We start from the raw sequence: 72089 nt of genomic DNA, 5'->3' as shown, positions 1-72089 counted from the left end.
AAATGTCTGATAAGTCTAGTTTGTTTATCATACTATTCAAGATCTCTGTTTCCTTATTGATCCTCTGTCTAGAAGTTCTATCAGTTTATGAGACTGGTATTGAAGTCTTCAACTATTATTGTCAAGATGCCTGTTTTTTCCCTCAGTGTTGCAAGTGTTTGTCTCATATATTTTAGGGCAGCCTGGCAAAGTACATACATGTTTATTATTGATATTTCTTCTTGCATATTTTAATTAATGTATAATGTCCTCCTTTGTGTCTTTTAACAGTTTTACATATAATATGTATTTTGTCCATTATTAGCATGGCTACCCTTATTCTTTTCTGGCTGCTCTTTGAATGGAATATCTTTTTCCAACCTTTCATGTTCAACTTGTTTGTTTAGACTTAGGTCTAAAGTGAGTCTGTTGAGGACAGCATATAGATGGATCATGTTTTGTTGTTGCTGTTGCTGTTTTAAATCCAATTCACTAGTCTATGTCTTTTTATTGGGGAGTTTAATCCATTAATATTTAATGTTATTACTGTAAGGGCAGTACTTTCTTCAATCATTTTGTCCTTTGGATTATTTATGTTGTATTTTATTTTTTCTTTCTTTTATCCTTACTGACATTCTTCAATTCTACACTGTCCTCTAAACCTGTCTGTCCTGTCTTTTCCTATCAGCCTAAAGCATTCTCTTTAATATTTCTTATAAAGCAGATCTCTTGTTCATGAAATCTCTCAGTTTTTCTTTATCTGTAAATATTTTAAACTCTCCCTCATTTTTGATGGATGGTTTTGCTGGTTATAAAGTTCTTGGGTTGGTAATATTTCTCTTCCAGTACCTGAAATCTATCATACCCCTCACTGCCTTTTCATCTCCATGATTTCTGTGGAGAAAACCACATTTGTCTTATCAAGCTTCCCTTGTAGGTGATGGATTGCTTTTCTTTTGCTGCTTTCAGAATTCTCTCTTTGTCTTGGGCATTTGACAACCTTATTAGTAAGTGTCTTGTTGTAAGTCTATTCAGGTCTATTCTGTTAGGGGTAAGTTGGACTTTCTTGGATCTGTAATTTGAGGCCTTTCATAAGAGTTGGGAATTTTTCAGCTATTAATTTCTCAATCATTCTTTCTGCCCCCTTTCCTCACTCTTTTCCTTCTGGGACATGCTTGACACATATATTCATGTGCTTCATGTCATCATTCAATTCCCTGAAACCCTGCTCAAATTTTTCCATATTTTATCTTTTTTGTGTGTGTGTATAAGATTTTGTAGTCTTATCCTCTAGTTCACTGATCCTTTCTTCTGTGTCTTCAAACCTGTTGCTTTATATCTCCACTGTATTTTTTATCTCTGCTGTGTCTTTCACTCCCAAAGTTCTATTTTTTTTTCCTGCTTGAGTTCCTCTTTATACATACATACATATATATATATATATAATTGTCTCCTTTATATCTTTCATCTCTTTTCCCATGGTTTTCTTCACCTCATTAAATTGTCTTAGAAGACTTGTTTGAATATCCTTGATTCATTGTTTCAATGCCTGTATCTCATCTGAAGTTTTAGTTGCTTCCTTTGTCTAGGCCGTATCTTCATGTTTCATAGTATAACCTCTCATTGTTTTGGTGTCTAGACACCTGAATTGTTGATTATTTTATTGTGGAGGTCATTTGCTTTACCTAAGGTTTTCTTGACGACTGATTTTGTGCTATAACTCTTCTTTGTTACTTCTTTCAACGTATTCTAGACTGCCAGTGCTGTTTGTGTTTAACTGATGAGAATTTTTTCAGCTCTTATTACTCTGATTCTTTCCCTGCATATATGAAATTTGTTTTTAAGGTTGCCTTATTTGTGCAGTTGTTTCATTTCCAGGGAAAAGCTTTCCCTTCCCTCTTCCTCCTCAGAGAAAGTTGATCTGTTTTGTTGGGTTTCTGTTTGCCTCTAATATGTTTTTAACACTACTTTCATTGTCTCTAGCTACTTTTATCTGGAGGGCTGATTCTGCAAGGAGAGTCTCCCTGCAGAGGACCCATCAGTTTATCCCAGACAAGAGAGGTCCAGGACTCAGGAAGGAGGTGTTGATCAGTACTAAGTTTCCCTCGGGAGAAGATCCAGCAGCATGCCAGTCTTTACTGTGAAGTCTTCTAATTCTGTGCCTTTTTCTCTCCTGCCTAACAGCTCATGCTCTTCATATATCTAAGCAGTAATGTGCCTTTAATTCTCAGTCAACTGTACCTCTACCAGGAGTTTGGTTGAGACAGAAGCTGAAAGAAAGCTACTGCTATTTTCCCAGCTCCTGGGGTATGAATTCTCTAAATACAGCCACTACCTGGGCTGGGCCCTGCCCCATCCACTTCCTGGGGAAGAGCTGCCCTTCAGCAAACTGTCTCCACCACCTGAAGAATTACTGTGCCTCTCAGTCACCCCTGCTCCCTCCCCTTCCTGGGGCAGTCCTGAAACAGAGACTACCAGCTGCTTTCTTTAATGAGTTGCTTTTAAAAAATGTAGCTCTCCTCAGAGCTGGAGTCCAGTAGCCTGTGTTCACCAGTCAAGAGCCAAAGTTGATGCTTGACTCTGTCTGCCTCGTTTCTTGCGGCAGAGCCATCCTTAAGCAAACTGAAGTCAGCTACTTGCAAAAGCCACTGTGACTTTCTGTCCACCCTGCCTCCCTCCTGCTGGAGGCGGGGCTGAAACAGAACCCACAGGATTCTTTCTTTCTTGGGTGTGTTGTCAAAGTATCTATTCTCAGAGCTGGTATCCAGCAGTAGGAATTTGTTAATCAAAAGCTGCAGTTGGTTCCTAACTGAATCTGCACCTCCCTGATCCTAGGAGACAGGGCTTCTATTTCTAGCCAGTGGGTGACTCCCAAGTCAGCCTGCCATGCCTGGGGTTGGGCACAGGTCTCAATAGCATGGAAAGATTTACTTACAGCTCTTCACCGCAATTTATCAGTCTCATTCTTCCACTTATTCCTGGCTGGTACACAATGTGCATCAGGTCTCCAGAGACCTCCCTGCCGCCCCCAACAGTTATTTCAGACAGCTCCTGGCTATTTACTAGCTGCTGCTGAGAGCAGGCTAAATTCTAGATCTCCCAACACCCCCAGCTTCTTCTTATCTCAAGATACTAATTTTTACAACAGTTTTTCAATCAAGTAAAGACTAGAGTCTTTAGGATGGCAGCAGAAAATGTTTCTTAAAGCACACTTATTTTTTAAAATATAAACACATCTGTAAAATAAGTAAAGCTTTCAAATGTTTGGGTCACAGAACTTCATTATATTCTTAAAAGTTATTGAGGACTCCAAAGGGCTTTTGTTTATGCAATTTATTTCTATTGATATTCACTACATCAGAAATTAAAATTGACAATATATCTATTCATTAATGCACTAAAAACTATAAACTCAATACATGTTAGCATAAATAACACCTTTATGGAAAATAACTGTATTTAACAAAGGAAAAGATTAGTGACAAGAGTTCTATTTACTTATTTAATTATAAAACATTTGTTATGTCTACTTAAATATTAGATGGCTGGATTTTCATATTGGTTTCTTCATTTAATTTTTTGCAATGGATTGTTTTCAGATGAATTAAATGAGGAAAATCTGGCTTCCATCAAATATGTAGTTTGAAAATGGAAGTATCACCTTTTTTTGATAATTGTGAGTATTATTCTTTGATGCTATACCGAAATTCAACAAGCTGTAGATTCTAAAAGATCAATTACAATGTAGAGTCTGAAGCCATATCAATGAACTTTTCACACTCTGCTGCATTATAACTTATTGGACTGTTTTGAACTTAGGATAGATCTTATACCCTAACATGATTTTGTAAGACTGTGCATCAGTCTTGTAGGAAATATTGAGCCACTGACTAATACACATCTTCTAAATACTGACTCATTTCTTTATACAATATAAAAAGGAGTATTCATTAATAATCACTACTGATCATATAGAAATGTCTTTTAATATTAGGAAGCTTCTACTTTTGGTTATGAGTTTCCAAAATTTTAATGTTTTCTTTAAACACTGATTTTTATCATTGGCAGCAAATAATCTCTGTTGCTTTCCTTGAAACAAAGTCTCACTTTGTCCATTTTTCAGAAAAGATCTGCCAAATACCCCAGTCTTTATAACCGTAATGTGCCTCCTAGTCATTATTTCATGTAAAAATGATGTTCCATGAAAAAAATGCAGCTAGTTTAGCTCACCACTCATTCACTCGGTCAAGCATGTGCTTTCTCTTCAGATGGCCTCTGTTTTTCCATCTACAGCAAAGGTGCTTTATGTATATTCCATTTCTTCACACAGAATATTTAAAAAGGTGTATCAAAAGTTGAGATTAAATTAAATTAAGAATTTTTACTGCATCATCAAGAGTATTCTTTTTAAAAATGCATCTCCCTGCATTTGTGTATATCTATAGCTATACATACACACACAAAGGCAGGGTGATATATATATCACAGGGAATTTTGTTCACAATGGTTTTTGGTTTTGTTTTTGGGAATTGAACCCTAGTTTCCAACATGGCAGGCAAGATTCATCAAGAATATTTTTAAGTGAAACATATTTTTTTACTGTCAGTGTGTGGAATTATAAAGTTCAGTGATGACTGGAACACTTTGGTATCACAGCCTTGATTTGTGCTGAAGAATCAGAAGTTTCATCTACTGTAACTTCTACGCAATCCGTGTAAATGTCAGGGCAAATAACATCTTAGTATCCATATGGAAATGACTGGAAGTGTGCTGAAGACCCCCAGGAGTCACCCAGCCTACTTTGAGAAATGCTGATCTCCTACTCTGACCATATAAATCAAGAGCCAGAAAACTGCCTTCCTTGGACCAAAAATGGCAGGCAGACCAACTCTGTTGGCCCCCTCACCATATCTGTGATACTTTTAGTCAGTGATTGCATTCCTCAGGTTGCTACAGCTCCCAACAGCTCCCCTGCCCAGAACTCAGGTCACTTATCTATGTCAACTGAACTCAACAGACATCTGAATCTGTGACCACTGCCACATTCAGGCTGCCAATTCGGAGACAAGTGACAACCTGAGGTATAAATCTTGGAAAGTCGCCATTTGCAGACTTGTTTACCTTGAAAAGCTAAGAAAATCATCTGTAAAAATTATTAAAACTAATGAGTTCAGTAAGCACTCCCAGTTAAGCTATCACTAAACAAAAGTCAATATTTCATTTGAAAATGTCAATTAGAAAAATGAAATACCCAAATTTAAATCAGTAAGTAATGTGTATCACCCATAGGAAGAAAATCATTCAATTTTACTGAAGGACACAAAGTAATCTGTCAACAGTCAACAACTTCAGCAGCTGCAGCAGTAACATGACAATTGCCTTTACACGGCACCTCCTAAATGTCAGGCAAGCCCTGTAGACCTTTCTAATATAAGCTCATTTCATCCTTCTAGCATCCCTTTGAGATCAGTACTGTCAGAATTTCCCTTTACAAATGAGGAATCCAAAGTACAAGAGGTTGAATGACAGTCCCCAAATCACAGTCCTTGGGCCGTGCTCCTCCATGAGAAAAACTCAGCTTTATAAACAACTCAATTCTCCTCAAATTAATCTAAAAATTCAGAGGAATGCAAATTACAATCCCAAGTCTATTTTTTTTTTTCACAAAATCTGAGAAGCTAAAGTTCACATAGAAAGAGAAATCCTTAATGGCAAAATTTTTTTAATGAAAGAGGACTTGCCCTGCTAGATGTCAAAAGATTCCATAAAGTGAAAATAAATAAGACAATTGTTAAATTTGGTTCAGATATAGAGAAAGATATGAATAGAAAGGGATAGCTTACAGAAATTAACCTATATATATACAGGTACTAGCATTTCAAATCAGTAGGGGAAAGGTGTGGACTACTCAATGAACAGTTTGAGAGAAAGTTCCATTCATTTAGAAGACAATTGTTTGTATCTCTGCATAATACCATACAGTACACAAAAATAAAATCCAAATGTAAAGAAATACCTAAATAAATAAGATAAAGGATAATATTTTTGTAAGTTGAGGTATGGAAAACCTTCCTAAGCAAGACAAAAAAAAAAAAAAAAAGAAAAGCCCTGGGAAACATAAGCATAAGGAATAGATTAAGAGATCTGATCGATTTAAAAACAGCAACGAACTTCTGTAAGAAAAAAAAAATCATAAAAATGTTAAAAATCAAGTGACAGGTTGGAGAAAATGTTGTGACTAACTTAGCAGAGTAGGACCATCAAACCAAATACAATTGTTTTAATGGGCAAAATATATTAAAAGATTACTCCAGAATAGGTATAATTACTCAATAAACATTTGGAATTAGATTCACTCTCACTAGTCACCAGGAAAATAAGAAGTTTAAATGGCATAATATTTTCTATCAGAACAGCACAAATTCAAAAGATTGATAATGTGAACTGTTGTTTAGAATTCCTTGAAAACAACATAATCAACGCTGTCATGGACAGCGTAAATGGGTGAAACTTTTCTAGAAGACAAATCATCAGTGTCTCTCTCTCCACATCTTAAATGTACATCTCCTTCCATGGAGCAATTCCATTGCTGGTAATCTATTCCTAAAACATGCCAACCAGCACATGCGCCCAGACATAGGAGCATAGACGATCATTGGCTTGCTAGCTATAGAAGCAAAGACAGACAAAAACCAACCGACCAAATGAGAAAATACAAAACAGGTCAGAGCCTTAAAGGCCATCAATGGGTAAGTGGATATCTAAATGATAATAAATCCAAATTATGGGCTACTGTGCAACTGCTACTGATAAATACGAGCAGCTGACATAAAAATATCTACGTCTGCATCATTAAGTAAATAAAAAGAATATTGTGGCTTCAGTGGGTTTAGTAAAATTAACAGTTTTGTAAAAAAAAAAAGAGGAAGAGAGATGCACATGTATTTGTATGTCAATTATTAGAAAGGGGAAGGGAAAGATCTACATCAAAAATTGTTGGCACTGTTGTTCCTGAGGTGGGGAATGGAGCAGGGGGTCAATGATGACCCCCATTTGTTCACTGTAGTTCTGTATAATTTGATTTGGAGCACTGAAAATATATTCATGTTTAAGTGACAAATATGTGTATTTATTATATCGGAAATACATATATACATATTATATATATATAGAGAGAGAGAGAGAGAGAGAGAGAGAGATGAGAGATTTTTTTCAAACAGAAAATACAGAAACAGACTCCTTGCCTTCTAGCATCTTATGACCTCCTGGGGAGAAACAGAGGCATAGCTCACAGAATCCATGACGCACTGTGAAGATTTGGAGCTGCATGTACCCCAGAAAAGATCATGTTCTTTAATTCATTCCTGCAGGTGTGGACTTATTGTGGATAGGGCCTTTTGATTAGGTTATTTCATTGAGATGTGGTCCACCTCATTCAAAGTGGGTCTTAATTCTCTTATCGAAGTCCTTTATATGAGAATAAAAGACGGAAAAAGCCCCAGAGAAGCCGAGAGGGGAAGCCTCTGGAGGTGGAAGCTGGAAGCAATGAAACCCTGGAGAGAAGGACCAGAAGACGTCACCACGTGCCCTGCTATCTGACAGTGGAGCCCCAGCTCACAATTACCAGTCGCCAGGGAGAAAGCATCACCCATTGATGCCTTGAGTTGGATATTTTCATGGCCTATGAATTATAAGCCTGTAAGTTAATAAATCCCCACTGTAAAAAACCAACCCATTTCTGTTATATTGTATTTCACCAGCTTTCGCAAACTAAAACACACATCATGCTTAAGATCATAATATAAGCGCACATGGTGTCCTGCTAACAAAAAAGAATGGAGAGTGTGATTCAGGTAATAATAAATCTGTCCAGAGAAATCAGAAAATGAGAATAATTTGGATCTTGAAGAAACGAGATTTCAGGGGAGCAAAGACAAGGAGGGAAGGCACTTGCAGCAGCAGGAAGAGCATGTGCAAAGGGACCCCAATAAATGAGAAGGGGCACCATTTCTTCTCTGAATTATGGTTATAGCCTCAGTACCTTTTCATAAGTCTACTAAATAGCAGGAAAAAAAAAAAGTAACTGAGAACTTCTACAACACCTTCAATGCCTTCTTTGATCTTTTATTTTGTGTTTTCTTTTTTCTTTCCTGCTACTACTCTAGAGGCCTGTTCCACTGGCGGTCTTGGCACATTGTAAACAATCCCAGCGTTCAGGGTCAAAGTTGTTCTGTATCCCCAGCACCCACCCGTGTTTGCTGCATCACTAGCTATTGTTTTCAAGTAGCCTGCCCGTAATCGCAGTTTGTTAAAACCCAAATGCCTAGTGGCTTTTATAAAAGTGTCCCTTTTTTTTTTCAAGTATATGGTGATCTGACTTTTTAAAACTATCATCCAAGGTTTGAACATGTTTCTTCTTAGGAAGCTAACGAGTGTAAATGTTTCAACAAACAAACTGTATAAAGAGTCTTACGTTGGAGACACTCTGTGTAGTTAACGATTTAACAGAAGTGAGATTCTCAGTAAGGATGGTCTCCCCCTAAAGAGTGGGGAACAAAAATAGGGGTCAGACTGGTTTAGGCTGGTTTTTAAAAAAGACTTTATTATCATTATTTTTTATTGACAGTTGGAATTTATAATGTTCTTTATGTGTTCACATGTCCAAGCGTAGGTTTAACTTGAAATTTTTCTTATTTTACCTAATGTTTTCTTTAAATAGAGTGAAGAATTAAAATAATCTGCAGTTTTTGTCATCTTTTCCTATCAGGAGGTGAATATTTTGCGTCATCCAACATTTTTCCCCCTGCATGTATAGTTCTAAGTTTTCTAAAAGTTAACTTGCAATTTTTTTCTCAAATATTTCGCTACATTTTGTGTGTCTGGAAGGATGTGTGCCTCTTACACTTCCTGCTTTCCTGTAGATTTGTTCATCAATAATAGCACTTCCATTTTTCCTTGGTAACACATTCTATGCTAGGTTTCGTTCATCTGTGTGTCCTAAACCACTGACATAGACAAAAAAAAAACAAACAAAAAAAACACCGATGATCATTTTAACAATACAACCTTCTGGGCAAAAGTAAAGCAGGCGTCGGAGTTGTGATGTGAAGTTTAGAGAGTGAATGCCCAGCAACCCTGTTTCCCAGTCACTCCACTGGTGACTCAGCTGAGCCACTGGGGCGAGTGGACAGGGTAGTGCCTCTCCTCCTTTACAAGACAGTCTGTTTTATTTTGGAGGAGTGAGCGGTTCTCTCCACGCACAAAGAATTCCAGACCATATGCTTAACGCTTCCCTTTTATTGAACAAGGAACATGGCTTTAGTGTCATGTCAAGGAGAATGGAGGGGACCAGGAGTGTGCCAGGCACCATGGAGGGGACGCCATCTACATCTCTATCCTGATTCTCACCACAGCTTTAGCTTTAGGTCTAACTATTAGCCCCCACTTAACAGTATAGAAGCTGAGGTTCGGAGACATAAAATAACCTGCTCAATATCCACACAGCCAGTACTCGGACCCGGCCCTCTGTGGTCTCTATCACAGCGTGGGTTCTCACCACTCTTGAGAGCAGGTGCTCTGGCCTGCCAGGGACAAGCACCAAGTGCATGCCAGTGCCATCATCTCCACCTCCGCCCTCCTCTCATCCATCGTCAGCACCATCATCAACTGTCGTTATCCATGATCCACCCTAAATGAAAAAGCATCATTATTATTCCTTCTTTAGTGATAAGAAAGCTGAAATTCAAAGACAAAAATATATCTGCACTCAGACTTCTAACCGCTGCTTTCCTAACCGCAAAGCTCTTTCCACTATACCAACTTGCGTCTCCCAGCATCATTTCTGCCCTTCGAGGACTTCATGCCGCATGGTTTTCATTAACGGGTTATTTTCCCGGACTAGGAGTCAGGGGAGTGTGAAGTGAGGTAGTGGTTAAAAGCTGGGAGCTGTGAGTCAGGGCCGCTGGCTGTGCTTCTGTCCATGAATGTGGGTTTCCACAGAGAACATCTTTATACAGTATCAATTAGTCACAGCAATTTTTTTTTTCTCTGTGCAGCCCTGAACGTGGCATTCTCCTTTTAGCTATTACTTATTCCATTTTGCAATATTTATCTCCTCCCTTTTATTTTTTCAGTAGTTGTCAGCTTTATTTATCAGTTTACTTCTTTTTATTACTGTGACAAATCAAGATGGTCCAGTGGGTTCACACGTCACCAAACCTTCTGTTTTAAACACATAGCAACAACAGAAACTATAAAAAGACATCTCAGAAATAGGTTATTAACTCATTGCAACACCATATCTGAAGAAAAACAGAAAGCACATGTCATACACAAGAATCAGTTCCAAGTGGATTAAAGATTTACATATGAAGGTATACATTTTGTTATTTATAGACGAGAATACCTTTGACGAGGGCTAAGGGAGGAGTTCTTCAGCACAGTAGACAAAAAAACATAGGGCAAATTTTTTTAGTGCATTACAATTAAACACTTTTTGAACTTAGATCAGAAAAGCTTAAGAAATTATGCTGACAAGCCACACACCGGTTGCAGCTATGTTACTCCTATAATTCAACAAAAATTGGCATCAAGAATTTATAAAGAAGTAAGAGTTAATCATATATAACCAGAATAATGTCGTAAAAAGTGGGCAGGGCATATGATCAGATAGCTCACAGAAGAGGCTGTCCTCGTGGCCAGTAAACAGGAAACTTCACTAATAATGTAGGAAATATAAATTAAAACCACAATAAAATTGCCATATTATACACATTGGATTGATAACAATTAATAAGAAATTATCAAATGTTCACAAGGGCTTACAACAAAGAGAACTTTCACGTGGTTGGTGGAACCATAAATCTGTAAGCTACTTTGAAGAACAATTTGCTAATATCTCCTGAAATTGTCAGTGCACTTCCACCCATTAAGTTCAGGCTTAGAAAATATGTAATATAATAAACAAGAATCTTATTAATGCACTCAAGAAGCTGTGCACAAGATTCTTCACTTCAGCTTATTTTTTTGAAGGCTCTGTGCAATTTATTTGCTTGTTTAACTGCAGCTTCTAATATGACCAATGTGCAATAACCAGATCAGGAATCATGATACATCTAAACAGTGAGGATATTAAAGTCTTTAAAAATCCATTGGCCTGAGAGCACTGGACTGCAGGTGAATACTTAAAAAAAATTTTTTTTTAAGTTTTATTCACACACCACACAATCCATCCAAAGTATAAAACAATGGCTCTCAGTATAATCATGGAGTTGTGGTTTCATTGTCACAATCAATTTTAGAACATTTCATTGCTCCAAAAAGAAAAACCCTATGGCCCTTACACCCCGTATTATTGACACAGCAATTTTGTTATAGTTGGTGCCTTTGTTACAATTGATGGAAGAACATTAAAATATTGCTAAGGTTCATATTTTGCTTTAGGTGTATTTTTTCCCCATATATCCTATCAATAACACCTTGCAATAGTGACATACATTTGTTCCAATTTATGGAAGAATATTCTTATATTTGTGCTATTAGCCACCTTAATCCTCTAAAACATGGTTCACTATGTGTTATTTCACCCTAATTTCACCCTCTGGCTTCCCTTCTAGTGGTATGCAAGACCCTTAACTTCCCCCTTTAAACCACAATCACACATACCATTCAGCAATTTTAATCACATGTATGATAATGTGCTACCATCAACCTCTATCCATTTTCAAACTTCATCTAAAAATTCCACACAAATTAGAACAGTTCCCTATTTTCTGTCCTTATTCTATCTTCTGGTAACCTATATTCTAGATGTTAACTCCATGAGTTTGCTTATTATATTTAGTTCATATTAATGAGATTTTACCATATTTGTCCTTTTGTATCTGGCTTATTTTGCTCAACCTAATGTCCTTAAGATTCATCCATGTTGGCGCATGCACCAGGGCTTTATTCCTTCATACAGCTGAATGATATTCCATTGCATGTATATACCACATTTAGTTTATTCATTAATCAATTTATGGACACTTGGGTTGCTTCCATCTTTTGGCAATTGTCATTATGCTGCCATGAACACTGATGTGCAAATGTCTGCTCGCATCCTTGCTTTCTATTCTTCTGAGTATATACCTATGGTGCGATTGGCAGATCATATTGCAGTTCTATTTTCAGCTTCCTGAGGAACTGCCAAACTGTCTTCTACAGCAGTCTGCTGCATTTTACATACCCACCAGCAGTGAAGAACTGTTCCTATTTTTCCTCATCCTCTCCAACACTCATAGTTTACTGTTTGTTTAATAAAGGCCATTCTAGTAGGTGTGAAATTATATCTCATTGTGATTTTGATTTGCATTTCCCTAATAGCTAGTGATGTTGAGCATCTTTTCATGTGCTTTTTAACCATTTTATTTCCTCTTTAGAAAAATGTCCATTCATCTCTTTTGCCCACTTATTAATGGGATTGTTTGCCTTTTTATAGTCGCATTGTAGGATTTTTTTTATATTCTTGATATTAAACCCTTAAAAGATATGTGGTTTCTAAATACTTTTTCCCATTGAGTGAGATGCAGTTTCACCTTCTTGACACAGTCCTTTGAAGCTGAAAAGTTTTTAATTTTGAGGAGGCCCTATCTACTTATTTCTTCTTTGCTGCTTGTGCTGTGGGTCTAAGGTCTAAGAAACTACCACTTGCCACAAGATCTTGAAGATGCATCTCTACATTTTCTTCTAGGAATTTTATGGTCCTGGCTCTTATATTTAGGGCTTTGATCCATTTGCTGTGAATTTTTGCATAAGGTGTGAGATAGGGGTCCTCTTTCATTCTTTTGGTTATGGCTGTCCAGTTCTCCGGGATTATGACATTTATTGTAAAGACTGTTCTGTCCCAGTTAAGTGAACTTGAGAATCTTGTCAAAAATCATTTGACCATAGATGCAAAGGTTCCTCCTCTTTTTCTTAATCTCATAAGCATATCTGTGAGAAAAACAGGCACTCTAAATTTTTCGAATTCCAAGTTTTAATGTGTATATATATATTTATATATATATATATATATATATAAATTAAAAAGGAAGTTTAAACTCCCTATCAGCTTTCCACTTGTTAGCTATGTGGGTCTTTTAATTGTATGAAGAGGTAATTTATACATGGTCACAGATCAATTGATCAGATTAGTCCATTCTTTCTGAACATCCAATGTGACATTTAACAGTACTGCAGCCAGGATGAATATAATCAACCACACGGTTCAGCCCAGCTCATCTCTGTCATAGCTGTAGTCGGATCTTCAAAAACTGTACGATATCCAAATCCCTATGAAGATATCACAATATATTTCTGACTAGTAACAAACCAAATACTATAGTATCCCCAACACAGCTCCTTTCCAGTATGCGTAGCAGTTCAGTGTCTTCAAATCGTTTTTGCTTCTTTTCAAATTCAGCACTAATAAATATCTGTAGTTATGATGAGTTTTTAAAATGCAATAATTTAAAAGTAAAATATGTAATTTTTCTAGAAAAAATTATTAATATTAGTATCATTTATCAGTAAACAATATAAAAGGAAAAAAATTAAAACAGGGCTTGTCTCTTACACTCATCTCATAGGCAGGCATAGTTTAATCTATTCATAGTCCTGGAAAATGAGAATGTAAACTCCTTGAGAGCAAAGATTATTACTGCAGAAGGAGCCCAACACAGTAAGTAAATAAATATAGAATAAAATTGACCTTAGTATACAAAAGAACTAATAACTGACCTTGAATACAATTGACCTTGGTATACAAAAGTACTAGTGATTTCAGCAATTAAACAGCTCACTTCATTATAATTGAAAGCTGTTATCGAAGCAAGAAAATGCAGATGTCCTCCTGGGGTTGTTAGCAGTGAAGAAGTGAGGATTTCATCCTTGGTATAATGTAGCATTGTACACATGTATTTTAGAAAACTTTAGGATTTGTATATTGTCTACGTGATGTAAATAAAAATGATAAAGATCCTTTCTCATTCCTACTTTTTAGTATAATTTAGGTTTTTTTGTAGCCATTCATTTTAAAGGAAAGTGGAACAGAATGCATGTCAATGTCTATAGAATTCCATCTGTTGTGATTGAAGACAGTTGTGATTTCTTTAAATCAGTTACTGACCTCAGACTGACTGGGCATGGCGGCTGGGGACTGTGGCTTAGCCTCACCGCCTAGAATGCCGTGAGTCAGCACACTGGGTTTCCATTCAGAGTGAAGTTACTGACTCATGGTGTGACCTTAAACAGTCCTTTGTGACTCAGTTTCTCCAAGGAAAATAGCTCACATTAGGTTGGGTTGGTATTATGAGCCTCAATTGATGTTAGTAGGCATTTTAAAATTTCAGAAAGCTAGCACAATTTATTTTTAAAGTTGGATTGCTCTTTCCCTCCCCAGTGAATAATTTAAGGTCGTATCATATTTGTATTCATTTTTAGTTTCTTCTCAAAGTTATTATATATATTTAGACAGACAGATATTTTTTCTAAGAAAAAATTGGTTTGTGCGGTATGTAGTCAGAATATCTGGAAATATATAACCTACAACAAATGAAAGTTGTAATTATGTAATATCAACAATATTGACATCTGATATTTTGAATATTAAATTAATAATTAAATTAAAACAGTACTCTGTGTATATATATAAACTGTATGTGTTGGTAGAACTAAAATGTTTGTTTAATTTCAATGTGACAACCTAATGCTGCCTAAACCTTATGGATAACATCTTTGTTTATTATTATTGTAAGTGGAAAGAAGATAAACTTGCAAAACCTCTTTCATATCTGTGTTTCTGTTTTAAAAATATCCTTTAATTATTATTTTTTTAAAAATTGCTCACCGGGTGCATGGATGGTTCAGTGGTAGAATGCTCACCTTCCATGTGGGAGACCCAGGTTTGACCACCCACCCCCCAAAAAAAAGATTTTTCCCCAAGTTCTGAAAACAGTGCATTTCTTTGCCCAAAGTTCATTCATTCATTCACTCATCCTACAAACGTCAGCACTCACTGTGTAAATTGTTCAGTCCTAGGTGGGGCAGATGGAGCAAAGAATGGGATAGACATGGCACTGTCCCTAATGGAGCTCACCTGCTAGCAGGAGATGACTGACAGGTGCACAGGCAGAAAAAGAATTGCAGGTTGTAGTAGATGTGAGCAAAGAAGCAAAGTAGGGGGCTTTGATAGAAAATAAGGGAGGAGGTCCTCTTGAAAGGATGAACAGGGATCACATGTACAGGGCAGTGTTAATTAACTCAAGCCCAAAGGGAAAAGAAATTATCTTGGACAGAAATCCTTAATTTTAACATAACAAGGCTATCTACTTTTCACTTTTAGGTTTGAGCTTCTAGAGATTTTGTTAAGAAAGTTTTTCTCAGTCTTGGAGCACACACAGATTCTTCTACTTCTTTTTTTTTTTTTTTTTGCTATTTACTTTAGAGTTTTGCCTTTCATAGTTAGACATAAAATTCATCTGATATCTATTGTATACAGGATAAGGGTGGGGGCACAGCTTTTTAGTTTTTTCCAAATAATAAGCTAATTTTTCCAACATCATCTACTAAAAAGCTTACTTGTTTCACATTGCTTTTTGTTGCAATTTTATCATAAATTAGACACTATATAAGTCTTCTGAGCTCTGTTATGTTCCGTTAACTTATTTTTCTTTTCCTTCCCAGACTATCCTTTTTTAAAAAAAAATTAATGCAGTGCTCTATATTTATTACCTTATAAAATATAAATTTATCTCTTTTTTCTTTTACAGCATAAAGAGACTATGTAAATCCATCATACATACCTTACCCAAGGAAAAAGAGAAAAACTCAGAAAACTCCAAAACTGACAATATTTAAATTGTCAAGTACAGAAAGGGAAATGTGATTGTTTTACCCATTGACTTAGTTATGGGACAAAACGTTTGCTCATTCAAATGACGCTCATAGTCGTAAAAGATAAGGTGGCTTTGTCCATAATGCCTGAAATCCAACTATCAAAAATTTCTTCATGTGGGCAAATTAGTTTAGTCATCTCATGGGAGGGGGAACATCCAAAGGTGACAAACAAATTAACCTATTGTTTCTACTTGGGTACTTACAGGCTTCTCAATTGGACTGCCATCTAAGAGTATTTTGAAGGGGAAAGAAAGTAGGGTGGACCAAGCCTAGGGGAGGAAAGAGGGGCTCTCCCTTAGTTTAAATGTCCCCACTATTCCAGACTGTTTATGGAGGCCAGTGTCCTCATTCAGATGTCGGCTGCCCATAATCTCTGCCTCAAGATTTGCATGCCCAAGCATTGTATTGTATTCCTGCAGAAGGAAACAGCAACTTCATCATTTGAGATGCCAAAATGACTCTTTTTCAAAATTTGTGGTTAGAGTTAAAATATCTAAAGCCAATTGCTATTTGATGCTATCTATTTTATTACATCGCTTGCCCAATACCTTTGCTAAAAACAAAAAGTATTTAGTTCTTGGTTTTCCTGCTGTGATGATTGACCAAGAGTCCCCCAAATGGATTCATTCTCAGATATTCTATGGTCCCTATGGAAAAGGTCTGATTTAATTAAATGTTCAGATGGCAATACTGTGGTATATGTGCAACTACTGACATTCTTTCTGGCCCACTGCACTTCTCATCTTGCAGTGTCATGCAATTCCACACAAAAAATTATTCTTTTCTTATGTAAAGATAACAAATGGGAAGAGAGGGATAAAAGCACATAGAAAAAGAGGGGAAAGGAAGAAAATATGCAAAAAATATGGAAGAGAATTAGGACATGTTGCTACTATTATTTTTTAGTAGAAGACATTTCTGTCAAGCCATAAATGCTGCTTCTGTTTGAACTCTGCCATGTATTAGTCAGGGTTCCCCAGGGAAATTGAACAGACAGGATAGCTATATAATGTATTATATAAGTATTACAAGATATATTATAAGAGTTGGCTCACACAATGGTGGGTATTGACAAGTCCAAATTCTGCAGGGCAGGCCACAAGCTGGGAACTCCAAGTAAGGTTTCTGATGAATTCCCCAGGAGGAGCTGGCTGGCTAAAGTAGAGATGGAAATTCTTCCTTCTGACTACTGAAGTTATCCGTTCTCCTTTTAACGCCTTCAACTGATTGGATGAGACATCCCTTATTGTTGAAGACAATCTCCTTTGTTGATTGTACATGTAATCAACTACAGATGCAGTCAACTGCCTAATGATTTAAATCTATGAAATATCCTCACAGTACCAATTAGGCAGTGCTTGCTTGACCAAACAGCTGGACAACATAACCTGGCCAAGTTGACACATGAACTTAACATCACAGCCCACCCCTTATCAACAGACACCTATACACATCTCCCCAAACCATACTTAATATATAAATAGAAGACACTAACAGTCATATTTTCACCTAACATAAAACAATAATTTCTGAGTAAAAACTGGAAACACACTAACTCTTATCCAAAAAGAGGTATTAGTCCTTGGGTAATAAATACTCATAAATTTGACATCCTGAAACTTAAATACTAATGCATGAAATTCATGTTATAGGGATATAGGGAAGAAGACAAAGACATTTTCTACATATATATATGCAAAATATTCATAAAACAAATAAGAAATATTCATAACTACTACAGTTCTCATTTCTGGAACTGGTCATGTGGTCATAGCTGATATTTATAACTACTTTTTTCCAATACCCATTCCACATTCCCTTTACCCTCAGAAATCTCATCAGCTTTTCATAGTTCTTCGCCTGGTGCAGTGACCCAAGCCTTCGTTCTTGAACTTCTGAGGCATTAGTAATTCTGTGTGTTTGGGTTATTGCAGTTTTCCATTGATTTCAATCACATAGCATGGTAGTACTGAGAGATACCCTAAGAGGTCTTCTCTATTCTAGGCAAACTCTTCTTTACCTCAATTATATAGTAGCAGTCCTATTTCTTCTTGATAGCCAGGATCAAACACCCCAGCCAGTACAGTAATTCTCTTCTTTGCCTGCTTTTTTTAATGTTTTATTTACTCTGTTTTTTAACTACAACTTTTATTAAGATGTATTCACATGCCACATAATCCTCCCAAACTAAACTATCAGTATCTCATAGTATCATCACCTAGCTGTGCAATCATCATCACCCTCAATTTGAGACATTTTCATTACTCCAAAAAGAAAAGTAACAGATAGACATAAAAAAGAAAACCAAAAAAACCCATGCCTCTTACTTCCCCTTATTATTGGCCCCTAGTATTGGTGTGATACATTGATTACCATTGACAAAAGAATGTGAAGACATTACTGTCAACCACAGTCCATAGTTTGCAACAGGTACTTTTTGCCCATATAGCACTCTACTATTTAACTCTTTGTACAAGTGGTATACATTTGTACTAGTCATGGCAGAATTTATTGGTAGTGTGAATCATAACAATGTCCACCACAATTTTCACTGTGTGTGTGTGTTTTTTTGAATACCTACTATGGTTCTAGGCTCTGAGGAAACAAAGATGAATTAGAACAAGTTTCTGCCTTGGAGTGTTGGTCATCAAGTAACCAAGTTCAATAGCAGTTCATATTCTTGGTGCTCAGTGTGTGCAGTGATGACCAGAACAGTGGAAATGACCACAGGGACAGAAGGGCCAGGACATGGATGAAAGGCAGAGGAGGCCTTTTCCAGAACAGGCAATGCTGGCACAGGGAGGCTCAGAAGTAGGTGCCCCAGGAGATTTCAAGCTCCTGCTGCTGTGGATGCTGCATCTAGACCTTCCCTTTCTGTAGTGCCTGCTCAAGTGTCACTTTACTTCTGAAGACCTGCTTTGATTTTTTTTCTCTCCACCCAATGGGCACCATAAATGAGTCTTCAAAGACCATTCTACTATTCTATCAATCCTGCTGCTTCACGATGATGGAGAACACAGTAAGACCAGTGAATTCCATAAGTATGTGCCCATTCTTACACTTCATTTGCATTGAAGTGGTTTCCTTGATGAGAAGCAATGCTGTGTGGAATATCATGATGGTGGATAAGGCATGCTATAAGTCCATCTATGGAAGCTTTAGTAGATGTTTGCATGCAGGCAAGGCAAGCCTATATCTGGGATATGTGTCTATTACAGTTAGAAAAAAACTGCTGCCTCTTCTATGATGAAAGTGGTCAAACATAATCAACCTGCTATCAGGTAACAAACTGATCAGCTCAGTAATGCATCATCCTGAAGTGCCATATCAAGAACTGGGCGTTGGTCTCTGTTGCTAGCAGATTCAGTGTTCAGCAGTGGCTTTCATCAAGTTGGACTTGATGAATGGAAATCCATGTTGTTGTGTCCATGTATAATTCCTTCAATCATGGACATTTTTTTTTCATGAACCCAGTTGGTAGGAGTGACTGGAAAAAGGGGCTAACTGGTGTCTGCATAATGGTTCATCTTATCCATTTGATTATTAATATTCTCAGCTGAAGTCACCCCTTGTGACTTCACATGGGACAAATATATAGTCATGTTTTTGCCCATTCTGAAAGCTCTATCCACATACCTCTTATCCAGAATCTTTGTCACCAATATTACAATCATATTCCTTCCAAACCCCCTGACTTATCTAGCCAAATCATTAGCCACAACCCATGAATCACTATGGAAAACCACATCCAGCCATTTCTCCTTCTAATTAAAATGAACAACTGAATACATTGCTTGATGTTCTACCCAATGGGAGTACTTTCCTTCAGGATGTCCTGGAAAGAGGCTGTAGTGCTATAGCTGTCCACTTTCAGGTTTTACCTGTATATCACGCAGAACCATCTGTCAACCAGACCCAACTTTTCTATTTCTCAATCAACTGATCATAGGAAACTCCCCACAACGCCATAGCTGTGGGCTGGGAAAAAGAAGGTAACGTGGCAGAAATGAAGGCTGTAGGCATTTGGGCTACTTTCCTTGTGTAACTTACTTGTGCCTTCAGGGCCTGCTTGAACCTGATTTCATATATACCACCTCCATTTGATGAAGGAATGCTGTCTATGCCCAACTTTATGGCTTGGTGGGTCAGGCATTACCTGGGTCATGATGGGTCACTTAGGTCTCATGGTAATTTGGTGGTTTGCAGTTAAATGTTCAAAGTCTACCAAGTCTAGTATCAGGCCATAAGGTGCTTCTCAGGAGACTATTTATCTGTAGAGAACGGCGGGGCTTTGTTTTAAAAGGTCTGAGGTGTGATTTTCCTATAGGCCTGCCAAAGACTCCAAACGACATCTACAATTGTCACTAAAGCTTCTAGCACCATTTTATCTGCGTTATCATATGGGAGAGGAACATGAACCTGTTGCATAGCCTCCTCTTGTTCCAGTCCCCACTGGAACACTAGTAACCTTTTAGGTCATGGGTAAATGGGCTGGAGTGCCACACCCAAATAAGGAATATGTTGCCTCCAATATCCAAAGAGGCCAATTAGGTATTGTGACTTTTTTTGGTTGTAGGAGAGGCCAGATGGAACAGTTTATTCTTCACCTGAGGAAGGATATCTCAACATGCTCCCTACCACTGGATGCCTAGAAATATCATTGATGTGGAAGTCTCCTGAAATTTTATTCAATTTATTTCCCATTCTGTGCCATGCAAATTATTGATAAGTCTAGAAATTTCTTGCTCACTATGCCCAATCAGCATAATATCATCATTATAATGGAACCGTGTGATGTCTTGTGGAAGGGAGAGATGAGAGAGATTCCTACAGATTAGATTATGACATATAATAATCTAATAATCTCTGGAGAGTTGTTATATGCCTGTATGGAATAGTGAAGGGGTATTATTGGCCTTGCCAGATAAAAGCAAACTCTTTCTGGTGGCCTTTACTAATAGCAATTGAGAAAAGGTATTGATTGATTTAATTGATTAATTAAATTAATCAATAGGTACTGATCATATTGATAGATACCTGCATACCAGATACCAGGGGCTGGTATTGTTGTTCAGGCAATGAGATCCCATCTGGAACAGCAGCTACAATTGTAGTCACCACCTGGTTATTTGTAATAATCCACTATTTTCCTCAAAGAGCCATCTGTTTTCTACACAAACCAAATAGAAAAATTGAACTAAGGATATGGGTAGAATCACCACCCCTGCATCCTTCTAGAACTAGGTGGTAGCACTTATCTTTGCAATCCCTCCAGGCATATGGTGTTATTTTGGTTTACTAGTTTCACAGATAGAGGCATTACTAGTGGCTCTACTTGGCCTCTCCTACCATTATAACCCTCACTCCACAAATCAAGGAACCATTGTGGGGATTCTGCTAGTTGTCACATAAGTTTATTCCAATTTTGAATTCCAGAGCTGGAGAATCAAGCACAGAAAAGGGGTGGATCCCAATGGACCCACTGTGAGACAAATCTGGACTAAAACTCCATTGATCACCTGAATTCCATTAGCATCTATTATGACTGTTGGTACACAATGATGTTTTGGGACTCCTAAAATTAAATCAGTCCCAACCCAAACTCTAATAATTCCCAAAATGTTTGATTATTTCCTTTTCTGTAATGCACACTCACACTGTTAAAAGACTGTAGACTCCTTTGGGAGAGGAAGATTAACAGTATAAATAAAGTAGTGTATCTGGATCCTTCTCCAAGATACCCCCTTTATTCAAGGAGTTCTGGGTCTGTAATCTGTCTCAAGTCTGGGAATTAGGGACGTGACTTTCAGTTTCTGTGATTTAAGATTTTGTTCACTTGACCTAGAACTCTTTTGCTTATACAGATAAAATAAGAACTTAGTAGACTCCCTGTCTATTTTACTTATAAGTACCTATGATCAATTAGCCTGTAACATAGGTTTCTGCAAGTTGAATTATTCAGGTTACTGCTTTGCCACTGCTGTACATTATGGAGACATGTCCACCTTGTCTTTGGAAATTAAGTACTGCTACTTGACTCCTGTCAACCTAGGATCTTATCTTCCCATTGTGTTTAGGGATCCAAATTCAGTGTCAGCAGTTTCCACAGTAACATTTGACCTATAGAGATGAGCAACAATAGAGTTCTTCAGGGATTATATAATTACTTTCACAAATTTATTCCTTACAGTCCTGGTGAAAGGTGTATCATCTGGGCATTCCAAGGATGGGTGAGCAGGTCTGATATGATAAATACACTTTAACATCCCAATATCTCTAAACCTTTGGCTCCCCTCATCTATATTATACCAGGGTAGTTTGGCACTTTGACATCAGGTAATGTAGACCACCTTTTGTACCATACTTCAGCCAATCTTCTAAACAGTTAGAACCATTTCTAACTCCTTGAGCTGCAACACTGAATCTAGTATCTCTGCTTAGTAGGTCCACATGAATAAATTCAGCCTGACCCAACTTTATGTTCCTTCCATTACTATCCTACACTTTTAATATCCATTCCAGTACATATTCTCCTGATTTCTCTATATATAAATGAGAAGATTCATGTAGCTATTTTGGAATATATTATACCTCTTTGTGGGCCACACTTTGTATCTCATCTTTCAGTGCCTGTTGGGACTTCAGTTTAGCTATAAATCTGGAAAGAAAGAGTGATGGTGAGAGGCCAAAAGAGGGATTAGCAGTGTTTTACAAGCAAACTACCTCAGGGTATTCCACTGCAGTTTCATCTAGTGAAATAGGGTTAATGTCTTCAGACAGAGGCATGGAGTCTATTTCTTCATAGGAGGAAGTTACAAGTTTGTTAGGTACAGCAGGATTACTATATTCAGGTGGAGACTGGATGGCTGATTCCTCAAGGCTGCCTGGAGATCAGATGCCTGATTTTTCAGGTCATACTGGAGGTAAGGAGACTGATTCCTTAGGAAAAACAATTACATGTTTTGCTGGCAAAGAAGATATTGAGGAATCTGGGGTTTCAATGTCCTCACCATGCTTGTTATCAGCCTATATGTCCCCTTTCCAAAGTGAGGCCCTCACTATAACAGCAGACACCCTGCATGGTTGGAAATTCAATTTTCATTGTAATTTAGACACTCAGACAATGAGACTCTAGGTCTGGTTTTCAGAAATCTCAAGTCTGCAGCTACAAGAAATAAGTTTCATTCAGAGCAAACATTGAAACTTTCATGTCCTTCATGTGGTACTTGACCTGGGAATTTGAAACTTTGAGCTTATCCCTTTCTTTAACAACTGTATCCAGCATATTTAGGAACAAATCTCATTATACTTTTAACTCCACAAAACTTTCTTAAGGCAACAAGTAATCTATCACTCAGAGCCCAATCTCTTATAAATGCTTGAGTAGCAGTAGCCAATGGTAATTTTTTCTGTATCTCTATTGCCAATTCACTCTATGGACTATCAATGCCATCTTGATCATTGGAAATAAAGTCATTAGTGCCTTTGAATCTAATCAGAATAGAGAACCAATTCCCAAAACCCAATTCAGAAATCTCATCTTTAAGATTCAGTTTCTCAAGAACCTTCCTCAGTATCAAATCTGCATTAGTCAAGGTTCTCCAGGGAAACAGAACTGACAGGAGAGATATAAATTTACATAATACATTAGATAAATAGTGTGAGATATGTTATAGGAATTGGCTCAAGTGGCGGCTATGGTGATTGGTAGATCCAAATTCCATAGGGTAGACCCCCACAGGATGGGAACTCTGATGAAAGTTTCAATGTCTTCCCCAGGAGTAGTTGGCTGGCTAAAGTAAGATGGCAATTCTTCCTCCTGATTGCTTTCCAACTGCTGAAGTCATTAGTTCTCCCTTTCAGGCCTTCAACTGATTGGATGAGACATCTCTCACTGATGAAGGCAATTAATTGTAGAGTAAGCAGTCATAGATGCAATCAGCTGACTGTTTATTTAAATCCATGAAATACTCTCACAGTAATAATCATGCCAGTGCTACTTTGACCAAACCACTGTACAGCATAACCGAGCCAAATTGACACAAGAACTTAACCATCACAATTGATGAAGAAATGTTGGTTTAGAGTAACCTCAGGCATCATTGATGTTAGTTTTATGTCTCTTAATTTCTTTGTTTGTGAAACAAATAGAAGGAATCTATTATCCACACATTCATGGGAGATATGTTGGGAATAAACACAATTAATAAATGGAAGCTACTCTTTTCTTCCATGTGTTCCCCCAATTTTATTTCTAATATGACCTGGGCACCAATATCCCTTAGTTTAGTCCTGTTCTGGCTCCACTGACCCTGAATAGTGTTCCTGCATCTGCTGTGTGATGTTAGAAGTAATGTGATACTCAGAAAAAACAATGCTTACTGATGCCTTACCATCCTCAGGTAACACAGCACTATAACCTCTCACTTCTACTGGTATTTAACTTTTTCACAGTGCAGGCTTTTACTCCCTCAAAAGAACTCAAACTCTATGGGACTGTTTTGATTTGTTAATGCTGCCTGAAAGCAATATACCAGAAATAGAATGGCTTTTAAAAATGGAATTTAATAATTTGCAAGTTACAGTTCTAAGGCCATGAAAATGTCCAAATTAAGGTGCCAACAAGAGGTTATCTTCACTCAAGAAACGCTGATGCCATCCAGAACACCTCTGTCAGGTGGGAAGGCAACCTTCCTGGCATCTGCTTGTCCCTTGCTCCTGGGCTCCATTGCTTTCAGCCTCTGTTTCTTTTGATAATATCTGTCCATTTCTAGTACTCATGATGCCTTGAATTTTCACCAATAGAATCATTACCAAGAATATTTATTAGAATTCAATCTGAATTATTCAATTATCTTGGAATGAAATTCAGATATGCCCAGTGACGTAACTCATATAAAACAGTTGCAAATTTCCTTTCTCTGGAGCTCAGTGACATAGTGTTTAATATCGTAGGCTCTAGAGCTGGGCTGGATGGAATTTGGGATTGAATCCATTAATATGTGATCTTGAGAAAGATACTTAAGTTCCTGTGCCTCCGATTCCTCAACAGGGAAATGTAAGGATAAAATGAATATCCACATTGTAATGTCATTAGGATTGAGGGTGAGAGTATATATAAAACACTAATGATTTCCAAATCAGTGATGGAGCAAGGTGGAGCCTGGCCCGGGGTGCTCAGATGACTCGCACCTGCCCGAGAGGCCTCGGTGGGCCAGCATCTTTGCTCCACTTCCTCCTCTGACTAGTTCGGCTTCTTCCTCCTTCCTTTCAAATGTGCTAATTCCTAACCAACAGTCTGAAACCCAAACCCTATCTCAGCACCTACTTCCAGAGAAATTAGCCTGCAACATCAGCTCCCCAGAAAACTCCCAGAAGCTTCCTATAGATGTCTCCCTTTATATTCCTTCTTGATGCATTTATGGTTGAAGTGAGAGTGATTTTCATACTTCTCCAAAAAAATTTTGAGTCAAATTCACACTTTTTGTCTAAATTTATGGAATTATACCATGTCCTGTTCCGAAATCTGTATATGCATTCTAGATTATTTACAATTTTAACATTATAAAAGTAGATAACTTCAGGTGGGCCACGGTCAGCAGGCAGAGTTCTTGCCTGCCATGCCAGAGACCTGGGTTCATTTCCCAGTGCCTGCCCATGGGAAAAAGAAAAAAAAAAGAAAGATAAACAGTAGATAACTTTGAAATGAAAAAAAAAAGAGTTCAGGGAAAAATTAAAATAATCAATAATCATTGGCACAAAATGAGAATCAAGTTATAAGTCTTATTTGTAAGTCACTGTTTTTCTTATTTAATATAACAGGAAACATAGTCCTGTGTTATACATTTATGTAAATAGTGTATTCATATGCTTTATGGCTGTAATAAAAATTGCTAACATATACTGAAAACTTATGTGCCAGATGCCTATAGTAAGTCTTTTCATATGTCTCATTTTGCATACCCAATAATTGTAAGAGGTAATAGTTATTATTTCCCCATTTTACAGATGAGGAAAGTGATACTCTGAGAACTTAAGCAATTTGTCTGAAGTCACAGAGTGTATAAGTTGGATTTGAGCTCAGATTCAAACCCAATCACATGATTCAAAACCCATGTTCTCTTAAGTCTAAACTCTGTTGCCTTTTTTTCTACAGAAAACACTCAATACAGTCAAGGAAATAAAGTCTAAAATCTAGGATTTCTTAAATGATTTTACCTACTTCTTTTCTGTCACGTGCCCTGAATAAAAGAGAGGCATAAGACAGAGCTTTCACCTTAAAAGTAACCCAGTAAGAGGGAAAGAAGTGAATAATGATAGGAATATAGGGTTGTAAAACAAGTGCTCTCATGGGGATAGTGCAAAGTGTAGTTTGAGGGAAAAAGGGAGAAAAATCCAGATGGAGCATTAAAGAGGCAGATTCAATATCCAGAATTTTAAAGAGAGGATAAGAGAAGAGCTTTCCAGACTGAGGAAGCCTGATAAGCAAAGATACATGAACATGCAGGGTATGACTGAAGGGTGATGGAAGGACCTACTAAGACACTATAAATTTATTTTACTAGACTGATGTGTTCCTGAGAAATTGAATGAAATTTGAATTTTATAAACTAAGTCACATACAAAAGTTCTGGGGCACAAACTAAATAAAACTATTTAACCTTAATAACTTTAAAGAAAGCTAAGGATTCTTTTATAAAGTGCAAAAGTACACCTTAAAAAATAGAAATCTGATTAGTAATTCTACCATTTCTTATATATGGATTTTTAATCAATGAAACCTGTTTTTCCTTGTTTCATGTCATCTTCTTCATAATTCATGATTCCGCTTCTACTTTTTGTGTTGTGCTTTATTGTTTTTGTCACAGTTGGCTGTGCTTCTCATCTTGTCTCAAGTCTGTAAAAAGCATACCAACGAAATACACAAAAAGGAAATACAATTTATTTTTATGTAATTTGATTTATAGGTAATACTGAAGTAAGAATCAGGGGAGTTTTAAAATAACTCCTAATTATCAACAGATGAAAATGCATTGTCTAAGTTTAGACATGGAATTCAGTCAGCTGATTATGTTGGGAATGCAACTGCATACTTGCATAGGTGGATACATCCCTTCTTTCCAGACGGGCCCACCCAGTACTTTCAGTGTTCTCATTTCTCGGCGTCCCTATTTCCATCCACTTAAACAATATTGCTGCGAGTACTACAGAAAGTTACCTTTGAAGCCTCATGCTTTAAAAAATATTATAGACATATAACTTTGACAAGTATTATCCTTTGCTTTGTTTCATGAGTTGCATAGGTAAGAGCCAACTCTGATCCAAAGAACTAGAAGACAGACCTTCTCACTCTCCAGAAAGTATTGATCTTTAAGTTTGATTTTGCTTCACTCTAGATTTCCTGTGGATAGGCCTATGAACATCTGTGCTGGAAAACTGTAAAGATAACCTGTTATCACAAAGCAGAGGCACTGTGTGAGTAATGATTTTGAAATATTGATATCAAGGACATACCTATGTGTAACCTGGGTTTGTTGAAAAAGGACAGGCATGATATTGTCTGATGCTAAGTAGCGCATTTTATGTATACCCTAACAGATTAGCCAAGGTTATAAGGAGACAGGAAAATAAAAAAATCACAGCGCAGAAGTATCCACAGAACCATCTGTGGTGACCTGAAATGCAGTAGATATGTTCCATTCATTTGTAGACTAAAGCAGCATAAAAAGCAAGGTCATTGCTATAGCTTTCTACAGGATATGTGTTATGTTCACCTTTCTTTGCAATGTAATAATCAATTATATGTACTATACAAGGAAACACTCAATACCGGCAAGGGAATAAAGTCTAAAATCTAGGATTCATTAAATGATTTTACCTACTTATCTGTCACATACTCTGAGTAAAAGAGAGTCATAAGAGAGAGCTTTCACCTTAAAAATAACCCAGTAAGAGGGAAAGATGTGAATACTGAAAGGCATACAAGGTTGTAAAACAAGTGCTTTCATGGGGATAGTGCAAAGTGTAGTTTGAGGGAAAAAAAGGAGAAAAGCCCAGATGGAGCATTAAAGAGGAGGATTCAATATCCAGAATTTTAAAGAGAGGATAAGAGAAGAGCTTTCCAGACTGAGGAAGCATGACAAGCAAAGATACACGAACATGATCTTTAAGTTTGATTTTGCTTCACTCTAGATTTCCTTAATGATATTGTCTGATGCTAAGTAGTGCATTTTATTTATATCCTAACAGATTAGTCTCAGTTATAAGGAGAAAGAAAAAAAAAAAGAAGAAAAGAAACATCACAGGGCAGAAGTATCCACAGGACCGTCTGTGGTGACCTGGAAGGCAGGAGACACGTTCCGTTCATTCGTAGACTTAAGCAGAGTCAGGCTTTGGGTGGCCAGGAAGTTTGTAATATTTGAGAGAAACTCATTTTATTTAAGAAAACAATTTTTTAATTATAAATATAAAACTGTTAGGGTCCTTTTTAAGAATTATGAATACAAAATTGTTAAGGTCCTTCCCAGTGTTAGAAGTAACGTGCAAGTGAGTTGCTGACACCGAAGTCTTACTAACTTCATGGATAATCTGCTTCTGATGCCAAAGAAGCTTGAAAAGACTTGAGCAAACTTGCTTGTCCTTTTCAGTTTACTAGATGAGATAAATAGTTCCCAGGCAAAATGGAAACATTTCTGAAAGGAACATGTGGAGGAGAGAGATCGGGTGGGAGGAGTGGGAGGGATCTTCTTATGGGATTTTATTCTCAGTAGTATACTGGAACTTGCTCCTACAGACTCATAAATGCCAATTGCTAAATTTTCAGGAATTTTGCAATAGGGTTGATGTCATGTTGGTAGCTTGAAAGCTACTGTGGTACTTGGGAAATGCTACAATTCAGAGCTTTTTCCTCTCAGAGAGGCAATTGTTAATATCAGCACACCAAAGGGTTTAGGGAACTCAACATCCATGAAGTTAGTAGACGGAAATGACAGAGTTTAGAGAAATATAACTGTACCACACTAATCTGTTATACCAATTTCTATTGTTACACCAACAGAAATCTCATTCCAAAAAAAGACCTTACCAGCAACTTGAAGAAAGAAAGGCAACTTCACACTCATTTGACACTTTCTTCCCACCAAGCCATGGGGTAGCTTCCCTTGCCCGGATGACTGACTATCTAACCTGCCAGTTTTTGGACATCTTAACCTCCTCACATCAGTGACATTCAGTTCTTCTCCACATTTATGATCACATTGTGGACCTTCTCATTACCTAAATGATTCTCATCTTGGAAATCGATATTTCAAACATCCAAGACTCACTCTCATTTATTCACTCTTTCAACAAATGTTTATTTCAGATATATGCCGGCCACTGTTACAGATACTAGCATAACATGATGAACAAGAAATACAATCTAAGGTAGACAGACAATAAACAAAAAAACTAGCAATTAACAAAGTAATTTTGGAAAGTGGTAAGTGCTAGAAAGAAACATGGGAAGGTAATGAGAGAGATAATAATCATGTTGGTAACGGGAGTTCACGTTACTTACCTTGATTTGGGTAAAGCTCCTCTGAAGAAGGTTCATCTGAGCTGGGACCTGTGCTAAGAAAAATTTTGACTTGTTGCAAGAACAAAAATGGGAAAATGATAGTGCAGGGTAGAACAAGAAAGGGTAGATGAGGCTAAAGAACCAAGCAGAGGTTTGTAAGTTATGGTAAGATTTCTGAATTTTATCCTAAATACAATGAAAAGCAATTGCAGGAGAACAACACGATCTTCATTTTATTTTTTTAGGATTACTCTGCTTTGTGGAAATTGCATTAAAGAGAGACAATAGTAGAAGCAAAAAAAAAAAAAAGAAAAACCATTGAAAATGTATCCCTAGGTGTCCAGGCAGAGATAAAGATGTCTGCAACTATAACGGAGGAAGTGAAGATGGAGATAACTATAGGATTTGAAATATATTTTAGAAGTATTACTCAGAGAATTTTCTCTTACATTTAATACTGGATAAAAAGAGAACAGTCAAAGATAGCACTTACATTTTTTCTGAGTGCTGGGTAGAAAAAAGTGTTTTATTTTGAGTTGCAAAAGTTTGAAAGTAGGAGTGGAGGGTCGGAAAATGTTTCTGTTTGCTAAACCTGCCGAAATACCATATACTAGAAGTGGAACGGTTTTTAACAGTGGGGATTTATTAGCTTACAAGCTCACAGTTCTCAAGTCTGGAAAATGTCCAAATCAAGGCATTGCTTTCTCCCCAGAGACAGGCTATTGGAGATCCTGGGCTCCTCTGTTAGATGGCAAGGCACATGGCACCTTGTAGTCTCTCTCTTCTCTTCCGGGTTTCGTTTCTTTTCAGTTTCTGGCTTCAGTGGTTTCCTCCATGTTTTCTATGGCTTTTCCTCAGCTCTATGTGTGTCCTTTCTCAGCTTCTGTTCATTTTTCTCTGTTTCTCATTTTATAAAAGACTTCAGAAAGGGAATTAAGACCCACTTGGGGCATGCCTCAACTGAGATAACCTAATCAAAAAAGCTGCCCACAATAGGTCTACACCCAGAGGAATGGACTAGCTCTAAGAAAATGATATTTTCTGGGGTCCATAAACCTCCAAACAATCACAGGAAAGTAAATCAAGTGTACCATTTTGGCCATGCTAAATTTAAACTCTCCCATTCAAAAGGAGATACACATCAAGAAGACAGTTGGCTATATGACACTGGAGCTCAGTTCATCAATATTGAGCAGTTAACATGTGTCAAACACTGGTCAAGGAATAGTTAGAGAAACTAGGATTTTTAACTTGAAGTAGATTAGGTTGGGGATGAAGGCATCATCGCTGAATGGCTACCAAGTAGTAGAAATGGTACATTTACTATGTCTCTCCAAAGACAAATTCTAGCACAGTGATGGAAGTTTACAGATAGGTGGATTATAGTTTAATGTAGAGCTTTTTAATAATTAAAGCTTTTCATCTGTGGAAAGGACTTGTGTGAGCCTTAAATTTAGGGTTAGTCATAAAGTAGTAAGTTCCCTTTTACCCGCCTCCTTCAAATACAAGACTGCCAAGGACAGGGTCAGTGTGTTAGTAGAGAAGTGAAGGAGATCCAGATTTCCTTGAAAATCTAAAATGCTTGAGCAATTTTTAGAGCAGGGACCAGAGGAGAGAGGAGGGCATTTTTACTCTTCACCAAAGATGTGCCAATCATTATCAGGCAATTCTAATGTGTAACATCAAATAATTTTTACATCAACTCTCTGAGGTAATAGGAATAATCTTGTCTTATGGATGGTGGATTTACATGGAACCGTTGACAAATAAACACAGAAAGCATGTAGAAAGGAAAATGTCTATCAGCTTAGATGCTGCTAGCTTTGGATTAGAGAATGCAAATTGGTCCTAGCACTAAATGCATTTCCCCATAATTCTTTCCATAAATGTGTCCCCCCTGCAATAACCTACCAAGGGAGATTCTAATTCTGCAAACAAACTCTTACTAAGAAATCTGCATGAGGAAATTTTACTCCTTCTAGCCCCTGGGCTCCAGAAGTGAAGCCGGAGAATGATGGGTCTCTAGATCTGCCACTAGAACATGGTCTTGGCACATGCAAGCAGGAGCAGAACAGAACACATACTGCCCAATAAAGTAAACTCTATAAAAGACTTCCAAGCTCTGTCTGCCCATGATCAGATAAAACAATTCTCATGGGAAAGAGTGAGCAAAGGAGAAGAAAAGCCACAAGTGCTACTCTTGTGGCTACCCCCAATGGAAACATGGGAACAATTACCTCTGAGCATTGGCATTTCATATTTCTTGACTTACTTATATGTACATTATTTGGCTATATCACAAAGAACATGAATATTTACTAAAACAAAATGTGTGTATCTTTTTCCTAGTTTGTTTTTCTAATCCTCCTCATATTTTCTTCCTTCTGCTTACAGTGTCTGTTGGGCCTCTGCCCCACCCAATTGCTAGTAAAACAACAATATTTACCACTCAAAACTGAATTAGACTATCACCTACTCTTAAACTGTCTACTGCCTGCAACAATAACAACTGTACCCATCATGACTAATTAGTTGCTTATTTGTTTTCTTTCATAATATAGGGACCTTTGCTTCTTGGGGGACTTGGTCATTTTCGTTTTGTATCTCCAGGAATATAATAGTGCTAATACATTGTAGTTGCTCAGTATATTTTTATTGAGTTGAATTGAATTAAATTTGAATTCCTAGCTGGATGGCATTGGCTGATGAGCAGTAAAACCAGCCCCAGCAAAGATTCAGGGCTATAAATGCTAATCCCAAATGGCTTTGGCCCCCATGGCATGATTAATATCACATATTCAGATGGTTTCCTTTAACATGAATTTGGAGAAAAGTAGCATCCTCAACATTTCTGAGAACTGGTAGATGGCTGCTGGCCCAGAGGACAGGCTTTGCCTGCTAATGAAACTATCATTGCTTTCCCTTCCTACTCTTTGTTTTTTGAACAAAGCTGCTTTCAAGACAGAACTCTCTGCTCTCTAAAAGTACACAAGCAATTGGCATTCCCCTCTCTGTGTTGGTGTAGTTTTAATTAGAGCATTGCAGTATTTTTTTTCCTATACTAAAAAGAAAAAGAAAAAAACCATCCATGGGGTTGAGAGGTTCACATTCTCTTCTTAGCTTAGAGGTGGACTTTTTAAATTACTTCAATAAAATTTTATGTGACCAATTTTAAAGACCTGTTGTAAAGCAGTTCAGGATGCTTGCCTTTTCTGGTGAGAGAGCATTTTTCTTGGTGAGGGTAGAATGCAGAGCAGTTAGAAGCCCAGACTTTGAGCCAGGATTCCCAGTGAGTAATCTGGTTGCATCAGCTTCTTGTTGTTTAACTCTGAGCAAGTCATTTGACCCCTCTGTATCTCAGTTTCCTCATATGTAGGATGAACCCATCTCATAGCGTTACTGCGGGGATTAAATGGTGAATATTTTAAAGAGCGATTAGAAACAGCAAGCTTAAATCAGTGATCTGTAGAAAGGAAGCACTATCTAATTATTGTCTATTAGTCTTACCTAGACAATGTGGTTGAATGAATTTAGCCTGGTTTTAAAGGATAAGTTTAAAAATTAAAGTTAAATGTATCTATGAGAAGCCATTTGACATTATATAGACATTTAATTTCTAGTGCATTAAAGCAGCCAGAAGGAAATATCTGAAATTGTTGAATTGCAACCCATACTATACTTTCAAATTTTCTCTACAGCTACTTGTCAAACTGTACTTTGATATTTATTACTTTTCTGTATATATGTTATATTTCACAACAAAAATGTTTTAAGTAAAGAACACATTGAAGCTGTTTCTTTCTTTTTTTTTTTTTTACTTAATATAAAAAAAAAATTAACGTAACAGCTGAGACTATGCCTATACTCAATCGGTTCTTGTCTCTGCTCATCATTGGGAATTTGTTGTTAATAATTTCCTGCTTTGTTTTCAGTCTATTTGCTGAAAGTTTCTGGCTGTCACTGTCAGGACATAAGAACTCCTTTAAAAGTCCATTTAAGAATCACTATCTAGCTGGACCTATGTCTTTAAAAACTGGCATGGTTCAGCCATCAAATAGAGTGGTGGAAAAATACTCACAAAATGGCCAGAGGTATAATTTTCAACCACAGCCAAAACTAAATCCTCCATCTGAATGACTTACCATATGCTTTAGCAGCTCCTTAGCACATTGTCCCTGTCTTCTGTATCATGACCTCACAGAGCCTTGCACAGTGAAGAACAAGACTGAAAACTGATCTGTTTTCTCACCTCCCAATTCTCTCCTTAAATCATTTTAATCTGATCCAATGCCATCACTATTTAACTGAAGCGGCTCGTCTCAACGACCCCAACAACTGACATCTTATGAAAACCGATTTGCCAGCCTCCTCTTATTGGGCCTATCTGAGCGATAAGCAGCATTGGGCACAGTTTTCTCTGCTTCATAAAGCTCTTCTCTTGGTTTCTAAGACACCACACTCTTCCAGTTATCTTATTCCTTGATGGCTTCTCTTTCTGTCTTCTTTGTCAGCTCCTCTTCCTCTGTGAAACTTTACATGTTGGCCGTCCTACAGAACATAGTACTTGAACCACTTTCTTAACTTTACTCTCTCTTTAAATGATTTCATCTACTCTGATGGTTTTAAATGCCATCTATATGCCAATAATTCCCAAATTAATCTGGTAGATGGCTGCTGGCCCAGAGGACAGGGTTTGCCTGCTGATGAAGCTATCATTGCTTTCCCTTCCTACTCTTTGTTCTTCAAACAAAGCTGCTTTCAAGACAGAACTCTCTGGTCTCTAAAAGTACAGAGGCAATTGTACTCCCAAATTAATTTAAAGATGCAGAGATTTTAAAACACGTCCAAAAATTTTGTGACATGCCTCTGATCAATGGTGGAATCTAATTCCCCTCCCTTTGAATATGGGCTGAACTTAATTGACTCACTTCTAATGAATGGGAAGAGGCAAAGTAAAGTCATGGGGTCCCTATCACTAGGGTAGAAAAGGTGATTCAGCTTCACCTTGGCTCTATCTCTCTCTTGCAATATATACCTTTAGAACCCAGTCACCATGCTGTGAGGAAGCCGAAGAGCCACATATAAAGGCCACATGTAGGAGTTCTGGTCCAGCCCCATGGAAAGCTAATTATCATCACCAACCACAAGACATGAAAGCGAGGCCTACAGTGATTACAGCCTCCGGCCTTCAAGGTGATCATCTGATGTCAAATAAATCAGGAATAAGTCTCTGTCAAGCCCTACTTAAGTTGCAGATTTGTGAACAAAATAGGCATTGCTGTTGTTTCAAAGCACTAAACTTTGGAGAGCTTTATTTACACAATAATAGATAACAGGTCACTAGTCTAGACCCGTCCTCTGTAATCCAGAGCCTCCTCACTCAATATCCCCACTAAATGTTTTATAGGAAGTTCAATTTCATATGGCAGAAAACAACTCATGATTTTCCCTAGCAAAACCTACTCTTACTTAAAAAAGATATGTTCATGTTTGTATATTGTTATGTTTAAAAAAAAATTAAAAATTAAAAAAAGAAAAGATAAGAAGGGAGGGGAAGAGATCTTTTCTTTTCTTTTTTTAAAATTTTTAATTTTTTTTAAACATAGCAATATACAAACATGAACATATCTTTTCTAACTTAGTCAAAGGCACCATATCTCACCCCAATTATTAAGCAAAAATTTAAAAAAATAAATATTTTAAATCCATGGAACTACACATACAGTGAGCCTTAAGTTAAAAATGATGGACTGTAGATAATAGTACAATTATAAAAACATATTTTCATCAATCATAAAAATATTCCCCACCAATGCAAAGTGTTAATAATAAGATGATATATGGGAATCCTGTATTTCATGCATGATTATTCTAAACCCACAACTCCTCTAATAAAAATAATTAAAAATAAAAACCGAGGAATCATCTTTGATTAAAGCCTTTCCTCACCCTGCATATCCAATTCATCAACATATCTCACCTTCAAGATATACCTCTAAGATGGCCATTTTTAATTACTTCCCCTATTGCCTCCCTTGCTCAAAGCCAAACACCATCAATTGTGATGTACAGTCTAATATGATATTCTTCTGATGAGAAATTGGAATTTAGTCTTATTACAGATAACTTGTATGTGAAGAATTGCTATTCTCTTGCTGCTTTCAGAGTTCTCTCTTTATTTTTGGCATTTGACATTCTGATTAGTGTATATCTCATGTATGTCTATTAGTATTTGTTTGTTTGGAGTCTGTTGTACTTCTTGGACGTGCATATTTATGCCTTACATGACAGTCAGGAAGTTTTCACCAATTATTTTCTCAAATATATTTTCTGATCCTTTTCCCTTCTCTTCATCTTCTTGGACATGGTGAATATGCATATATTTTTGTGCTTCATATTTAAATCCCAAAGACCCCGCTCCATTTTTTTCAATCTTTCCTCTAAATGTTCTTCTGTCTGCAAGATTTCAATTGTCCTATCTTCTAGTTCACTGATTCTTTCTTTTGCCCATTCAAATCTATTGTTGTATGCCTCTATTATATCTTTAATCCTTCTTTTGTGCCTTTCAGTCCCATATTTTCTGTTCTGTTTCTTTTTATACTTTAAAATTCTTCATTAAGCTCATACATTGTCTTTTTATTTCTTTAGCCATATTTTCCTTCATCTCCTTGAATTGATTTAGAAGACTTGTTTGAACATCTTTGATTAGTTGTTCCAAATTCTATGTCTCCTCTGAAGTTTTAATTTGTTCCCTTGACTGGCCCATAACTTTCTCTGAAGTTTGAATTTGTTCTCTTTACTGAGTCACATCTTCCTGCCTCTTAATATGGCTTGTAAGTTTTTGCTGATGTCTAGGCATCAGATTATCTTGATGTGTTTACTCTGAAGGTCAGATTCTCTTAACTAGTGTTTTGTTGTTTGTTGGCTTTGTGTTAAGGCTCTTATTTGACACTTGGTTCAACTTATTCTAACCCTTCAGAATGGCCTGTGTTTAATTGATCACATTTTCTCAGGTCTTTTTCACCTGATTTTTGCCCTGCATATACAGTGCAGTTTTTAAGATTGAAATTTTTCTGCCATTATTTCACCTCCAAAAGAAAGCCTCCTTACCACTATACCTTCTCTGGGAATCTCATTCTGGTCTGTTTGTTTCTGTTTGCCTCTATAGTTTTTCTATGCTTCATTTGCGGGTCTCTAGCTTCTCTTGCCAAGATGGCAAATTCTGGAAGGAGGCTTACCCAGAGAGGACTTTCCTGAATCAGTAAACCCCAGCCAAAGCAGGGTCAGGGACCCACAAAGGGGGTACATACCAGCTCCAAAATGCCCTGGGGAGGGAATCTGGAAGGATGTCAAAAGTCTTCTTGATGGGTCCCAAGCACTCTGCTTTTCTGGCCTGCCCAGCAAATGCAGCCCTTCAGCTGTTTCCTGCTGCTCTGGGGAAGCACTGTGTCTTTAAATCTCCACTGCTTCCTTCTCTCCCTAGGGCAGGGTTGAAACAATGCGACTGTCTCCTTTGTCCAGGAAGGTCTGAAACAATAGCTCAGAACCTGACCCTGCAATCTAAATTTGCCAATCAAAAACTGTGACCACTGATAGGTTGTGCCCTCCCTGTTCTTGGGAGGAAGGTTTTATGTTTTTTGTTTTATTTTATTTTGTTTTTTGGGGAAGAAGGTTTTTATGTCTCTTTCTCCACCAGTGAGTTAGGCAGTGACTGGACCCCTAGGTGACCCCCTGCAGGAGTAGAGAATGGGTAGCATGCGGACAGAGAAATTCACGGTTCTTTACTGTAGTTTATTGGCCACATCTTCCTGCTTTTCCTGTTCTGACTTCTGGAGCACCAGAACACTTGTTACAGACAGTTCCTGCCTGTTTAATAGCTGTTTTGGTAGAAGGACAGTTCTGAGGCTCCCTACTCCACTATCTCCCCCAGATGTTCTTATACAATAGCCTTCTGAAATCCCTCCCATGTTTACCTTCCCACAGTCTATTCACTGACATCCCTGCCAACACAGGTAAATGCTTTCCAGAACACATAGCATAATGCCCACATCCTACAAAGTCACACATAAATAGGTCCCTGCCTTAATCTCCGTGCCAGCTTGAGACTCTTATGTACCCCAGTAAAGCCATGTCTTAACCCTAATCCAATTTTGTGGGACCAGATCTATTATTCAGGGTGGAAACCTTTGATTCGATTGTTTCCATGGAGACTGACCTACTTAGTTTGTGGGTGTGAGTTTTTATTGGATTACTCCATGGAGATGAGACATACCCAATTGTGAGTGTGACCTTTTTCTTAGATGAACATGTGACTGCCCATTCAAGGTGGGTTTTGATTAGTTTGTTAAGGTCCTTTAAAAGAGGGAACATTTTGGAGAGACCTTAAATGCAGATGCTTGGAGAATAGTTGCTTCAGAGCCGACAGAGACACAGGCATTTGAAGATGCTTGTGTGCCAACAGAGAAAGCCAACACAGACATTTGTAAATGTAGAAAGAAAATGCCCCTGGGGAAGCTATTTGAAAACAGAAACCAGAAGACCAGTAGATGCCAGCCAGGTGCCTTCTCAGATAGGCCTTTTTTGAATCAAGGTATCTTTCTCTGGAAGCCTTAGTGGGACATTTTTATGTCCTTAGAACTGTAAACTTGTAACATAATAAATGCTTTTTTAAAAAGCCATTCCATTTCTGGTATATTGCATTTTGGCAGCATTTAACAAACCATTGCACTCTTCAATTTTATTTCTGACCACTTACTTACTTGGTTCATTTGCTTCTGTCACACTGGCCTTTTTGTTTTTCCTAAAACAAGGCACACTCATTCTTGCCTTTGCCTGGTTTGCTTCTGTTTTTCTGGAAGGCTCTGTCCCCAAGTCACATGACTTACACCTTCAGGACATTCCAGTCTCTGCTCATGTGTCATCTCCTCGCTCTAGTAACTCCTCTTCTTGACCTCTATTACTCTCTATCCTCTTGGATTTTGTCTCTTTAAAATGCACTCCATTATTTGAAACCATATTTATTGGCTTACTGTTTACTATCTTCCAGATGAGAATTTAGGTTTCCTGAGTGCAGGGGCTTTCACCATTCTTTCTGATGCTGGGTCTTCAGTGCCAAGAGTGGTGTCTGTCTGAGCAGTGAGTGGTCTATACATATCTAGATAAATAATCAAACTTTATTCAATAATGGGATTATTTGATCAATTAACACATTTTTAAATTAAAGTAGTTTTGATTTTAAATGTAAGAAGCATTTTATTGGTATTCAAATTATTTCCAGCAAATTGAATTTGTTTTCCCTCCACTGAGTCCTTCCTTACTGAATTAGTTTGACTCTGAGTTATTTTGATATCATTTCTGACTATGATGTTACATGAAAGCCTCAGATGTAATAACAATTAGAATATTTAAGTATATAACGCAAAGTCATAACTACATTTCACTTTTTCCTAAGAGCTTTTTATATTCATATGCAAATTTTTTTAATTTAATCACAATATTTCTTTCTTGTCCAGATATTGTCAGTAACAGTGAAAGGTCTGAGATTTTACACTACTTGCAAGGAGACAGGTCTGTCTACCACTTATTTACAGGTGGCAGAAGATACAAGACCTGGTTTAGAGTCTTGGGTTCAGAGAGCCGTGAAGAGGGGAGGTAAAGAGGGCAGGTTTTGGACTAACCAAGAACATGATGTGATCACTCAACCAAGACATAGCCTCTAACTCTGTGCTTCCTACAGGCTAGTTTTGGGTACCAAATAGAGTCCATTTCTGAAAAATTGGGGGATTGGTGAATAAATTTTTGATTGACTATTGTGTGTGTTTACAATGTGTGATTTTTAAAATAAGCAGCAACAATAATAAAAACTCTGACTGGTTGATTTTTACCCATATCTTTACAAATGTATCTGCTTTGAAAACTGTTACCTAACTGGAAGACTGCTGAGCTTGTGGACATTCTGAAATTTTTTCTTCATCCTCTTTTTTCTTTTTATTCTTTTTTTTTCTTTTCTGCCTGATGAATTGTTGAGAGGATAATAAGCCTCGATTTTTTAATTGGCCCATTTAATATTGGTTGCACAGATGTAAGACACTGTATACATTGTAGAGATAGCATTGGCAAGACTGTACAAATTACAACCTTTGATACAACACCATTGTGCAATTAATTTGTAAAGATTCCCATGTAGCTCTTTATTATAGTGATTTTTGGTTTTTGTACTAATTGAATGCTTTTTTGTGTTTTTAAATTATTTTCTTTATCTTTGCATGTTATAAAAGCTGAGATGTGGGTTTTGTTGTTGTTTAATTTTTTTATTGAGAAAAACCTTCACATATATACTTTCTATACATGGTGCATAACCAATGGCTCACGATATCATCACATAGTTCTGTATTCATAACTATGACCCTTTTTTCGAACATTTGCATCACTCAAGAAAAAGAAATAAAAAGAAAAAATCCATACATACCATGCAACTTACTGCTTCCTCTCATTGACCACTAATGTTTCCATCTACCCAATTTATTTCACTCTTTTTCCCCTCTATTATTTATTTATTTATTTTGCCATATTATTTACTCATCTGTCCATATCCTGGATATAAGGAGCATCAGACACAAGGCTCTCATATTCACACAGTCACATTGTAAACATTATAACTTTATAGACTCGTCTTAAAAGAATCTAGGCTACTGGAACACAGCTCAGCAGCTTTGGGTATTTCCCTCTAACCACTTCAACACACCACAAGATAAAAAGGGATATCCATATAATGCATAAGAATAACCTCCAGGATAACCTCTCGACTCTCTGAAATCTCTCAACTACTGAAACTACTTTTTCTCATTTCTGTCTTCTCCTTTTTGGTAAAGAAGGCTTCTCAATCTCTTGATGCTTGGTCCTGGCTTATTCCAGGCTTTCTGTTAGGTTTCTCTCATGTTGTCACGAAGATTTACACTCCTGGGAGTCATGTCCCACATAAGAGGGAAGGCAGCGAGTTCACATACTGAGTTGGCTTACAAAGAGAGGCCACATCTGAGCAACAAAAGAGGTTCTCTGGGGGTGACTCTTAGGCATAATTTTAAGTAGGCTTAGCCAATCTTTTGCAGGAATAAGTTTCACAGGGGCAAACTCCAGGATTGAAGGTGTGACCTATTGATTTGGTTGTCCCCACTGCTTGTGAGAGTATTAGAAATTCTCCAAATGGGAAGTTGAGTATTTCTTCCTTTCTCCCCATTCTCCCCACCCCAGGGGACTTTGCAAATACTTCTTTATTCACTACCCTAATCACTCTGGAATTTATTGGGGCATCACACTAATCTGAACAAACCAACAAAATCTCACTCCTTATTCAAGATTCCATGTACTTATAGTGTTCCACTAAACTGACCAGAAGAGTTAAATTAGAAAATGCATTACCCAAGATATAAATTTTGCACCAAATAAACATCTCATCCTTTAGTTTCACCCAGAAGTTGAGGTTTTAAAATATGAATGATATCATTCTTTACCCAGCCTTCTAGTATACCTTAGTCCTATCCAGATAGGTTTCATTCATATCTGTATTTGAAATCTGATTCCTTTTTCAACTTTATAAGCATTCCTGTATGGGGTACTGCTCACCCTCAGAGTTTCAGAGCTCTAACTCAGTCTCAGATGTCACATAAATACCGAAAGTTTCTGGGAAAGACCATGTTATATACAAACAGCTCAGGAGATGTGGGGTTTTTGAGTTCATTTATTGTTAGTATCCGGATTTTTATGTAAATTTTGTATGCATCTCTGAATGATGAAACCACAAGTTGGCCTATGACAAGTTGACAGAATGCAAGGTATCTTCTAGGTTGAAATAATTCACAGTTGGTGAATGTCGTTTTGTAACACACCTTGTACAATCTTCTTTAAAGAAACACTACAGTATAGTTTTAGTATCTACCTGCTGAATTATTCAATACAGACCTACGCACAGCAGGGGTCTTGGTACAGAATTTAAGTGTCAGGATCCACAGGTGTGATCTTGCATAAACAGTCCAAACTGATCACTTCACTTGTGTACCTAGTTTAAAACATAAATAAATGGATTGTTTTAAAATTTTTAAAAAAGACCTCATTCAGAGACAACTGATAGTTTATTACCTTTGACAGCAGCAATAACCAGAGTGTAACTGATAATGCCCAATTACCACAAGGCAACAAGGGCCAGGTGAAACCTGCACATGTAGGGATTTAAATTACAGAAAGCCCCATGGTTCGAAAATGTCAATCCTTTATAATTGGCCGCAAGAAAATCTGCTCAATCTTTGACCCAGAAAGAGACAACTTCCTAAGCCAGGGGTGGGGGTGGCAGTTGGGGGGTGGGGGTGGAAACCTGCCTTTTTCTCCAGAGAAAGATACCATCTCTGTATTCCAAGGCTGTTTGCTATATTACATTCTTGAAAAGACAGTCCAGATCATCATCAGTCAGTGCCTCTGCTCATAAAACATTCAGAAATGCAAGAGACTTATGGAGAAGTGTGCCCCAATACATATTTTTTCTTATACATTTTTTAATGAAGAATTTTTCTTAATATAGTTGGCTAATATAAATATATTGGCAATGAGCTATCAGTAAAAAGTTTGCATTGCTACAGAAATACTAAACTTTTATCATATCAAAAGAAGTGACATCTCAGTTTTCATTTGACTATTGGCTACTTAGTGTTTTGTTTAGTTATTTTGTTTTGTTTAACAAACAGACAATCATCATATAACAAGAAATCTGGAAATAGTACAGAACTAGTATAGTGGCTTGTCAATGCATAGAAATCCAGTCTTTTGTGGGTTTTCTGCTCTACCCTCTTTACCGTGTGGGTAAGATGTGGTGCAGATCATTGGTTTAAACCATGGAGTATGGGGCTATGGAACAGAAGTGGATTAGATGCTACACTGTTGGTGCTGCCATTTCATGGTAATGTCACTTTTGCTAAGTCATCTTACCTCCCCAAGCTTCCAAGTGCAGATTTTTAAAATGGCAATTATTGTAGTACATATCCTATATACCTCAAAGGTTTATCATAAGGGTCACAAAGGTAAATGTGTGGTTGACAAAGAGTTGATTTGAGTCTGGAGAAAAACTGACTCTTTCACAGTGTATTTATCATCTAAATTCTAAAGACACACTTTTAAAATCTTACAAGTTGAGGATTTTCAATTAACCAAGGAGAAACTCAGGGCCAAGTACTGCAGCTACATTAAGCTATTGGCTATTCCAGAAAAGTGCCACAAAATATGAAACTTAATTGGCTTTGTCCACACCCTTTCTTCTGCTGACAATACCCTGTCCCTGTAGCCTACATGCATCATTCATTCTGCAAGGCCAAGTTAATTAATATCTGTAGAATCTCTTCCCCGACTCCTTGGACCAACTTGGCCCCTCTGTAGTGCCCACATTTGATAATTATTAGAGTGTCTCATCTTTACTTCCATGTGTATCTGTTTATCCCAATAAGTAGTTACTACTTTGGTGATTAGGGACCCTATTTGACTTACCTTGGAATCCATGGTACCTAGAATTGTTTGCAATTATCAAGACCTTGAATTATATTGGATGAAAGAAAGAATGAAGGAAGGAAGGGAGGACAGGAGGAAGGAAGGGAGGGAAAGGAGAGACAGGGAAGAAGAAAGAAAGGAAGGATGGGAAATGAAAGGAAATTTTTCAAATTTTAAAACTATTCTTGAGATATATCATGGCATTATGAATAAGAAAATAGACTCTGGAATCAAATATCTAAGTTTGAATTCTACCTCAGTTTTCTATCAACTGAAAAGCTTAAACAAGTGTCTTATCTTTGGTGAATCACAAATTCCTCAACTATAGCACAAAAATAAAATTAGCACCTACTTGATAGAATTTTGTCAGGACTAAATGAATTAGCCCATACAGACAGCTTAGAACTGAGCCTATCCTATATTGATCACTCAATAAGCATTAGCTATTGATATTAAAATTGATTCATCTCCCCCAATACCACTACCAAATAATAAGTGGTTACCAATTACACCTTCAGAGATTAATGGTGGGTCAGTGGCATTGGGGCATTTTGTGGAAATGGCTATTTCAATAAAGGAATAAGCCAATTCTCATTAAGGATGATTATATGGAAAAGACACAGGAAGCAGCCAAGAGCTGGAAGTCAACGGAATTTGGAAGAAGAAAGAGAAAAATACTGCCATATGCATTGCCATTTGACAGAAAACCCAAGGAACTCCAAAGATTGTGGACCAATCCAAAGATACAAACCCAAGGAAAACCCATGGTTTTAGCCTCTGAAACCATGAGCCAATAAATTACTCTTATTAAGCAAATAAATAAATAAATAAATAAATAAATAAAAATAGGAGGGATTATGGGTTATAGAGAATATGACCAGACACTTTGAGAAAGCTATCATTTATCCATAATATTAATTGTGCCCATTGTTGCACAGTACTCTCCCAGTTTATGTTCATTTTTTGCTATATATTGTAACTGTCTTCTTGGAAAACATACCCTGTTGAGATGAGGGGGCAGGGAGGGCCGGGGGTGTGTGACTGAAACTCTCCATCCTTCAGTAAATGTTTTGGTTTGTTAAAGATTCTGGAATGCAATATACCAGAAAAGGAATGGCTTTTAACAAGAGGATTTATTACATTGCAAGTTCACAGTTCTGAGGCAGTAAAAATGTCCAAACTAAGGCATCCAGATAAAAATACCTTGAATCAAGAAAGGCTGATGGGTCAGGAACACCTCTGTCAGCTGCAAAGGCACATGGCTGATGTCTGCTGGGTTTCAAACAGCTTTCCTGGGAGTATTTCCTTTCTGCATCTCCAAACATCTGGATCTCAAGTTGGCTCTGTTGGCTCTGAAGCTTCATCCAAAATAGTTCTCTAATATTGAATTAGAATTAAAGGACATGGCTTTCCTTGGGTATACAACAGTTTCAAATCTACACAGTGAACTTTCCTCAGAATCACTGTGACCTGAAAACTAATGCAAACCTCTTGGTCAGATGTTTACTTTGATCCTTTCCCTCTAATAAGAAACAAGATTTAATGAAATTTCCAGGGCTTTACCAAATTGGTGGAGAAAGATTTTTTTTAATTGCCCAGTATATTCGCTCTGTATTGCAGATGCAGAAGCACTATAGAGAAGCATGAGGTTTAAGATCACCTAAGCACTTACCAACACCAATTCTAGAATGCAAGTGTCCGGTTCCTCAGGTGCCATCAGGCATGCAGCATCAAATGAACATGCACCACTGTCAATGCTACATCTTCCCTTCCAAATATCAAACTGCCTCACCTTATTACTAAACAGTTCCTCTCTCTGCTTCAGATAAAACCTATTTTGGACAGTAAATATAAAGTTAAAAATTCCAGTTTCATGAGATAAAAAATACAGTAGGAAATCACAACAGATGATGACTTTTTCATTTCAATTTTTGCCTAAATTTTTTTCTAGACGTACATAATTGAAATATATATAATGTTTTGAACTGGATTGTTTTAGGGCACAGCCTAATGCTTGGAGACTATTGCTTCAAAATTGTTTTAAGCAATGATGGTCACTATTGCAGTCTTGATTTCACTCCAGAAATCTGCATCATTTCCTTTTAAACTGCCAGCAATGTTCACTTTCTAAGCCTGACTCCAATGGGCCTGGCATTGAACCCTGCTGTCACCATAAGTCCGTCATCCTCTGATGGATATCGCAGGAGCCCTGTGTGAAAGGTAAAACGTGCTGCATGACACTGTGACATTGTCTGTGAAAGGGTGTTCATTCTTTACGAACATTCCCACGGAGAAACCTGACCTCTGTTCATCACAAACAGGAACTTTTTTTTCTTTTTTTTAAACCGGAAGGTAGAGTGAGAGAGGAAACACTGTTGATTTCTGGGAGAAGTGGTGCTGGAAGTCCAGTTTGCTGGCTCTGGGAACAATGATGGGAAGCCCAGTGAGGCATGTCCCTTTACTGACAATCATGGAAAACGCTTCCACTCCTCTGCGGAAACAGCAGTTCAAAGACAGGACACAGAGTCCCTAAGTTCTGGCAGCTCTGAAATAAAAACTGTTTGGTTCTCCCACTCCCTGCATTGGTAAAATGAAAGAGGAATTTCCATGCAGGTGAACTGGTCTAAGATGTGGGTCTTAATACATCCACAATGCTATTTGTCTCCATTCTGAGTTCTACCCATTTGTTCAATAAAGATGCACTAATCACTTTCTCTGCAATGAGCTAGGCACTGAAGACACCAAGATGAACAAGCCTTCTCCCTGCCCTCAAGAAATGTATAATCGAGACAGACATATGAATTGGAAAACGCATTATTCCGGAAAGCTATTAGGCATTATGCAATCAAATTACCATGACTGAGCAATCTTTCTCTTGTTATGCAAGCCAGAGAAATTCCCAAATCCTTACCAGCCTGGGCCTTCATGTCAGCTCTTTTAAAGTCCACAGTGAGTAGGAGGCAAGAGGAGCTTTCCTCTTCCTGCTAGAAGCAAAAAGCTAGATGTAACAAAGTAACATGATTGCGTTTTACAAACACATAGTGCCGAGTAAATTAAAAAGGAAGAAACAGGAAAGATAAAAAAAAGACTCTCTAACAGTGCCATATGTGTAAATTAAAATACATGCACACAAAGTAACAGTGCCTATTTACAAGAATGCATATCAATAAAAGGATACACGAGAAACACATTAAACTGATGGCCTATGGGTGGGGAGGGTCTCCAGAGTGAAGGCAATAGAAGAGATTCGATAAACAAGCTGGAGAGGAGTCTTTATAGACCACAGATGTTTATGTGACACAAACTGAGGAAAGTGAATTAATCAACCCTCAACCAAATTCCTAAAAGACTAAGAAAAGAAAAATAGATCATTTCAGTACAAACTAGTAAGTGTGCTTAGAATGCCATGTTATAGCAGAGAAGGTTGATAAAATCAACTGTGGGGGATCCAGGAAACATGGCAAGAGGTGACATCTAGACTAAACCTCACAGCTGTAGCTCTATCTCCCAGCACATTCTTGGCCTTTGAATCTGAATTCAATCCTATCCCAAGTGAGAGTTAATTCAAGGATAATTATTCATTCCAAAGTAATGAGGTGGGTACTGTTGCAGAATAGAAAATGGAAGTTCAGGGAGCAGCTGGCCTCAGCTTCTCCCCTAGATTGGCAGGGCTAAGGTAGAGCAAGGTCATGCCCAGAGCCTATTCCCCTTGACCACAGCTGCCCCAACTTGCTCGGGGATACTGAGGCAGAAATCCATGATGGTTCTTCACTCTGATTTTGTGCCGACTGCCACTGCCAGGGCTCTTGCACTGTCTTGTTTGTTTGCTTTAAGACACAACCTTGCATTTCCCTCCTAACAGTTAGGTCCCTGGCTTACTCCACCCTGACCTGATTTCTTTGTCTCTCTGGAATCTGTGTGCTCAGGAAGAATGCTTGGAATCCTTGGGAACCAACGTCTGCCATGTGCCCAGCCCCATATCTGAGCCTACTACCTGATGCTAACATTCTTTCATGGAGACATCCTTCCCTTGCCTTCCTGCCTTTCTGCGTCCATCACCGTGCACCTTCCTTCACCTTAGCCTCCCCGTGACTGCTCTGTTTGCCAATCTGGCTTTTTCCCCATCCTGTGAGGCTGAGACTGCTCTGCGTGCGTCTGGCACAGGCCGGGGGAGAGGTGTGGTACAACTGGTGATGCCCAGGGACCCCGAAGCCACTGATTCACTGCACAGACATAAGCAGGTTATTTAACATCTGCAGATCAGTTCTCTCAAGGCTTAAGGCAGAAATATTCTATCTGAGGGTTCCAGGTTTTTAATAACTATTTAAAGAATGCATATATGAGGAGTCCTGACAGCCATATCTGGCATGAAGCAAGTGCTCTGGAAATGTTCCAGGCTGTCATTTTCTCCCCAGGCTTTTGTCCATTCTGGGATCCCTGGCACATTCCTAAATTTTTACTTCTGGCCCCGGGAATAAGTATACTACCAGGAAAATGAAACAAAGAAAGAAAACCCCAATTTTCTCCAAGCTAAAAAGATATGTTTTTTTGGAGGGATAATGAAATGTAATATAGTGGGAACAGCCCAGAGTCTGATTCCAGATGACCTGGGCCTCATTCACAGCTGTCCCTTCCTCATGTGTGGTGCTGGGGAAATTTCTCTCTCTTGGCCCATTTCCCTGTTTAGCAAATGGAAATGAAAATAACCTCCATCTCCCCGGGATAGTTGTGAGGATTCAGCAAGGTAAAACTTGTGAAAGCCCCATGTAAATAGTGTTAAGCTAATATTGCCTTTGCTTTTGTCATTGTTATCTCTCCTTTGTTTCATGCCACTAGAAACTGTGTCATATTTCCTGCAGAGTCAATGAGCCGTAACCCCAGTTCAATATTCCAGGAACAAAGTTGTTCCTTTATAATGGCTGAGCCTCATGTTTTGAATTAACTGTCCTGATGCATTGTGACATTAGAAAAAAGAATCAATGTTTGATGCTAAGTCCGTCACTAATATGGTATCTTTTAAAAGTAAAAGACAAGTACCACACACTCAAACACACAAATTTAATTTTTCCCTTTATTTCATACTTATAAGGTATCATTCATTGGTGTGTAAAATCAAAAGGACTAAGCAACTTGAAAAAATCAAGACTTTCTAACATATATATTGGCTATATCACTGAATGCTTACAAAATCCTGGGAAGTGGGAGATACAATATTATACCTCTCTGCAGATGAGTCTCAAGAGAGCTGGGAGGTTTCATTAATATCATGTGGCTATTTACCATTGAATTGAGGACTTGAACCCAGGTGGCTGGACTATTATCCCAGTATTCTTTCATTATATTGTGAAGAAGCTTTAGCATTCTTTTCCCATATAAATATCAAGAAGAATTTATGTTTATCAGCCACAGCTCTTTACAAGACAGCTAACAGAACAGGGTAAGTGAATGTATTCGTGTAGCTTGGGGGTGTTCTAGTTTGCAAGCTGCCAAAGGAACAGCTTTTAAAAAGGGGAATTTATTAAGTTGCGAGTTTACATGTTCTTAGGCTATGAAAGATGTCCAAATTAAAGCAAGGCTATAGAAATGTCCAAATTAAGGCACCAACAAGAGAATACCTTCACTTAAAAAAGGCCAATGAAGTTCAGGGTTTCTCTCTCAGCTGGGAGGACACATGGAGATGTCTGCTAGCTTTTTCTCCCAGCTACATGTTTCATGACGCTCCCCCAGGGGCATTTTCCTTCTTCATCTCCAAAGGTCTCTGGCTGCGTGGGCTCTAGTTGCTCTCGTAGCTCTAAAGCTTTTTCCAAAATGGTTCCCTCTTAAAGGGCTCCAGTAAGCAGCCCCACTTTCAGTGGGTGTAGACATATCTCCATGGAAACCATCTAATCAAAAATTACCACCCATAATTGGGTGGGTCACATCTCCATGGATAATCAAAAAGCACCCAGCAATATTGAATGAAGATTAAGACATGGCTTTTCTGGGGCACACAATAGATTCAAACATACACAAATGGGTGGGGAGTAGAGGTATAGAGGAATGGAATGTTTCATGTAAATTAGATACAGTCTTCCTCCACTGGAATGTACCACAGTGCGCTTAAGTATTACCCCAGGTTCACAAAACTGCCTTCCACAGATACATTCATGCTTGTAGTCAATCCCTCTGTTCTTCCATACTCTGAGCCATTTTTCTCAGTTGAACCTATGAAACTTTACTAATATAGGGTAACAGAAGCGAGGATCATGGCATCTCTTTAACATGAAGTATCCCTCGGATGTGAGTCATGGGCACCAGCTAGGACAATAATTGTTCAATGAACTCATAATATAAGTTCTATGATATTCCTTGGATGCCCAGTAGGGTGTAATAGTAAGGATGCTTTCAGCCAGGTGGACTGCTTAGGACAATCAGCGAAAAGCATCCCAGATAAAATGAGATTGAGTAGGAATCCTAAATGATATATGGCAATTTTCAAAAGGCCATAAAAACTTAAGTGAAAGGGAATAGTAATTACCATGGCCTTTTCCATTTCTTGACACAATGCACTGAAGATGTACTCCCTTGTTTTTCCTCCGCTATTACTTTCTTAAAGTCTGTGGATTATTTCCTAGGAAAAAAGGATACTTATGAAATTGCAAATGTATTTATAAATGTATTAATTATCTCTCAGGATCAAAATGTTACTAGCTTATCTTTATAAAACTCAAGTGTGTTTATGCGCTTATGAAATTATGCAATTATGAAATTCCTACTGCTAAATAATGACTTAAAGTTTTCTCTGAGCTCATTTCTTTTTTTAAAAAAAGAATGAACACTTTTAGTTTGCATGAGTCTATGGAATACTGAGTCATCAAAGATCCAAAACTGCATTACAGATGGACTGGTTTTTTCAAAAGGGATTTATCAGGTTACAAATGTACAATCTAAGGCCATGAAAATGTCCAAATTAAGACATCAGGATGGAGATACCTTCTCTGAAGAAAGGCAGCTGGCATCTAGGGTGCCTCTGCCACATGGGAAGGCACATGGTACCTTCTGCTTGTCCTTCTTTCCTGGGCTCTGGTTTCAAAATGGCTCCCTCAGTTTCTGGGGGTCCTACTTGCTTCTACTGGGCATTTCCTATCTCTCATCTCTCTCCAACATCTCTGCCTTTTATCCTCTCATAAAGGATTCCAGCAAAGGGATAAAGACCCACCTTGAATGGACTGAGTGAAATCTCCTTGGAAACAACCTAAGCAAAAGTTCCCACCCAACAGTAGGTCTGCGCCCACAGGGATGGGTTAAAAGAACATAAGCTTTTGGGGGGAACATAACAGATTCAAACCAGCACACCAGTCTTTAGTTTAGGATTTTGACTAATCATTACTTTTTTTTCCTTTCATACATAAGGTCTTCAATCCACGGGAGTGTAAAAGAGTGATCATTATTTGATAATTTCAGTATAATGCTTTATCTGACTATTAACATATGAAAACAATGGTAAATTATTAAAATATTAACATCAAGGACTCCAGAGCCAGATAATCTTGATTAAAAATCTGGTTCTATCACTTTTTGGGTATAAGTCCTTGTGCAAACTACTTAATCTCTCTGTGCCTCAAGTTCCATAATTGTAAAATGGGGATAATAACAGTACCTACCTAATAGGGTTGTTACACAGAATAAATAAGTTAATATTTGTAAATGATTTAGAACAATTCTGGATGCCTAATGGATCCTAAATAAATTTTAAGTTGTATTTATTTTAATAAATAAAGAGGCCATGAAATTAAATTTCACAAAATGAAATTCAAACATTCATTTATTATTGTTACTATAATTTATATAAATTTAAATACATTTATTTTTATAAATTTTAATTTTAATTATGTATTAAATACATTTATAAGCTTAAATAAATGTATGATAGATGCCATGCATATTATTGTTGCTTAGTCTCTTTCGAAATTTGTCTTTCAAAATCTAATTGAGATCTCTAGGCTTTTAGTTGACCAAGACGTTCCAAGGTGCCCTTCCCCCACAGAATCTTTGAACCTAGAAAAATTGGTAAAGCCATTTTCCTCAGAACTCTAGAAAACAGCTAAAGGGTTGAAGTAACTTGGCAAGTGCCAAGTCAAGAAAACAGAGCTTGGGCAGGCCACGGTGGCTCAGCAGGTAGGAATGCTTGCCTGCAATGCCAGAGGACCCGGGTTCGATTTCCGGTGCCTGCCCATGTTAAAAAAAAAAACAAAAAAAAAAAAACCAGAGCTATAAAAAAGTGGCAAGAAAAACTCATGGTACCCTTGCTGGCCCCATCGCATCCCTTCCCAGTGTGGTAAGACCTAACCTGTTCTCCCAAGGTAGGTTGTTGGTCTCGTTTTGGAGGGGGCAGAGTAACCTCTATGTACAAAATGTGGTGCCTATGTATTGGTGGCAGTCATTCAGGTGGCAGACTGAAAGACTAAACCAGGAAACTGATCTCTTCCTCACTCTCCTGGGACTGGGTCTCCAGCAGAAGTAGATTATGGATAACTAAAACAGTGTAAGAAACAATTAAGTCAAAGCAACTTGCGACAAGGGATAACCTGCTTTAAGTCATTCAGTAGAGCACAGGGGAGTTCTATTTCATAAGGAGTTGAGGAGAATTCAAATTACTGTAAATAGGGAAATTCCTAAGGTCACAAACAAACACAAGCACAGGAGAATGACTCAGGCTCATAGAGAAAAAAAATGATCAGACCATGCTCTTCACTTTTACCTTGGACTGATTCCAAAGACTAAATTTTGAAGAGCACCAACCAGAGCACAGTCAATTTGTAAACACTGAGAGGTCTCTTTTGCATTGGTTGGTCTATTTTTGTTAGCTTCTGGTACTCAAGGAAATCTCTATTATATCACTAGCTTGATTCAAACTTAAAGAACAGACAGATCATGGGCTAAATCCCAGAGTTAACTTTTAGAATGTTAAAATGTATAGTGTACAAAAAAAGATTACAAGATAAGTTGGGAAACAGGAAATGATGGCCCATCAAAAGTAAAAAGATAAATATCCAGAAGCTATCAATGAGGAAGAACAGACTTTCATGACAGACAAAATTTTTTTTAAAAGATCCTTAATGTACTAAAGGAGATAAAGGAAAACAAAGAGAAATAACTAAAGGATATCAGGAAAACAATGAATGAATAATATGAGAATCTCAATGAGAGAGAGAAATCTTTAAAAGAAACTAAATAGAAATACTGCAATTGAAGAACTCAACAATTGAATGAAAAATTCCCTGAAGGGTTACAACAACAGAGTTGGCAAAAGAAAGAATTAGTCAACACAAAGACAATACAATTGAATGATCAAGACTAAGGAGCAAAAAGAAAAAAGAACAGAAAAAATGAACAGAATCTAAGAGACCTGTGGGGCACAATCAATCATACCAATATATGCATCATGGAAATCCCAGAAGCAGAATAAAGAGAAAAGCAAGCAGAAGGAATGTTGAAGAAATAACAGCAGAAAACTTCCCCAATTTAACAAAAGATGTCAATATGTACATCAGGTATGCCAATGAACCCTCAACAGGATAAACTTAAAAAAGAACCATGGCCAGACACATGCCCACATGCTTAACAAAATGTTGAGTGCCAAGGACAAAGAGAGAGTTCTGAAAGCTGTACGAGAAAAGCAACATATTAGGACAAGGGAGTCCTTGTAAGATTAAGTGACAACTTCTCATTAGAAAACATGGAGGCAAGAAGGGAGTAGGACAAAAATTTAAAGTAATGAAAGAAAATAATTGCCAACCAGCAAGACTGTATTTCAAAAATGAGGGTGAGATTAAGACATTCTCAGATAAACAAATGCTGAGGGAATTTGTCACCACTAGACTTGCCCTACAAGCAATTCTAAAGGGAATTATTCAGTTGATAGGAATGGACAATAAGCAAAGGATCAAAATAATATTAAGAAATAAAGATCTCCAACAAATGTGACTATATCAGGAGTAATTATAAATGTCAGACTATTGTATGATACTTTTTGTTGCGTTCCTTCACTTTTTACTTATTACAGATTTACCTATTACAGATAGTGATAATATCTATGGTTTTAGACATACATATAATTTGTAACAAGTATAAAAAAGGTAGGAGGATGGACATAAAGATAGTGTATATGTATGCTATTGAAGTTAAGTTGTTATCAAGTCAAAAGTAATTGTTACCAACTCAATGGGAGAAAATATTTGGGAACCATATATCTGATATGGGTTTGATATACAATATATATAAAGAAATCTTACAACTCAGCAATAAAAAGACAAACACCCAATATAAAAATGGGAAGGACATCAATAGACATTTCTCTAAAGAAGAAATACAGATGGCTGTGAAGCACATGAAAAGATGGTCAGCTTCACTAGCTACTAGGAAAATGCAAATCAAAACCACAATGAGATATCATCTCACACCTACTATAATGGCTGCTATTAAACAAATAGGCAATTACAAGTGTTAGGATGTGGAGAATTTGGAATAGTTATTCACTGCTGGTAGGAATATAGCATGGTACAGCTGCTGTGGAGGATGGTTTGATGGTTCCTCAGGAAGCGAAATAGAGTTACCTTATGACCTGGCAATCCCACTACTTGGGATATACCCAGAAGATTTGAAAGCAGAGTCACAAGCCGACGTTTGAACACTGACATTCATAGCAGCATTATTCACAATTGCCAAAATATGAAAACAACCCAAATGTCCATCAACAGATGAATGGGTAAACAAAATGTGGCATGTATATAAGATGGAATATTGTTCAGCAGTCAAAAGGAATGAAGTCCCAAAGCACATGATAACATGGATGAACCTTGAAGATATTATGTTTAGTGAAATAATTCAGACACAAAAGGAAAACTATTTCATGATCCCACTGGTTTGAAGTAATTATAATATGTAAACTCACAGACATAAAAATTAAAATATAGATTATCAGGATATAAAATGAGGCTTAAGAATGGAGAGCAGTTGCTTAATTTGCACAGAATGTTTAACTACAGTGGATTTAAATGTTTGGAAATGGACAGAGGTGATTGCATGCTATTGTGAGGATAATTAACAGTGCTGAATGGCATGTGAGTGTGTTGGAAAAGGGAAGTTTAGAGTCATGTATATCATCAAAAGGAAATTTGGAAGTTAAAACATGGAAATGTATAAGACAGTGAATCTTGTAGTGGACAATGTCCAGGATTAACTGTACAAATATAAAAATGCTTTTTCATGAACTAGAACAGATGTGAAACATTTATTATAAAGAGCTAATGATAGAGGGTTATATGGAAAAAATGTACCTATTGCAAACTGTGGATTGCAGTTGACAGTAATATTTTAATATTCTATTATCAACAGTAAAAAAATTTACCACACCAACACCATGTGTAAATAGTATGTGGGGATGAGATGTATGTGAGGATTAGGGCTTTTTAAAATTTTTATTTCTTTTCTGGAGAAATGAAAATGTTCCTAACTTACTTATGGTGCTGTATGCACAACTGTGATGATACTGTGAGCCAGAGATTGTATACTTCAGGTGGTTTCTATGCTGTGTGCATACATATCAATAAAATTGCATTTTTTTAAAACAGAAAGAAAAAATTGATTGTTATAGATTTAAGATGTTAGATTTAGACTCCATGGCAACCACAAAGGAAAGATATGAAAAATATATGCAGAAAGAAATGAGAGGGGGCTCAAGATGGTACAATACAGAAAATCAAATAAATATGACAGTCAGCACTAACAAAAGAATTGAGGAAAAAAATGTAAAAGACTTACAAAGAACAACTAGCAAAACAGCAAAAGAAAGTCCTGTATTGTCACTTGTTAAATTAAATGTAAACAGATTAAACTCCCCAGTCAAAAGACAGAATTTGGCAGAATGGATTAAAAAAAAAAGCATAACTAATAATGTGTTATTTATAAGAGACTCATCTTCAATTCAAGACAAGCTAGGTTGAAAGTGAGAAGATGGAAATATATATACAGCAGGTAGTGATCAAAAGAGACCTGAAGAAGTTATACTAATATTAGATAAAATAGATGCTACATCAAAACTGTTATGCGGGACACAGAGGGTCACTATATACTAAAAAAAAGGGATCAATTCAGCAAAAAGATGCAACAATTCTAAATACATATGCACATAAGAGTAGAGCCCCTAAATATGAAGCAAATACTGAGAGATTTAGGGGAAAGTAGACTGTTCTACATTAGTAGTAGGAGACTTCAATATGCTACTTTAAATAATAGAAGACCTAGACAGAATATCAACAGGGATAGAGAGGACAGGAATAATATTATGAAGCAACTAGACCTAACAGATATATATATAGAACACTTCACTCAATAACAGCAGAATAGTGTATCCTGGACCATTTCCAGAACACACTATAAACAAGACAACTAAATTCAAAAATATTGAAATCATACAATGTACCTTTTCCAACCACAGTGGAATGAAGCTGGAAATCAGTAATAAAATGAGAACTGGAAAATTCACAAGTATGTGGAAATTAATTCACTCTTTAACAGCCACAGGGTCAAAGAAGAAATCACAAAGGAAATTAGAAAATATCTTGTAGCAAGTGAAAACAAAAACACAACATACCTAATCTTATGGGATGCAGGAAAGGCAGTGCTAAGAGGTAAATCTATAGCTCCAAATGTTTACATCTCACAAGAAGAAATCACAGTAATTTACTGCTGCCATTTTCTTTTTCCTCTAATCCATACTCCATTTGCTCACAATTTATCTTTTTGATACTCTGATCTTATCACATGACTTTGTCACTTTAAAAATTTCAATGTCTTCCTATTGTCTCTAAAATATGAAAACTGAAACCTGGAGCATGGTACACAAAGTAGCACAAACTGGCTGTTAACTTACTCTTTCCCCTTGGTCTCATGCCACTTTTCTCTCCTTGATGCCCCCTTACCCTGCCTCTACATGAAACTTAGTCACCATTCTTTGAACAAGATACACATTTTTAATACCTCTGTCTTTTTAACTCATGTTGTTTCCTTGCGTCTGATGCCCTCTCTCTTACTTGCAATTTGAAGGATTCTTAATCTTTAAAACTCAGTTTTAAATGACTGTTGCTCTAACATTTCCCCCTACATTTCTTCTGAATTCCCATCCCACATTGAATGTACAGTTGTTGGAACAATTTGCTTTATAATGGTGTATTCATGTATTTTCCTTCCCCTCTCCCTGTGAATTTGCAGGGCCAGGTATGTCGTAAGCATCTTTTAACTCCAGGACATACACAGGCCTGGGCCAGGGTAGAAGTTGAATCACTGTGAGTGTGTGTCTCTCTGTGGCCGTGTGTGTTTTAATAAAGTTCCAGTTTCATCTTTGAAACTGACTACATCTCTTTAGGAAACTCATATGATTTCTCTTAGTTTATACAAATAATAATTAGGGTTAGAGCCACCCCCTGACTGTAAAATTTTATGATTTTATAAAAACAGAAAAAAAATAATTGTAAGCATATTAATAATAAAAGTACTTCCTCGTGTTAATACAAGTAAATGTCCTTGAATATGGATAAACCAGTATTAACATGTCTAAAGCAATTACCTAACCAAACTAACGCTAAATTACTATTACTCCTTAATTATAACTTTTTTCATTTAAAATTCTTCCATTACTAACACATGTGAAAAAAAGAAAGAAGTGAGGAAGAGAAAGAACTATATTGGAAAATGGAAAGACTGAGCACCTAGAGAGCAACTGGAATGCTACTTTTAAACTCTAATCTGTTGGATTATTCAAGTTTTGTTCGGATAAAAGTTGCACGTGAAAGGGGAGGTTTAGGGACCCTGGATGCCAACATTTTATAGGATGCAATCATTAATTAAATGGGATATCAGGGAAAATGATCGTTTAAACACCTATGTTTGGCAAGTATCTTCTTTCTGAAAAGACTACAAATATAAAAGAAAGAATGCAAGATTTTCTTGTTTGTCTTGAACTGGAAGATAGAAAATAAATTATATTGAGTTAGAAATGTGTCTAGATAAGACTCAGTGAAGTTTCCATTAGATTTTCCAGTTAAGATAGGGTTCATAACAAAAAATATATATTTTTGCCAAACCACAATGAAATTTTAGATGTAGAAATTTTTCTAAAAATCTTTTATGTTATGATCAGATCCAGAAATTATAAATGATAGTTCAATTTGATATACTATTGCTAGTTATTATTATTACCTTCAAATCAAAGATAACCCAGTCCAGAGAAACAAAGCTGAGCTCAAGGTCATTTCTTTCTATTCTTCTCCTGTTTACAAAGCATTATGCTAATTACATTGAAGAATATGAAAGAGCTAGAGACAGAGTCACTGACCTCAAGGAAGGCAGGAGTACAGACAACAAGGCCAAAATAGCATACCTACAAACACTCTACAAGTGCCAAGGAACACAAAGCCGCAGGCTGATCTCCTAGGAGGGAAGTTGGTCTGGGAAGGCATCTGGGAGGACAGGAGCCTCTAGCAAGATCTTAGAGGAAGCAGAGCTGCGGTCATGGAGCTGAGGAATGAGGGCTTCCAGGCAGAGCAGCAACCTTAGCAAAATGGATCCAGAGGCAATACTGGACCAGATGCGTGCAGAAGGTGGGAGAGCTTGGTTAAAGTGGAGAGAATTTGAAATGTGACTTGGAAAGAGATAGAAATGGTAGGGAGTGCTTGGGAAGATCATTGGAAAATATTGGCATTTAGTCCCAACAGGGGAGGGGAGCCAGAGTTTATGCAATAAAATAAACAAGAATCTATCATGACTTTCCTTATGGATATTTTTGCAAATTTCACCTCCTAAGCTTAGTGGTTCAAGTTCCCCAGAAAATTTTGAACTGTCTTATCAAGACCCTTCACAATATGGACACAATTTGCTGATCCAGCCCAACGTCCTGTTTCTCTCCCATATAAACCTCCTGCACTGCCTTATTGAAACTACACATAGCTGAAGAATCTCTTTGTGTGCTTTTGCATAAATGAGCTTGTCTTTTAGTATGTTTGCCATTGCATCCTATTTTCACTTCTGCCCAAAATGCCTTCCTTGCACCTAGCATCCTGGGTCCTTTCCCTCCTTCCTAATCTAGCTGGAATTTTTTATCTCCATGAACCCTTTCTTAGTTCTCCAGTCCACAGTGATCTCTTCCCTGTGCACTTTTACACAGTGCTTATTGTTTGTAATACTCATTTAGCACATAAACACTGCCTTGTTTTTCTTTATGTATATATATGTATCATTATATGTGTGCTCATAAATAGGTAATAAGGAACTCGAGAATAGGGCTCTCTCCTATTTTGCATTTCCCACGATGTCTTATACAATACACATGTTCACTGAAAATTATCAACTTCCTAGAACACACGAGCTCAGGGACTATTCCTTTCCTTTAGTTTTTTATCTCAATACCTTGTTTACCTCCTATCCCATGATTGGAGTCCAATATATTTCTATCCAGCATAAATATGATAATTCAGTGAAATGGAAGGAGCATGGACACTGGACCTAGATTCAAGTCCAGCTGTCCACAAGCTTTGTGACAGCCTTGGGCATATTCTTAATCTCCCTAAGGTGTTTGTTCCTCCATTCCCAATGAGGGTAATAGATATCTAACACTGCTGCTGTAAGATAACACACACATAATTCCTAGGCATTCAACAAATGTCTATTAATAAAAGTTCTTACCTGAAATTTCTCCATTAATCACTGTGTGCTCATCCGTCAGCAGAGAAGTCTGTCCTCTGTCCCCAGCACATACCTTGCTCATTTTCACCATTTTAGGTGTTCTCACATATCTTAGAAATACTGTATCCTTTCTCTTCTAACAGCCCATGTTTCTGCCTTCTTCCATCAAAACACCCCTCTTCTTAAAGCACACACCTTAATATTTTATTACTATCCATCTAGTTATGCTGTTATCTACTCATATCTAGGTCACTTTTCCTTAGTCACTGAAACCTAGCACATCTAACTTACTTACTTACTCCCAAACATTATTAGTACCATCTCTTCTGGCAAACCCAGCATGCATACAGAAACATGTCTGATACCCTGGTCTCTCAGTTCATTGACCGTCTCACTTCCCAAGCCTTTTTTTTTCCTTCACCCCAAATTGGTCACTGACTCCCATGCTTATACCTTAGACCTTGACTCATACCAATGACCACCCCTGAAACTCTAATTCCAAACATACCACTCTGACCATGACCTCTTATTTTCCAAGTTGAATCATTCTGCTTCTCCCAGTCCAAGAATTATTTGATTCTACTACCTGTTGACTCACCCTACAGCCCCTACATGTCCTCATGGCACTGTCTTCCCAACCTAACACAGATTTCATGCTTCATCACTAAGACCAATTCCTTGCCAGGCAATTCTACTCTTCTGTCCTTCTCTTGTATCCTCTGCAAAACTCCAATTCAGGTTAATCCTATCCTTCAATCTTGAACAATTCAATACAAACACACTGAGATTTCACTTAATGTGAACTCAGGTCTCTAGGGAACGTTCAGTGTTTCCTGGAAATTCCACTGGCAAAATTATGTTTCTATTCCCCCCTATAAGATTACTTTTGTTCTAACCAAAATGACTTTACACTGTCTCCTCTCTGGCCAGCCATCTAATACTCTTCTTGCCTTGTTGCTTACATCGCAACCAAAAAAGAAGTGATAAAGCAAAAATTCCTCTATGTCAAGTATAACAACCCACCTGTATTTCTGACTATAACTTTGTCTTTTTTCTGGTTAGAGTTGATTTTATTAGAGTAGACAAATGTCTCCTCTTCTACCCTATATCCCATCTCCTCTTATGTGATCAAGGTCTTTATTTCTAAATTAATTCCCTTTATTCCTTGTATTATTAACTTCCCATTTTATACATAGTCCCATAAATATGATACAGTTCTTGAAGAAAATTGTACATATAAATATATGTGTATATGCATCCTCCCTTGACTCAAAATCTCTTTCCTGCTCCTGTCCCATTCCTCTTCTCCATGTTATAATAAACCTTCTCAAAACACTTGTCTATATATGTTGTCTTCACTTTCTCTCCTCCTAATATGGTTTGGATTCCTCAATCAGCCTTTTTGTCTTTACTCCTTGTCAAAGTAACCAGTGACCTGACAAATTTAGTGATCTATATTGTTTTCATCACACTTGTCCTCTCTGCAGCCTGATATATTTGATATCTCCTTTCTTAAAACTTTTCTTTTACTGGACTTTCAAGATACTAACCTCTCTTAGTTTATCTGCTATCCCTCCTTAGTCCCCTTTGCTGGCACTGCTCTTCCTCCAGCCCCTGATTGCTGGAGTGCCTGAGGGCTCAGTACATTTTATAATTGCCTATACAATAGTTCAGTTAGATATTAACTAGCCATCTCAAACCTAAAGTGAGCCTTCAATCCTCAAACTCACTCCTAATCTTACCCTGCCACATTCATAGTGTCACTGTTCAGCCAATTGCTCAATCTTGGCAGTTCTTGCTGAGTCCTCTCTTTCCCACATACTTGACATTCAATCCACCTGCATGATTGGGTGCTCTACCTTCAAAAAACTGGGTTCTTTGTTTTTGCTTTTGACCTACCATGGTCTTGTCTCCAAATGACAGTGCTAATGATCTATTTAAAATATAAATAAAATCATAACATTCCCTTTATTAAGCCCCTATATTTTCCCCCATTATACGTAGACAAAAAATTAAATTATTGTTTATGCTTGTGGTTACTTTATCTGCAATTCTCTTCCCCAGACTTTTGCCTATGTCAGTCATTCTCCCCTTTGAGGTCTCTACACAAATTTCACCTCCTCAGTGAAGACCTTATAAGCACCTTATCTAAAATAATCCCTTCCTGTGCTTGCCATTTTCCATATTCTTACCTGCTTTATTCATAGAATTTATCAATATTTAAATTATATTTTATAGGCTTAATTATGGTCTATTTTACTAGATACATGCTCCAAGAAGTCACACTTAATTTCTCTTGTTCACCACTGAAACATCAATGCTTAAAACAAAGGTAAGCACATATCAGATATCAAGTAAGCATTTGTCAAACGAGTATTGAATGAAAATATTTAAATATCAAATCCTACAGATCTGTTTTCCTAATCTTGCTTGCTTATCTAAATTCATTTTATTGCCATCATGCTTTTTCAGGCCTGTCATTACATTATTTCTACTCACCCTTTTGTCTTTATTTTTTCTCTTCCTCCAATTCATTTTGCATGCTGGCCTCTATTAATTTCTTAACAACTGTATCATTTTCCCTATTCATTAAAAACAGTCCTTATATCTAAATAAAATTTTACAATTTTCAAATTGATTTTGTATGTATTATTAAACTCACTTGAATATGTCTCCTCTCCAAAAATTTTTTACAGGTTCTCTGCAGCTTAAAAGTATTTAATGTGACATTCAGAACTTTTTGTAATATAGTCCCAATCAACATTTTGAGTTTTCGTTTCAATGCCATTATCCCAGGTCAGAAGTGATATGTCTCCTTGGGCTTAGCCTCTGAAATGTATTATGCTCACACACTCTTATAGCTGTTCCACATATTGTATTCTCTTGTTTATATGATTTCCTCTGTTGCTAAATTGCAATTTCCTAGAGGGCAGGAACCATTTGTTCTGCATAGTTGCATCCTTTATAGCTCTTAACAGAATGACATATTTATACCAGTGATCAATATACATCCCATGAATTTTTTCCTTACATTTTTTATTGCCAAATTTTAAAATTAGAATTAGAATCCATGACTTCAAATTTTATAGAAAATGTCTATTCAGAATGATTGGAAAGTAACACTGTGCCTATCTTCTAACTTAATGGTTTGGATTACCATTACTGTGACATTAGTTTTGAAGGATTGAATCATATGATAAGAGAGTGACCTCTGGAGCCAGAATCCCCGTGTTCAAATGCTACCTCTTCCACTTATGGGCTATGTGGCCTTAGCCAAGATATTTAACATCTTTTTTGGGTCCCTCCTTCATATTTAACAAGGGGAGGATAATTGCTACCTACCTCTTAAGTTGTTAGGACTACCTAAGTGAAGACATGCAAAGCTCTTAAAACCATAGCTGGCACATGGAAAGCACTCAATAAATATGAGTTATTATTAGCCTTTCAACTTCTATACTCAAATACTACTACCTCCTACAAAGTTGTCTGGGGGAAAAAAAAAACAATTTTGTTTGCTGTTTCAGCTGGGATAGTGGTGTCATGTTTAAGGAACAGATATGTTTTCTCTACCTTCCATAAACCTGTAGAATCTTTCCTTCATATAAGGATTCACATCCAGATTCTTGCTGCTAGGATTAAAGGCTGAAGCTCAGTGTTACTTCATGGACAGTACTTCTTACTGAAAGGAAAAAATGCTTCCTATTCATACCTAAGGCTGGTAGTTTTAAGAGCACACAGTTATACATTCATGGCAGCCGTAGTTCAAGTTCAAGTCCTTAAAAATAAATTTACCCCCTTGTAGACACTCAACTCCAGGCAAATAGAATGAGGTTTTTTGATGTTAGCATTTATGAATGGAGATTTAGAAGCTTGGCACAAAGCTTCATCTTCATCCCCAGAGAACTGGTAAGCTCTCTAAGGATTAAAAGCAATTACAACCAAAAGACAAATGGCTGGAACTAGTTCATACTAATCCATCGGGATTTTAACTGTTCTCAGAAATTCTTGTCAAAGTCACTATAGCAAAGACCAGTCCTTCAGGGTCACCATCCTTAAATCATATAGCCTTTGGTTTCTTTTCCCATGGACGTAAGTTTTAATTTTAGTTTTTAGGTTTTTTTGCTTTACTTAGCTACAAAAACCCAAACAACCCATATGTGGTTAGATGTTTTCCAATAATTGCTTCCCATTTAGATTTTTAGTTTGTAATTTACAAAATATAGACCAACAAACTAGATGGATGTGATCCTTTCATGGAACTGCTGTTTGTAATACTGAGGAAATTTACCTTGTTTTTCCTTTTGACACCAGGGTAATGCTAAAGTATCTGCTTTCATTAATAAGTCTCTTAGTTGACCAGAAGGGAGAACACTTTAGCCACCTCTCCTGAGGATATAGAGCCTCTAAGTCAAGGCCATGGTTAGACTGAACTCAAACTAAACAAAGCTATGCCCAGATTTTAAGAGAAAAAGGAAGTGGAAAATGTTGTGCATTGCTTTAGTATAGAAAAAGATAAGAAGAAGTGGGATGGCCCAACAAAGAGATTATCAAACATTTTTGACAATGCAATGCCTTATCATTTGTTTGGTTATATGACAGTCTTTCTCCAGTCTCCATCAGCACCTTCCCAGCCTTCTAGAAGAAGGAAAAAAGTATGACAAAACATATGTTCAATTTGACTGTTAGACTTAACCAAAATATTTGGCTTTGAGAAATGTATGAATTACTAATGGCAGATATATAAAGCAAAGACTTCTTGGCTATTATAAAACCAGATCCAGAAAGCAATACTCAATAATCAGAGTCTTATTATGGAAATCTGATACAGGATTGATGGTTTGACTTCACTTGAAAAGAGGTGAAATTACATTTACCTGTCCTTTACCTCTTCACCCTTCCCCTCTCAATTCTTAATATAAATGCCAACTCTTTCCTCAGATGGAAAACCAGTTATCTGGGAATCTCCATGCTGGTACATGCTACCAATGCAATCTTGTTGAGGTAGTTTAGTGAGTATTATCAGTAGCTCAAAGTCCCAAACTGACCCCTTAAAGGACAAAAATACATTTATGGCATATCCCTGTGCCTCTACAGAGAGGAATAAACCACTGCATCTCGTGCCTTCACACAGCTGCCCAAAAAAGGGCGTAAAATTTCTCTGTTTTGAGCTGTACCGGTACTGATGTCTTTTCTTGATCATATACATAGGATCTGTAAAATTTCACATTTTACATGAGATAATTTATGCCCTTCAAGACTTCAGAATTTCTGTGTTTCAGAAGAGGGAAAAAAATGTACAGAAGAAAAGAACTAGCAATACAAGGTAAGATAGGTAAATACTGACTCTTTACCAGCTGTATGTAACGCAGGGGTTTGAGTGAGCATGAAAACCAGGCATGTGTTGTTTAATTGTAGCCTGAATTTAAGTCCACTTTCAGTCAGGGCTCCTACCTAAGCCCTAGTTTAAAAATTCTGTAGCTGTCCCTGGCCCAAAGGAGCTTGGAAGTGAAGACGCAAACTTCTTTCAAGGAATTTGTTTCATATTTGCCATCCTTTGCATATATTGAATCTAATCCCATTGCTTATAGGGAAACACCACTGCAGAGAATGATCCTGTAAGGTAGACACTCTTGTATCCAGGTGCACACTGTGATGACCAGGCGTTTTGGGGGGAAACCAGCACAGCATGCTAGGTCTCTCGTACATACGCATATTATCTCAGGACCTTGCTCCTGCATAAGCTGTTTGAAGGCGAAGAGACTCACCTTTCACATGCCTTGGCTCTCAGAACTAAATGACAAGGCCACTCTGTGTTTATTCAGCAAAACTGTGCTTTAGAATAATGTGTAATTAGATGAGAATGTGTCAACTTCTTGCTCCCCATAAGGCACTGAAATTATCTGAATCATCTGGTCTCTGACAGCTACGCTTCTCCTCACATAAATCCATGCAGGAAAATGCTGCTTGCTTAATTTATGTAGCCAAATTGCCTTTGTCATCTCAGGAGCCCAACAATTATTAGTATTCACAAACTCTGGGACCCTGCCTTGTAAACTCTGAGCTGTGTGCGTGTGTCTCAGTCTCTAGGCCACCTGCCTTCAAAAAATGGAATTGTCAGTCTCCCAAGAGGCAGCTCAAAAATATCTCTGGGTATTCATTATGCTGCCCCTCAAAACTCATTTTAATCTAACCCAGGCCAGGCACAGTTGCCCCTCATTATCCCCACTCACCCCACCCCTGGAACAACTGCTTAATGTTTTTATTTAAGGTAAATATTTACAGAATTAGGCGATCCAGACAGATGCTGTTATTTCTACATTTGGCTTCAAAGAAAGATTGTTACATTTTTATTAATACAAAACCTTTTGTACACCTGCTTGGACCTCTGCCTTAAAATCTCTTTGAAGACAAAAGAATCTAATTCTTTCCTCAATATAACTAAAGGCAACACAAATGGCCATTCTCATCTAGAAGAATTTAAATGGAGATGGCTCTTTAGTTAGACTTTCTTGGTCGATTACACCACAGAAATCTTCCAAGGCCAAATTTAAAACACATTTGTTTCAGACTTTGCCAAGTTGGGTATTATTTTGCAATTTTAGTGCTATTTTATTTCTACGTAAAAGTGTTTTTCTGTCTTCACTCTACTCTTCAGTGTTTTTTACTTCTCTCTGTCTCTAACATCTATTTTCAGCAAAGACAGTGAGGAAAGCATGGGAAAGCTAAAGTGGCTCTGATTTTGTTTGCAAATTATGGTTCTTTCTGTAATACCTAATCAATAGGTTCCTGTGTTATTTCCCACCTTACCCCATCATAATGGACACAGCACAGCATATGTTGTTTATGGAGCTATTGGAACCATCCTGAAAAAAGAATTTCTTCCTAGTGGGTGTCTGGAAATGTGTTTCATTGCATGTCCATATGCAGCGAGCTCACTAGCATTGCAGTACCTGACCCAGCACTGCCCAGAGCCCATTGTTAGAGACAACCAAACTCTCCTTTGGAGTTATATCATTTCTTCTCCTCAAGAATTAAGAGCACTTTCATATTTGTTTCATTTAGTCTATAGGATCCTTTAGTTTAGGAGATCAGCAAATGTAAATTACTCTTAAATCTAGAGGGTACTACTGCAGCCTACTGTGAATGTTGAAGTGGGCTCAAGTGATTTTAGTTCCTGAACACATTCTCACCACAGATAGGGCTGGCCAGGACACTAGCTGTCTGAATGTTCATCTCTCTGTCAGTTTGGTAAAATTTGTTTCACATCAAATCTTATGATTTCTCAGTCCTAATCCAAGAGTTTGCTTTATTGAAATCTACCAGGGAGCATCTTGCAAAAAAACATACAGACAAAAAAAACAGAAGAATGTCGTAGTAACCAATTCCTGAAAAAAAGTCCACTCAGCAGCTACATTTAGAAAGTTGCTTTAGGAACTCATTCAAAAGACACCTTGCAGCACTCATCAGTGTATGCTTAAAATTCCCTGAAGAGTACCACCCATCATGCATATTTTAAATTTAAAACTTTAAGAAAACTGCAATGGTGTTTTTTTTTAATTAGAGAAGTTATGGGTTTACAAAACAATTATGCATAAGATACAGCAATAATATATTTTTTTAATAACATATGTCGAGTGTTACAATGGCCCATCCAAGTGCTGGTTGCTTTGTCTACTTTGCCTCATTTGTCTACAATTTGCAGCACCATTTGTTGATCGGGGAGGGAAGTGCATGGCCCCGGACCGAAACCGGGTCTCCCACATGGCAGGTGAGAATTCTACCACTGAATTACCCTTGCACCCACTTTGTTGATTTGCTTTTTTTACTTGCTAATTTTTATATGTTCATCAGGTTCCCAAAAGTGTACCTTTAAGCAAATTACTGAACTTTCTTCACTTACAAGATGGGAAAAATATTTACCATATGAAGTTTAAAATCCTGTTTTCATCTATCAGACTACAACAACCTAAAGATTGTCATGTGAAAAATGAAAACAAAATGCTAGGAGAAATAGTTTTTCCAAAGGGTTTATAGAAATTTATTTCAACATATCAACTTCAAAGCTAAGCCACAGGTGTACAAAAAAGATTATTATTGCTCAAATAGTACTTTAAGAACAAGCTTTAAAATCACCTTTTAGATTGCCTTGATATTGTGTGAACATTAGAATCTTGTTTAAAATATCTTATCTGTTTGGTTTGAAACTCCACAGTTCATATCAAAACCACCAAGCCATAAGAGCTTATGTTGGAACAACAAAAAAGCATAACAGACAGAACAAAATTCTGCCAGAAATCATGACAGGTAAAAATGGGATTTCCTGAGCTTTAGCCCCAACATCTAAACTCACCATGGCTAGTCTGAAACCCAAGGTAAGTCATTCTATCTATCTGAGCCTCAGTTTAAATAGGGAAAGTGCTTAACTGAAGGATCTTGCTCAAAGTTCTTTCAAGTTCTTCTATAAAATTTTTAAAGATGATTGAAAACAAACAAAAACTGGATCATAATGGTGACCAGCAGTAGGTGTCAGGGCGAGTCGGTTCAGTGCAGAAGTAAGATCCATGTACAGAAGACTAGTCCACATGGCTGTAAAGTCTTGGCATGACGTCACTAAGCAATAGGGAGCAATGTATTTCAGTCTTTTCAGTTTTTTGTTACCTGTTTTTGCTTAGCCTGGGCAGGCTCTGGGAATCAAACCCGGGTCTCCAGCTTGGCAGGGAGAATTCTGCCACTGAGCCACCATTGCACCACCCAGTCTTTTCAGTTTTATTTATATATTCATGTAGTAACATCTTGTAGAATAACTTATAAAGGGCCATTTGTTGTCTTGAAGACAATATTTAGGAAATATATATATAATGTTCTCTGATTAAAATCAAAATTTAAAAGTATCTCAGGCAAAGAGAAAATTGTGGATAGCATGGTATGCAGCTGTGTATGGAAAAACTAAAAATGGAACGGTAACTTGGTCTTAAATTAGAAACACATCTGAGTTTTGTTAACAATTTAAGAGTGATATTAATTTATTTCTGCAGTCCTTAACTGAGTATGGGTATGTCTGAGACAGAAGGAGAAAGAGAGGAAGAGAAAGACAGAAAGAACAGGCAGAAAAGAAGAGGGGGAGAGAAAAATTATGACAACTGAATACAGATACCACAGTTCATAAGTGGGCTTCATTCTGCTTACAGTCAACTCTCTAGGATGGGAGGGAACACTTCACCTCAAATAAAAAAATCACTGACATCCTTTTGAAATCAAACAAAAAGGCAGCATACTTAAGAGAAAGCTATGATCTCTTAATTATATAAACAGAGCTCCAACTCTACCACTGTCTTCAATACTAGTCACAAAAAAATCTAGGCGAAGTATTAGAAAATGTTGTGAGATATACAACTGTGAACGATAGACTTGACTAAGTTATGGAATCTAAGGGCACAGAACGGATTTACTTTTATTTCCTGAGCTCAGTTATGGTTACTGAAGGATCACAGATGTTTCTCACTGGGGCCATACCCACTGCAGATGGGCCGACTTCCCACGCGGCTTCACAGACATCATAGCAACAGTCCAAGTGCAGGTCAATCTCGTGATACTAATCTAAGTAAGCTAGCATATTCCTTGGCACAAGTTTATTTCATGCTAAATATGTGAGCATTGGCATCCACGTGTGTCCTTTAAGTGATGCAAAAATCAAATAAAGAAATCAAAAAATGCATCGACCTTTCATTGTCACAATATTGGATATTATCAAATAACTCACTAAATGACTTTCAAGTCCTAAGAATTCCAGGTTGACTCCTTTTCACTCCCATTTCTATATTGAGGGATTATTCTATATTAAATCTCAAATATTAATTTGTATCATAACCCATGACTGTTTTAACAAGGATAGTTCCTTGACCCTACCCAAGGGATTCTGATTCAGTAAATCAGAAACTTACATTTTTAATGAGAATCCTAGGTTCCGGTGTCTAGGAAACTTCATAGACTGTACCTTTAGAATTATTGGATACTTCATTTCTTAAGCTCCTTCCAGCTATAAAATGCACAGGACTTGCAGAGCTGTAAGTGGTAAGACAGGACAGAGGGTGAGCGATGATCTAAAAGAAGGACACATCACACAATTAAGACTCATTCATTCATCAACATGCAGTGAATGCTACACAGTATAATACACACTATAAATACAGTACCTGTATTATGCAGGAATCAGTGATAAAGAGATCAAGGGGAACTCCCTGCTTGTTTGAGGTGACAGCCCATAAACAAATAATTGCAATGCTGTAATGGAGTTGGTGTCCTGACACAAGAGTGGAGAGTGGGCAGGTAGGGAGAAATGTTCAACTTTGTCAGAGAGAAGAATACATGTCAGATTAAAGAAAAATGAGGATAAGAAGGGATCTAGAATGGATTAAAACATAGGGGAAAGAAATAGAGAAAGGAACCAAAACAATTAAAGCCACAGAAAAAGAAAGGAAAAAGGAACAATAAGATGACACCCTCTAAATGAAATTGCCCCTATGGGAAATCAGCAAATGCTGGATTTTGCTCTATGTCCAACAATTCAGTATATCTATGAGGCTTTAATTTCTTTAGACTTTTTCCCTCAAGTTTTTCTATCAAAATTTTTACCACTTCTAGACGAGTTATTTGAAACAAAAGATCCATATTTAATTTTTTTTTAAGAAGCTAGATTATCAGTCCCCCTAAGTGACTAAATCATAATGTCATTTGCATACCTTTCTGCAAGTACTGCTTTCATGTATGGTGATTTTTTTGGTCATTCTGAACTCTGGGAATCTGCTGATGTTTCTATTTCCATTTGCTATTTTCTCCTTAAATACTCCAAAATAGATTTCTTAGGACAGTTTCTGACCATTTTACAATTACTTAACCAAATTCTATTCTCTTGTGCTGCAAACAAAATTTAAAGCAGAACTCAGCTCTCATATACAATGCATGTGTTTGAGTAGGCAGATTGATTTGTACTTCCATACAGCAAAACACATGCAACACTTTAACATCTTAAAGTCCTTTAAAACCTTGTACAAAATAATGGTATCCAGTTGCCAAAGTTTTGGCTGTTGTTGTTGTTGATTTTTTATGTTTTGTTTTTCCAAAAGAAAAATAACATTTTAACTCTATTAACAAAATTCACAAGAGGAATCCTATAAAAAGGCCAGAAAATAAAGTTTTTTTATGTTCTCTGTAATAGTTTTTAATTTCTTCACATATAATTGATATATATGCAAATAGAGTCCATATATATATATAGTGTGCAGAGATAAAAATGTGATCTTATACATATTTGTTTTTAAGTGAATATATTTTTTCTTTCTTTTTGGTTTCCTGCCCCACTTTCCTCTCTCTTATTATACTTGTACATTCTCCTATCTCCGAGATGAACCCATGTTAACAAGCTAATGAGTATGCCCATGTTTTTTCCATATTCACATAATCTTATACGGATACACAGCTCTACCCACCAGCATCTTGTTATCCCAGACAGACTGTAATCCAACTGCCTGGCATTCCCATCTTCATGTAACCCCTCACCTTCGGTGTGGGCAGGACCTGTGGTTCGCTTCTAACAAACAGCACAGCAAAGGTGATTAGATATATGATACATGTATGTGATCCCTTTAGATAAGAATGACAGCCTTTCATCACGGAAGACTTTCCCTCCTTTGCTGGCTTTGAGGAACCCAGTGGCCATGTCAGGAAGGTGCACATGGCAAAGAGTAGAGGGAAAGCCTGGCTGACAGCAGGAAGCCACAAAGAAGCAAATGCTGTGACCAGCAGCATTGCTGGGAAGTACATCTTTCCCAGTCATGCCTCAAAGGAGACCACAGTCCTAGGCAAGACCCTGCCTGCAGCCTTGTAAGACCCTGAAGCCGAGACTTGCTAAGCCCCAGCCAGACTCCTGACCCATAGAGACTATGAAATAATAACCATTGCTTTAAGCCTTTAAATTTGTGGTAATATTGTTCAGCAGAAATAGATAACTAATAGACATATCAATTGGGATTATATCAGAAACGTATAATAGGAAGTTAAAATGTATCCTCATCTCAGTTTTGCCTGAGACCCAAATTATGGGGGCAGGCAGTCCCATATTCTGGCTACCTGATCATCTGCACAAGACATACAAAGTAAAGGGCTGAAAAGTAAGTTCCAGTCTGTTTTCAAAACCAGGTTGAAAAGCTGGAGTTGGAGACTGAAGAGAGGATTTCACTGGAGAGAGCTGTCAATTAGCTGAAGGCACTACCCACAGCTTTCCTGGCATATGGGGCATTACCTTACACTTAGTGAGAGGGTCTCCAGAGGAACCATTTGGAAATTTTGATTCATGACCTCAATGCCGAAAGAGCTAAAAGGTAGGAGAATGCTGAAGGGGTCTGGGTCAGCTGAGCAGAAGGCTATTATTGGGAATTAACTGTGGTCTATCAACTGAGGGTGAAAGAAGGTCTACTTTTCCTGTAGACAAGATGTGGGTCACAGAAAAGAGAGTTGGTGTGAAGCTATTAAAGGTCCTGCTCTTGAGGATTATCTAAAGTAGTGAAGAGGGCTTAGCAGTAGAAGGCTGGAGAGTACCAGCAGATATCCAGGGGCCTAGGGAGAACCTGTGAATTACCAGGTAAAAGAGAAATATCATCTCAAGTCAAGTGAATAGCAGAGAGTCATCTCCAGTAATGGGAAGTTCTCCAAAGAACCCATAAACCCTCCATTAAAAGTAGAGTCACAACCTTCCCACCAAAACAGCTATTGAATAGGCAAAAACTGTCTGAAACAATTATTTCAAAATGCCAGAGGCCAAAAGAACACTATACAGCATCTAAGGAAGAGGGTAATAAATTATGGTAAAGAACTCTAAATGTCTGTCAATGTGCAGCAGCTATCAGTTCCCATGTCCTACTCTCACAGTAAGTCACTGTAGGTTCTACTCCCTGGCTAGCTGCTGCTAATAGAAGGAGACATAAAGATCCTCTTCCCCAAGAACAGAGGCATGCACTGCCTCTGTTCACTGATCACAGCTTCTGTTTGGCGAATTTGGATGGCTGGATCTCAGTTCTGAGGGCAGCTATTATTTCAACTGACCCGAGACAAAGGCAGAGATGGTAGGGATTTAAAGATTCAGGGCTTTCTCAAGACTGTGGGGGAAAGTTTGCTGAAGTTCTACATTTGCTGGGCAAGCCAGGAAAGCTTGGCTTTGGGGAACCAACGAAGAAGTTTTTCGCACTGATCTTGACCCCTTCCCAGTACTCTTTGGAGTTGACGTTTACTGCTTTGTGGTACCTGGCACTGTTTTGGTGGGAAAAGACAAAATTGGGAAACTCCTCCTTGAGGTGACCTCCCAGAATTTGCACTCCAGGCAAAAGCAGCTTGAAAC

General features: G+C 37.4%; 1 long non-coding RNA gene across 1 annotated transcript; it reads right to left on the bottom strand.

Moving 5' to 3' along the window:
- Positions 1–41195: 41195 nt before the first annotated feature.
- LOC143682918 (uncharacterized) lies at positions 41196–45967 on the bottom strand. Its single transcript, XR_013175363.1, has 3 exons — positions 45891–45967; positions 44183–44356; positions 41196–41507 (listed from the first exon to the last, which is right to left on the bottom strand). It is a non-coding gene; the product is annotated as an uncharacterized LOC143682918 (long non-coding RNA).
- Between the last annotated feature and the right edge of the window lie 26122 nt (positions 45968–72089).

The sequence above is a fragment of the Tamandua tetradactyla genome, chromosome 5 (genome assembly GCF_023851605.1).
Source record: "Tamandua tetradactyla isolate mTamTet1 chromosome 5, mTamTet1.pri, whole genome shotgun sequence".
NCBI classification, from domain to species: Eukaryota; Metazoa; Chordata; class Mammalia; order Pilosa; family Myrmecophagidae; genus Tamandua; species Tamandua tetradactyla.
The sequence above is the reverse complement of the archived record's forward strand: the minus strand, read 5'-3'. Positions and strand labels throughout refer to the sequence as shown.